A 72,089-nucleotide genomic window follows, 5' to 3' on the forward strand; every position below is an offset into this window, starting at 1 on the left:
CTGTTACCAGGGATATCGTAGTTCCAATCGGTTCTATCAGGAATAGTGGTACAGTAAATTTTATTAAAAAGCGTTTCAGGCGTGTAATCCACACTGCACGGAACATCTGATATTGTATCAAGGATAACACAGTATTCGTAGCCGCCACATGACGGCCCTTAAAGTACCCTTAACCTCACGGTAGTGGTCGCAGTAATTTGTCTAGCCACAATGTCCAGAGGCATAAGATGCAGCATTAAATTCAGTGCATCAGATTGTGTCGTTCTCAGTGCGGCTGTGATGCACAAACAAGCCATCTTTTGCATCCGGTTAAGTATTGAGCAGTAGGTGGATTTTTGAAGCACCGTCCACCAGACCACAACACCATATAGTAATAATAGGTCTGATAACTGCAGTATATACCTAATGCATGACACGCAGTCTAAATCCCCAACTTTTGCGAATGGCTCGCTTGCAGGTGTATAGGGCAAGAGTGACCTTTCTTGCCCTTTCCAAAATGTTGGATTTGAAGTTCAATTGGCTGTCCAGTAAGACACCCAGGTATTTGGCGCTTTCTGTAAATGGGACATTCTCTCCTGCTGAAAAGAACTACTTCTGTCTTCCACGGATTTATATCCAGACCACTTTCGGTAGCCCACATTGCTTTGGCACGTAGAGTTCCCTGAAGTATATCTCTTGGAGTGCTGGGAAACTTCCCCTAACCGTAATTCCCACGTCATCAGCATACGCCACCACTTTTACACCTCTTTCTTCCAGAGACCATAATATGTTGTTAATGGCTATATTTCAAAGTGAGGAGTTCTTCTGCTGACCCATCTTTTTAGATCCATAGATCCCAAGCCTGCCGCAATGCATCTTTTAGTAATAAGTTATTAATAAACTTTCTTACAGTAGAGTTGATGCCTAGAAACTCCAACTCCAATGTCAAGAAATGCTACCATTGTATATTCCTTGACAGCGAGAGAACCCTCTATGTAGCCGACTAGGTCGCGAAGGGCTGTTTTGTGGATTTGCCTTTGCTATATGCATGCTGCTTCTGCGACAGGCGATCTCCAGCGATCTTTGCCCTAAGATATGTTTCTATCAACCTCTCAAGAGTCTTCAGAATAAAGGATGACAGACTAATAGGACGAAAATCTTTTGCCTTTGTGTGGTAGGGTTTTCCTGCTTTCGGAATGAAAGTGACCACAGGTATATATGCAAGCCGAGTATATCTCCCTAGGCCAGGGAACCAGTCTATCAGACACAGCTTGTAATTCAACCGATAATACATCATCCGGGCCTGGCGACTTCAAGGAGTCCACTTAAAGGAGGCACTTTGCACTGAAAATAGATATCAAATTCGTTCTTTATTCCCAACGGAAATGAAGTTTAGTTTAAGGGGTGCTTTAGGGGGTACCCCAAAATACTTGGCTCCAAAATTGGATATCACATTCGTTTTCTACTCTCAAATAACTTTCATTTGAGTCCCATATTATCATAATGGATCAAATAACTCATTTGACGTATCTTTAAGAGGAAAAGCACCACCTAGACTTGAAAGCAAATTTTAATGTCATATTCGTAATCTACTCCCGAATACCTTTTATTTGTCCCGATCGGTCAACTCTAAGCTGTTCATATAGCTTGTCATCGTATTTAAAATATCTGCTGTCCTTAATGCAGAATGTTAGTAATTCTTTGAAAATTTCCCGCGGTATATTGGTATTGGAGGCCACCTTAGCGCAGAGGTTAGCATGTCCGCCTATGACTCTGAACGCCTTGGTTCGAATCCTGGAGAGACTATCAGAAAAAATTTTCAACGGAGGTTTTCTCCTCCTAATGCTGACAAAATTGTTTGGTACTATGCCATGTAAAACTTCTCTCCAAAGAGGTGTCGCTCTGCGGCACGCCGTTCGAACACGGCTATAAAAAGGAGGCTCCTTATCATTGAGCTTGAAACTTGAATCGGACTGCACTCATTGATATGTGAGAAGTTTGCCCCTGTTCTTTAGTGGAATGTTCATGGGCAAAATTTGCAATATTGGTATATTTCTCAATCTCTTCCTCATTTATTCTCAATTGTCCGAAGTGCCAAATTGATTGGAATACTTGGGAATCGTGCCTGTAAAATTTTTCCAAATCAGGTATTTTTCAAATAGCTGCAAAAAAAATTGAGTGATCTTAATGGGCATTTTTGGTCGAAAAACTGGTTTAAATATCTGAATTTGTCTTGAAAATGCGAAAAATTTGAAAAGTTTTAAACATGATCCCTTAATTCCTATTTTATTTTGAAAACTCAAAGATCATAAAGGATTGATCTTTGTGTTGTCGCCTTTGGCTTGGAGTGTAACTAAAAATCCCAAATGGTTTAATAATCGTCCTTATAAAGCAGTCAAATCTTTGTTACTTGAAACATACTATACACATATACATATATTAATACATATATTTTGTATAAGGGATTAAGTGTCATATAGTTAATTAGTTTAGTTATAATTTTATTTAACTAAGTCAATATTGTTTATAAGCAAGAGAAAAAAATATATATATATACAAATATAAATAAAGTCTTGCATTAAAAAAAAGTAAATAAATGAAAATCAGCAACAACAACAACCAGAAAAAAGAGACAAGAATGTTGAACGTAATTAAAACAACACGCTCTAGTTTTTAAAGCACGTACTTATAATAATCCATATAGACGATATACATGCATACCTATATATACATATATATATTTGCAAATAAATGAACACACAAGAAATTCAACAACAATTGAGGAAAAAGTCTTGCGAAAAAGGCAGGCACTTCAAGAGACAACCGAAAAGTATGAAATTTTTAAAAAGGAATTTATATATTGATAAAACAAAAACAGCAGCAGCAGCAATACACTGATAAACGATCGATCGAAATTTCATTATTTAACAAACCAATATACCTACACTTTACATGAAATCCCGAAAATCGAAAAAAGATACAACCTTTTTTCCAATCAAATTAGTGCTATAAGATGAAAAAATAAAAAAAAAATTAAAAAAAATTTTATGAATTACTGAAAGTACATCGTAAGAATTGCAAAATAAGAACGAACCACTTACAAAACAAAAAAAAACATTCAAGTTTCTTTACCGGAAAATGCTTTAAATCAAATTTTTTTCGAATGAGAGTGAAGAGGAGTTATAGGAAAATAATAAATACATTAAAAAAAAATCCACTTATAATTATTATAAATGTTTCAATAAAAACAAAATCGAACGCAAAACAAAGTCCGAAAGAAAACAAAAACTAAATGAAATGATAATAATAATAAAACAGATCCAAATTTTCTTTTACTAAATGAGCATGAGCATTAACCCAAGTATGGTGAATAGCGAATATTAAAACAAGTAAAAATTCGTTAAGTTCGGCCGGGCCGAAATTTGGATGCCCCCCAGCTTGGGTATATTTGAAAACCCCCTTTCGGCACAATCCGCTGAAAATTGGATAACTTATGCACCCAAATTCGACACGGATATTAAGTGGTCTAATAAATATAGGTTAGGTTAGGTAAGAGTGGCAGTCTTTTACAGACTCACTTAGACAATTTTAAATCCAGACCAAGGCTTCTGGCGGGAATCGAAACCACGACCCTTGCACTGGTAGTCCGAGCTCGCTACCAACTCGGCTACCGAAGCGGGTAATAAATAAAGCTTTTATGAGCTTCAGAATCTTAATCGGCACATCGGTCCATATGGCAGCTATATCTAAATATAGTCCGATCTGAACCACATTTGGGTCCTATGTTAGGAGGCGTAAAACTACTCAATGTTTCAAAAAATCAGCGAAATCGTTTAAAAAATAAAGCTTTTATGGGCTTTAGACCCTTTATCGAGAGATCGGTCTATGTGGCAGCTATATCTAAATATAGTCCGATCTAAACCACATTTGAGTCCTATGTTAGGGGGCGTAAAACTACTCAATGTTTCAAATTTCAGCGAAATCGGGTAATAAATAAAGCTTTTATGGCCTTCAGACCCTTAATCGGGAGATCGGTCTATATGGCAGCTATATCTAAATATAGATCAATTTGATCCATATTTAGGTCAGATATCTTAAGATAACCCTCTGTTTCAAATTTCAGCGAAATCGGTTAAAAAATTAAGCTTTTATGGGCTACAGACTCTTAATCGAAAGATCGATCTATACGGCAGCTATATATAAATATAGTCCGATATGGACCATATTTGGATCAGATATCGGGAGGCCTAAAACTGCTCAATGTTTCAAACTTCAGCGTAATCAGTTAAAAAATAAAGCTCTTCTGGGCTTTAGACCTTTTATCTAGAGATCGGTCTATATGGTAGCTATATCTAAATATAGTCCAATTTGATCCAGTTTTAGGTCAGAAATCAGGAGGCTTAAGATAACCCTCTGTTTCAAATTTTAGCGAAATCTGTTAAAAAATAAAGCTTTTATGGGCTTTAGACCCTTAATCGGGAGTTCAGACTATACGGCAGCTATATATTTTTATATAGTACGATCTGAACCATATTTAGGTCCTATGTTAGGGGGCGTAAAACTACTCAATGTTTCAAATTTCAGCGAAATCGGGTAATAAATAAAGCTTTTATGGCCTTCAGACCCTTAATCGGGAGATCGATCTGTATGGCAGCTATATATAAATATAGTTCGATTTGATCCATATTTAGGTCAGATATCAGGAGGCTTAAGATAGCCCTCTGTTTCAAATTTCAGCGAAATCGGTTAATAAAAAAAGCTTTTATGGGTTTCAGACCCTTAATCGGGAGATCGGTCTATATGGCAGCTATATTTAAATATCGTCCCATTTGATCCATATTTAGGTCAGATATCAGGAGTCTTAAGATAATTCTCTGTTTCTTATTTCGGCGAAATCGGTTAAAAATAAAGCTCTTATGGGCTTTAGACCCTTTATCTAGAGATAGTTCTATATGGCAGCTGTATCTAAATATAGTCCCATTTGATCCAGTTTTAGGTCAGAAATCAGGAGGCTTAAGATAACCCTCTGTTTCAAATTTTAGCGAAATCTGTTAAAAAATAAAACTTTTACGGGCTTCAGACCCTTAATCGGGAGATCGGACTATACGGCAGCTATATATAAATATAGTCCGATATGGACCATATTAGGATCAGATGTCGGGAGGCCTAAAACTACTCAATGTTTGAAATTTCAGCGAAATCGATTAAGCTGGTCATTTCGCATGGATTCTTGAGGCGGTACACCTACTTAGCTTGTGTTTATTCCTATTTCCAGCAGACCATCAAGACGGATTTCACATTTCGAAGAGGTACTGTCACTTGCCGAAAGCAATGGCCATCATCCGCTTTATCACTGCAAATAGTTATTAGATATGTTGGACTCTCATAGGCTAAATTGGACGAAACAATATAAACTAAACGCCAAGTGTTTCAAGGTTGAGCATTTAGCAAGGACATGTTCAGCGAGCAGTTGCACAAAATGCAGTAATATACACAATACTTTGCTGCATCTGCAAACAAGGAACCAGAATTCACCTTAAAATCTCTAAACTCAACATTCAAACGCACAAAACAGCGCAGCCCCAACCAACGGCAAAGTATAGCATTTCTACTGTTTTATGTTAGATTGAAAAAAGGGTGCAGATAGTAATCCGCCCCATGCCACTATGGACATACATCTAAGCCAGTAATCGGCTTGTTGTGCACTCTAGAAACTATAAAGTAACCTCTAAAAAGAAAACTTAAAGTTGAGAATTCCATGCTACTTACAAAATACTTAATTGTTTTCAATACCACTCCCCTAAGTTGGTTCATGTCTGATATTGTGTCTCCACCTAAGTACCGGTATCTGTTGGACGCGAAAACCAGGCAATGAGAAAGGATATGCTCCAACGTCATATCATCTGCCCCGCATGTCCTACACACGCTGCTATCACTTGCCGCACCGATTTTACATAAGTGAGCTCGTAGTCCTATGTGTCCAGTTATGATGCCAATAGCTATACTGACCTCCTTTTTGCTTCCTTTCAGTTAATAGCCTCGTCTTCTTACGATCTGGATCCCCCCACAGGATTTTCGCCGTCCCACCGATCGTTTCGCTGTTCCACAATGTTGCATGCGTATTCGTCGCCCACTCCCTTAACTCGGACTGCGTTGACCCGAAAGGCTTCGGGTTAACCAAGTTTATTGACGGCAATCCTCTGGCCTTCACTGCCAAATCGTCTGCCCTTTCATTTCCCCTTACTCCGTTATGGCCCGGCACCCAAACGATGCGGATTTTGCCATCCTCAGAGAAGGCGTTAATCTCCTTCTTACACTGCAAGACTGTTCGTGACCTTACCGTCCTGGTAAGGTCACGATTGCCTTATGGCAATTTTAGTATCGGTAAAGATGTTCACACTCGACGTCCTCGCGTTAGCACCACACCACTTCACGCATTCCGTGATAGCCCGGATCTCCGCCTGCAGGACCGTATTATGGTCAGGCATTCTAAAACAGATCTCAGTCGCTGAGTTCTCAATGTAAACCCCCAGGCCCACTTTGTCCTCTAGCTTTGATCCATCCGTGTAACATGATCTTCCAGATGGCAATACAAGGGTTCCTTCAATCCAAGACTGTGCCGATGGCAGCAGTGCCACGCACTCGAATTCAAGGTTCATCTCAGGTATCCGATCGGAAGCTTCTTCCCTTCCTTCCAGGTTTATCGTCGCATCGATTATACCGCGATGGTATGAGCTGCTCCCATCCTCAATCTATTCTCCCATCGCCTTAAGACTCATTGCCGCAGTGGCTGCCTCACACTTTATCTATATGTCAATGGGTCGGATATCTAGAACAGTCTCCAGTGCCCTAGTGGGCGTGGTCCTCATCGCTCATGCCAAGACAACCTCTGAACCTGTTGTATGGTCCTTATGTTGCATTTTTTCTCAATAGCAGTCCACCAAACTACTGAGACGTAAGTATGAATTGATCTAGTCACGCTCCTGTAGAGCCAGTGGACTATCCTCGGATTCAGGCTCCATTTCAAGCCCACGGTCCGTCTAAATAGTGGCCAACATCTGTGAGCCTTCTCAGTACGCTCCTGAATGTGACACTTCCAATTCAATTTCCTGTCCAAGATCACATCTAAGTATTTGACCTTGTCAGATATCGAAATAGTCTTATTGAGGAAACGTGGTGCGTTTAATTGGCCCACCTTCGTCTTCCTCGTGAACAGGCATATTTCAGTCTTCTCTGGGTTAACATTGAGACCTCTGGGTCTAGCCCAGTCATATGCCATATGCAAGATCCTTTCGGTCCTTCTGCATAGCTCGTTCGGAAGTATTATAACATCGTCTGCGTAGCAGGCGGGTTCAAATCCATCCTCAATCAGCATCCGTTGTAGGTCATTTATGGCAGTCACCCATAGAAGTGGCGATAAAAATGCCCGCCAGTGGCGTGCCCTGTTCCTTCAATCAGGCGCCAATAACATTTGGTGACCACCTTCAAGAATCAGGCACCAATTACATTTGGCTTCATTTGGTACAATTTCAATTTTTATCAGGCATATGGTGATCATCTCAGTAGAATAGTTGTTTAGCAACAGATCGATGTGGGTGCATCGATTGGGAACTTCAAAAGAGAATTAGATGACAAGAAAGGGCTGTCCGCATACTATAATGCAAGGTATCGGGGACTGTTAGCAGATTGGCTTCAGTTTGAACAAAACGATATCAGGATTCGGACTCTTGTTGCAGTCCACTATAATGTAGATAACTTCAAATCGGAATACTATGAAAAGTGCGATCGCTGGCGCATGAATATTTAGCAGTTTTCGAAGCGGAGGGTAGTCGATTGAAGCATCAGGAGCACGCTATTCAAAAGATGTAGGATGTAACAATGGGAGTTGAGCAGTAGCATGGAGACCAAAACGTAGAAACGAGCAGGGTGTTTACAGGTCCTGTAGGGTGTTGAAGACCTGCATGAACTCCTTCCGTGCATATGTTTAAAACACTTCGGCTACAGTAGCCAGCGCTTATCCGAAGCTATATAAGGTTCACCAATACCGATCGGCGTAACCACTAAGAAACGTTATATGAGCGCACTGAAAAAGTAGTACCAATTATCACAACTGCGATATACCAGCAGTATGAGGAGCTAGAAGGCGTGATTTTGCAAAGACTCATATATCTGCAAGTCTTCGTCAACATTACATACAACCGAGATACCATACTTTTCAATTAATTACCTCTTCCAAAGGTTACCATCCCACAATTCAAAGAAACTACCTGAGGTGTAGCGAGTTTTATGGGGCATTTTCGAAGATGATTGATAAACAATTGAATCCTTAATGTACAAAAAATGTGGTATCTGAAGGCGAATGTTTCTAGCGAAGCAAGCAACCCCATAACTCATCTGACGTTGACGGAAGAAAACTAAAACACATCCTGGTTACTTCAAAAAGAGTGCTGCAACAATAAAATAGTGCTAGTGGCCACATTAGTGGAGAAGATCCTGAATCAACCAACAGGAACATTGATTCCTAATGTACAAAAAAATGTGGTACCTGAAGGCGAATGTTTCTGGCGAAGCAAGCAACCTCATAAGTCATCTGACGTTGACGGAAGAAATGCCAAATACTGTCAAAAAATGGTAAGTGGTCTCATCGCTTCTCCCAACCTTCTATCCGTGAATCCTGAACAAATTTCGTTAAACGTACAGCATAACAATTTTTATCGCCATTATTAAGATACTGGAGACGTTGGCGGAGTGGCTGCCCAATCGGATTGTAGGAGTGGAACAAGTCGTCTCGAGACAGTTTCCCCCAGCAATGGGGTCTATGCACCGGAACGACCTTGCTCACCCCCACATGAAAGCAAATAACTATTGGGTTGCCCAAGAAGTAATTGCGGATTTTTTCAAAGAAAGTAAATGCATTTTTTATAAAACTTAGAATGAACTTTAATCAAATATCCTTTTTTTACATTTTTTTTCTAAAGCAAGCTAAAAGTAACAGCTGATAACTGACAGAAGAAAGAATGCAATTACAGAGTCACAAGCTGTGAAAAAATTTGTCAACGCCGACTATATGAAAAATCCGCAATTACTTTTTGGGCAACCTAATACAACTAGGAGATGCACAAAGTTTTTTCGACCTATGGGGAAGTCAATCGGGCTCTGCTTGGTCGCGGGCCATAAAAAGGTGCTGCAGACGGGGCGGCCGATGTGCTTGCCAGGAATAGAAAGCTGATGAGGGCCTATCGTGCTACTGAATCAGTAAATACTTACTTGTGCAAATATTTGCTAAGATGGACAAGGCCTTGCAACCGAGTGTTTTGGGGAACAGTATTCACTTTTTCTGTTGCTCTCACTGACTGGTTAATGCAACCGCAGTTCTATGATGTTGCCCTTGAAAGACAGGGAGGAGGGAGAACTTCTGCAGGGTCTGTGATGACGAGGAGGACACTTTTTGCGTCACTGCCCCGCAATTGCGATGTGACGAAAATTGCGGGTTAAACACCTCGCTATGTGCCTGAAATCCCTTTTGTCAATTTACCCTCATCATTGTGTACTACCCACATTTGAGAGCTCCTCATTTGGCCGACTAAGAGCTCCGGTAGCTGAGTTGGTATCGTGCTTAGATTGTCAGTGGGTTCGATTACCGCCAGAGGCCTTGGTCAGTCGATGCTGTGGTACCACAATGGAATAAAAATCGTCTGAGTTTATAAAGGATTGCCACTCTTACCTAACCTAACCTCTTGTCAGCCTAATTCCCTTCGTGGGTTCTGGTGGTTCTTGATGATTTCACTGTTCTTCTCTTTTGTAAGACAAACTCAAAGAACTTAAGGTCTCCGAATCGGTTAGCAGGCGAGTTTGCTAGTAACGCACTATTTGAGTAGCTTTGGACCTATCGAAAGCTTTCGAAACGTCCAATAACCTTTATTTAATGACGTCATCTATATGAAGTCCCAAAGAGGTAAACAATTAGTTTCCTAGGGCACAGTCCTTCCTTCGATTCTGCTTAACTGAGACTCTCCACTTGATATTGGTGATTGTCTGCGATAACGATTTGCAGACTTGTTGTAAACAAAATTGTTTCAGCTTGTTCGACATCTATTTATATAAACGTATCCAATTGGATGGGGGCACAAAGCAGGGGTGTTTGTTGAGTTCCTAGCAGTAAGGGGGTCACATAGACTTCTGGACGAGTGCGGTGTTTTTCAGGATCCATTACTTCAAGCTGCGATCCTGGGTCAAAAGGGAGCTACTGTTAGATTGTACGGTGTTTTGAACCACCAAGTTGCGGCGGCTGACGAACTGGCCAAGTTTAGATCGCGGATGGATTCCACCATGTCCGTCCGTCTGTCTGTTGAAATCACGCTACAGTCTTTAAAAATAGAGATATTGAGCTGAAACTTTGCTTAGATTCTTTTTTTTTTTGTCCATCAGCAGGTTTAATTCGAAAATGGGCTATATTGGACTATATCTTGATATAGCCCCGATTAGACTGATCCGCCGATTTAGGATCTTAGGCCCATAAAAGCTACATTTATTATACGTTTTTGCTGAAATTTCGATCAGTGAGTTGTGTTAGGCCAGTCGACATCCTTCTTTAATTTGGCCCAGATAAGTCCAGATTTGAAAATAGCTGTCATGTAGACCGATCCGCCGATTTAGGTTCTTAGGTCCATAAAAGCCACATTTATTATCCGTTTTTGCTGAAATTTCGGTCAGTGAGTTGCGTTAGGCCCCTCGACATTTGTCTACAATATGGTACAGATCGGTTCATATTTGGATATAGCTTTCATATAGACCGATCTCTCGATTTAAGGTTTTGGGTCCATAAAAGGCACATTTATTATCCGATTTCCCCGAAATTTGGGACGATGAGTTGCGTTAGGTTCTTCGACAACTTTCTGCAATTTGGCCCAGATCGGTCCAGATTTGGATTTAGCTGCCATGCAGACTGATCTCTCGATTTAAGGTTTTAGGCCCATAAAAGGCACATTTATTGTCCGATTTCAATTTGGTCCAGATCGGTTCAAATTTGTCATATAAACCGATCTCTCGATTTAAAGTCTTGGTCTCATAAAAGGCACATTTATAATACGATTTCGCTGAAATTTGACACCGTGGCTTTTTGAAATCCGTGTCGTTTATGGTTCAGATAGGTCTATATTTGGATATGGCTAGACCAATATTTTGTTCTACAATATTGAACAATGACTTGTACTTAATAGACCACTCAATATCCGTGTTGAATTTGGTCCAAATGGGACCATATTTAAATAAAGCTTCTATGGGGGCATAAATTATGCATTTTTCATCAGATTATGAAGGATGGTGGTTTACATATATAACCGAGGTGGTGGGTATCCAAAGTTCGGCCCAGTCGAACTTAACGCCTTTTTACTTGTTTTTAATTGAATCAAAAAATGTTTGCATCACAAATTGATGTTAGACTCTATACCCCTTCTTCTGCAATGTAACCTTCAATTGATTTTACTTAAGCACCATATTACATATCGATACTATATAACTGGAAGGAGATTTCAGAGGTCCATGCGTCCCACATTTCGCCGATTCTACGAACCGAATTTCAAAAATAAGTTTAAAAAAATGTCAATCATGTTTTAATTGGATCGATTAAAAAATGAATTGAAAATTTCAAAGAATTTCGATCATTTTTTATTAAATCAATTAAAAAATTAATTGCAAATTTCAAAATCTTCAATCATTTTTTTAATTGAAAAATTTTTTCAATTATTTCTTCAAAAACGGTATCAATCATTTTCGTGATTAAAGCAGTTTCAATTAAAAAATTAATTGGATCAATTAATTTCGTGATTGAAACCGTTTTTATTTGTTTTATGTGTGTAAAGGCCTGAAGTGGTTGACAGGAGGAAACTCTTACAGACAAGAAAAAATTTCCGCCAAGGTTCTTTCAGTTCATCGTGTACGTTGGGTTCTCATCCCCTTCTCTTTTCGTTCAACTGTCATGCAATATACTATAATGGGTCTCTATCTGAATTCTTCTTCTCTTCCACGGCTAACAAATCATAAACCACATATTCGCTTGCTTGCAATCTTGTTCTTCTATATTGCTTAAAACTTTATCAAGCAGGCAACATCAGCAACAAATTTGACGTTGCAGGATTACAAATATCGGCGGTAGGCGGCAGCCTTCTTATTTATAAGAGAATTAGGATCGTAAGCATATGAGCGAGGCGATTGCTAGTATTTTTACACCCTCCACCATAGGATGGGGGTATAATAATTTCGTCATTCTGTTTGTAACACCTCGAAATATGCGTCTGAAACCATAAAGTATATATATTCTTGATCGTCATGTCATTTTAAGTCGAGCCATGTCCGTCCGTCTGTCTGTCGAAAACACGCTAACTTTCGAAGGAGTAAAGCTAGCTGCTTGAAATTTTGCACAAATGCTTTTTACTAGTGTAGGTCGGTTAGGATTGTAAATGGGCCAAGTCGGTCCATGTTTTGATATAGCTGCCATATAAACCGATCTTGGGCTTTGACTTCTTGAGCCTGTATAGGGCGCAATTCTCGTCGGATTTGACTGAAATTTTAAACGTGGTATTTTGGTATCACTTCCAAAAACTGTGCTAAGTTTAGTTCAAATCGGTCCATGTTTTGATATAGCTGCCATTTAATCCGATCTTGGGTCTTGACTTCTTGAGCCTCTAGAGGGCACCATTCTCATCCGATTTGACTGAAATGTTGCCCGTAGTGTTTTGTTATGACTTCCAAAAACTGTGTTAAGTATGATTCAAATCGGTTCATAATCTGGCAGAGCTCTCATGTCAACGGATCTAGTATCTTGACTTCTTGAGCCAATAGAGCGTGCAATTCTTATCCGATCAGGCTGAAATTTTTCATGAGATATTTTGTTATGACTTCCAATAACTGTGCTAAGTGTGTCGCAAATCGGTACACAACCTGATATAGCTGCCATATAAACCGATCTGGGATCTTGACTTCTTGAGCCTCTAGAGGACGCAATTCTCATCCGATTTGGCATAAATTTTGTACAACGGTTTCTCTCATGACCTTCAACATACGTTTCTAATATGGTCTGAATTGATCAATAGCTTGATGCAGCTGCCATATAAACCTATCTCCCGATTTTGCTTCTTGAGCCCCTACAAGGCGCAATTCTTTTCCGAATGAACTGGAATATTACACAATGACTTCTATAATGTTCAGCATTCATTTATGGACCGAATGGGACTATAACTTGATATAGCTCCAATAGCATAACAGTTCTTTTTCAATATTTTTTGTTTGCCTAAAAAGAGATACCGCCCATAGGACTAGACAAATGCGTTTAATGGTGGAGGGTATATAAGATTCGGCCCGGCCGAACTAAGCACGCTCTTGCTTGTTTCTCTTGTAAGGGCCAGCGTTTTTGGCAAAAGCTGTCTCATGACTGAAAAATCGAACGCGTGGTGTGGGTGCAGTCTTATTGTCATCTTACACTGGTGTACTTGTCTTTCCGAAAGCATTTGTGAATCAGTTGTGCCATGCAACCATTCCATTACTTTCTCACGTTACGTTCTCACTCAGAGACAATATGCTATTTATAAATCACTTAAGCTTACTTCCAGGTAAAGTCACTTACTTAAGGTAAAGCCATAAGAACAGCTGAGTAAATTTTTAATTTTGTTTTGATTTTGCAGTAAATTTAAATGTCAAAGGCTTGATATCACAGCTGTGATATTTTTCTAAAATCTTAAAAAGATGTTCTATTTGATCCGATATTCTACACATAAGCAACAAAACAGTGTTATTGTGATGAAAACACATTTTAGAAGATAAGTTGTAAAACAAAGTTTATTTCTAAAACCACTTTGACATTTAAATTTACCGCATTTGCCACTCAAGTTAGTTTCGTTCGGGGTAGATTTTTGTTGTTGTGCCAATGACCCTACCTCTTAATTATACCATGGTTCACTATTACACAGACACAAACCACGTAGTATCCACATGCTACCTAGATATATTATTTATAGGTTGTGGCAGTTGCCCAACAACAAAATATTGAGTGCACTATCTGTCAAAATCAGTGATTAGTTCGCGCCTTTTCTCATTGTTTGTATGTGTTATAGTTCTTTATTATAATACACACACACAACGAAAACTCTTTGACAGATAGTGCAGTTTGCGAGAAAAATTTGTACTCAGATGTTTACGGTATACTACCTGGTAATCATGTCATGCATGCTAGTAATTCTAAGAGAATCGCATTTCTAAATGGAAATCATTACAACTTTGGAATATTTTAAGCTGTCCCATAGGACTAGCTTCAAAATCGTTTTCAAATATTGATCATTTCGGAAGAACGGACTGTATTGACATATATTTTTTCTTTTCGCTATTCGTACAAAACCTCTCAGAATAGTTGAAGGAAGGAGAAAATATGACAGGAATGTAATGATTTCCATTTCTAAATGGAAATCATTACAACTTTGGAATATTTTAAGCTGTCCCATAGGACTAGCTTCAAAATCGTTTTCAAATATTGATCATTTCGGAAGAACGGACTGTATTGACATATATTTTTTCTTTTCGCTATTCGTACAAAACCTCTCAGAATAGTTGAAGGAAGGAGAAAATATGACAGGAATGTAATGAAAAAAATAATAAACTAAAGAGAATACTCTTATATGTAATAAAAAAAAACTAATAAGAATATGACAAAGGGTTCCAATGAATAGCTAAACGTTTGCAATACATCTACATGACTCGGAATATGTCTTGCAAATAATTGAAAACATTAAGGAAATGAATTCAAAAATTAAATAAATACTAAAACCAAATGAACCTAACTAAGCTACATTTCTACTTAAAAGAAATCAAGAGGAAATATTTAAAAAAATCTATACTTAAATAAAAAAAATCTAAAAATTGCTATTGTGGAACACATTTTTTTACTTATACATTTATATTTTTTAAAACAAAACTTAATATTATTCAATTTTATGAATTTAATTATACATACATATTTAACAAAAACAAACTTATATTGAATAAATGAGAGAAAACAACAACAGCAAATCCAACTTATTAATGAATAATAAATAAACTCTAAGATAAAATGAAATAAATGTATGGAGAATCTATTGCAAAAAAACAAAGCAACAAAGAAAAGAATAACAAATGCAAAAAGCCAAGTGAATAAGAAAAATAATACAAAACGAAAAATCTAAAATTAAAAATTCAATAAAAATTTTAAAATACAAAACACCAAATATAGCGTTTCTTGGAGGGACAGAGATTTGGGAATTTGCAGAATCATTCTTTTGCGAAAATTCCAAATGTCGGCTATTAGATGAAGTGTTTCCTGGCAATGCCAACTAAACAGCCATTACTACCTATCATGATATCATTACCAGATAGTGTACCGTAAACAGCTGAGTACAATTTTTTCTCGCTATCTGTCAACGAGTTTTGGTTGTGCGTGTGTATTATAGTTAAGAACGATAAAACACACAAACAGCGAAAAATGGCGCTAACTAGTAGCATACACAAAATCAGAGTTGCACTAATCACTGATTTTGACAGATAGTGCACTCAATATTTTGTTGTTGAGCAACTGCCACTACCTGTTAATGAATATATCTTGCTACCTACCCAGAAATGTGTGTAAGAGTGTTGTACTGCCAGCGGAGAAGACGGAGAAAACAGTGAGCCAACCCAACAACCACAGATTACTGCTCCGTCGCCGGAGATCTTAGCACAATTTCGAAATCTGACACCCACGTCACTCACAGAGGGTTGATGAGTATCGCTACCTCCACATAAAAATGTAGTTACACAGAAAAAAAGAATTGACAATTTTCCAATTAAAAATTTTATTCGAAAATAAAATAGGTTTCAATTAAAAAAACTATTGATTCAATAACTTTTTTTTGCAATTTAAGTCGTGATTGGAATTTTTTTAATTTTCCATTAAAAAATTAATTGCATCAATAATTTTTTTAATTGAAATCGAAAAATGTTTAAATTACAAATTGGTGTTAGACCCTATACCTCTTCCTCTAAAATACACAGAAAAAAATAAAATTCGGTTTCAACCACTAAATTGATTAATTTTTTTTAATTAATTTTTTTATTGAAACTGCTTCAATCGAACGACCCACAACTGTTCGGTGCCGAAAATGTTACTGAGTTCATAAGGAGAGTCAAACCATCAAAGGCCTAAAGGACCTCAATTTGCCCGTTTCTACCCTATGGTGATATGGAAAATTGATTATGTGGTTCCTTTTCTCAAGTCAGGTAAATCCACGGACTAGGGGGAATTGTATAGGCCCATCTGTTTCCTATCCACGAACGAACCACTATTGTAACAAGGCAAAAAACGAGATTCACAAATCTTGAGCCCATTTAAAACTTCCAACTCACCTAGCTTGAACCCACTTCCAGGGGTAAGAAAAATACAAAATTTTGTTTAAAGCCTAGTACTGACTTCATTCACAGCGAAAATGCAAGTCTGCTTCAGTATTCGGTCCAGTTCGTAAGCATTTAATAATATTTTGTTGCGTGGAGTTTCAGTTTTATTTGATGGATGATTATTTGATTTTATGGTAATGGTCGGCGATGACCCTCCGCGTACGATGTACGCTGTAGCCGGTAGAGGGAAAATGTGGTGGAAACGCTACATGGTGCCAAGGCGATTAGCGAAAGTGCTGCCACTGTGAAATTTCTATAGAGTGCGATTAGTGGGGTGGTAACGTAGCCAGGGGTACAACTCTGTGCTGGTTTCTGGGGTCAACTGAGAAGGCAAAAGGAAACTTAATAAATGCAGGGAAATAGAGGAAAATTTGTAAGGCGGGAAAAGTCTGCGATTTTCCACGGCTTATAAAAGGGGCTGAACGCCGCGACGCTTTCAGATTCCAAAGTGTAGTTGGCGGAGTTTTGCTTTTCAAGTGCAAACGGAAAAAAAAATTGTGATATCCGAAATAAAAAGGCCTGATAGTATCAAGAAGTTCGAAACGTGTTATTTATTTATTTATTTGTAAAGACTTCAGAGTCTGGTTTGTGGTGACAATTTTTTTTATGTGTGGGCGGTTGCCAAATACGTGAGTAATGGAATTTCAGTGATGTGGCTTTGTGGATTGTAACCGTTGTGTGGGTTCCTTTTTTGTTTTTTTTTTATCCTCTTAAAGGAAATCCCCCGTCAAGAACACTACAACCATCCAGGCCTCCTCAGCATTACTGACGAGAGAGGCCAATCCAACTCAGGAGGAATCCTGGCATATTTTCGTGGTGGAGTCAACTTTCACTAGGGCTTTGGAGAAAAGGCCCTGAAGGCATCCTACAAATAAGGAAAGAGATAAAGTTTATTGGACACTGTGAATTGGCCAGGTAATCCCTTATATTGGGAATTCCAGAATTTATTTTGAAGAGATGATTTGACGCTCAGACGTCCATATCAATGTGCCAACAGCCCGGCTGCCAATCTGAAAAGAAAAGAATAAAAGAAAGTTTAATGAGAAAATGTTAAACAGAAAGTAAATTATAGAAAAGCCAAAAAAGTAGTCTAATTTAAAAAAAAGGAAAAGGAAAGAAAATTACAAAAAAAGTATAAAATTATTAAGAAATTCATAAAAAAGAAAAAAAGATAAAAAAAATTCTAAAAAATCGCCAAAAAAATAAATTAGGTTAAGTTGTGTTGTTGTAGTCGTTTATTATGTGTGTTTAAGTGTCTTTTTTTATTATATGTAGTTATGTTACCTTTTATTCATTGATTATTTATTTTTTTTTTGTTCATTTTTTTTTTGGGTTTTTTTTATATAATATGTTCATGTGAGGGACATTAACTCCAGTTAGGAAATTTAAAAGTTTGAGTGTAGGGTTACCCGAAATTACGCATGGGATAAAGTGTGATTTCCCATTTTTTGTGTTGTGGACGCATTAGAATGTCCAAAAGAGACCCCCTAACAGAGCTCTATTAGGCAAGTAGTGATAGTGTTTTAACGTATTGGCCAGAATTTGGCATTATTGTTTTGTATTTCCGTTCGTGATTGAGGGTGATCTGAGTAATTGACTCAAGAAAAATACAAGTCTGGGTTAGTGTTTCAATTTCCGTTTTGTTATGTTTCCATGTTAGGATTAAGATTCGAATTATGATTGTGTCAATAAATGTTACTTTTAATGTTTGATTATTATAACGTAATCATGATGTTTTAATTTGTTTTGAGAGAGGGAAGTAGGTGCAAATAGTCATGAGGTGAGTGTTTATGGAATTTGGGGCCCTTATAACGTTTTCATTTATGCTTAGGATCTAAGGGTCAAGGTTGGGTGGGCAAGTGTGGGAGTAACTCCACCAAACTCCCTTGTTTAAGGTGTACCCCGTGTTTGTTATCGTTTTATTTTGTATTAAGTCCTTCATTTGTTTATTGTTCGTCCCCTAGGGCTACTGGTGGATGGGTTGGGACCGCCCAGAGCATGGCCCCGACTGAGCTAGTTGGAACCCCACCGTAGCGCCACAGTAGGCGGCTCGTAACAATATGGCGCCCAAACGAAATGAAATTCAATATTCTAAAACTGTGCAATACCATCTAGGCACAAGGCAATAGACCATAGGGTTACCATAGAAGAACAACGGCAATCGCATGTTCTAGCAAAGCTATCTAAGGTTGCAGACACAGCTTTATTTATAAAACCTGTGATAAACGTGCAATATTTAGAGTAGATTTTAGAAAATTAGGATTACCGTTCCATATACATATTAGGGTCAGCTGCAATAATCTTGTTCGTTTAATGTAACAATGAATGTATTGTGTTTATGACCTGTCCTTTTTTTGTTTTTTTTTTATGTATTTATTTTCAAATAGTTACAATAGCAATAGGGTTAGCATAAGGGGAAAAGTGCAATGGCTATTGTGATGAGTTCATCGCAATATTGCATTGCGACAAACTACTCTAACATGAGATCTTTTTTTTCGTTAACGTTTATCTAGTGAGAACTGTCATGGTGCTACCCGCATGTATATGATTAAGACAGAGCCAATTGATAGAATTAGCATAGGGGGAAGGTGCAATTGCTACTGTGATGCTAGTCACAGGTGTGCATTGTCATGTAGTACTCTTTCACGAGATCTTTTTTCTTGGCAATTGCTGGAAAAATGCCGTGGGGCCAGATCTTGATATTGAACTTTGTTGTTGTTCAAGTAAATGTTTAGTCCAGTCAACAGGTACACCTAGACAACCTAATTTAGGACACTTTATTTTTTTTATAGAATATGTTTTTATTGAAATTTAGTAAAAACTATTCCACGCACTTCACCTCATAGGCCATTGAAAACACACCGAACTACCTCTCATACGTGTTATTAATAAAAAAAAAAAAAAAAAAAAAACTAACTAAACTAAAATTTTTTTTGTACTTTTATGTTTCTAGATTGAATGTTATATGTTATGTTTTCTTTTAAACGAATTTTGACAAATAATATCGTGTACTAATATCCTAATTTATGTCGTAGTTTGTATTACTAGTCTTAGTGGTTTATTTTTGCGTTTGTGTTTTTTTTATTTTTATTAGCTTTGCAATTATTATTATTTATTTATTTTTTTTGATTCATTTATTTTTTTTTTTTTGATTTATTTATGTTTTTTTTTTCCTATATTTTTTTAATTTTGTGCTTGATTTATTTATTTTGATTTACCTTTATTTGTGCTTCACCTACTAATTTGAGTGGTTCGACAACAATTTTTTTCTGTCATTTACCTAAGGCATCGATTGAGACATAGATCTAAATTGAACGTTACTTACTTAGAGACTAATGAGTGATTACGCCGCAGGGAAGAGGCGAAGTAAGCGTAATAGAACTCTAGCTTTTGACACTAGCCGAACATCTGTTCACACACCAAATCCTAACCGAAAGAAGAAGAAGGGACTGAACAACACAATGGAGCAATCCAATGTGAATAAAGATGTTACGTTCAGGGACTTATCGGGAACTATTAACAATCCACAGTCAGGCACTAGTGCTGCCGCCAGGACGCAATCTAATTTCCCTCAGGCACCTGACTCGGAGATTCCGCGGGACGAAATTAACCATCTCGTTAGGGACATAGTTCGGGAAAGTGTGAATGACGCACGTGCTCATTTAAGGTCGTTTGTCGAAGAAAGTGTTCGCAGGGAAATGCAGAGGGTACACTCTGTGATAGATAGGTTGAATGAGAGTGTGGCGAGATTGGCTATTAGCGGACAGAATAATCCGCAATCTCAGTCTGCACAGACGGACCCAACGGCGAACCCTTCATTTGAGGCCCCGCAATCTAGAGGTAGTTTTAATATGCATCGCCGGAACACGGTGACCCCTTCAATATTCAGTGCAGGTACCCCTGGCGTAAGAGTGGAGCGGTTCGGAATAAATTTTTCGGGAAAGCCCAATAGCTTACCGGTGGAGGATTTTATCTACCGTCTGGAACACTTTCAGAAGCATTATAAGTTATCATGGGACGACATACTCAGTGAGTTTCACATACTAGTGTCTGGACCAGCCCAAGAATGGTTTTGGCTCCAACAAAGATCGGAGAGTATAAATGACTGGGAATCGTTGAAACATGGCTTGACCGAAAGGTTTAAGACGAGGCGAACGTGTTTTGAAGCAATGCGGGATTTACTTGAACGGAAACAGGGGCCAAGTGAGTCTATTGATGCCTTTTTCCACGACATCAACCTTATGAGATCTAAACTTGAAAAGCCAGTTTCGGAATTTGAAATGATATCCCTCGTGAAGAAGAATCTTAGAAAGAACTTGTCTAGTATTGTCTATTCTATGCCCATCTCATCTCTCGAGCAACTACGAGTGGAATGTTTGGAAGTCGAACGAACCTTTTTCCGAAAGGATCAAGTCCCACCAGCACCCCCACTTACTATGAATAGACCAATCCGTGTTCATGCCCTCCAGGAAGAGGAGAATGAACCCTTTAATAACTTTGAGGAGCCCGAAGAGATACTAGAAGTATCGGCTATTAATCAGCAAATTGTCTGTTGGAACTGCCAGCATACTGGACACGGTTTCAGAGATTGCCCTTCATCCCAGAGAAACTACTTCTGTTTCAAATGTGGTAGACAGAACACGACGGCTCCAAAATGTCAAAGCTGTAAGACGGGAAACGGGAGGAAGAACGTGGTTTCAGCGGGGAATCATCGTTCCTCCGAACCACCCGCAGCACCGAACAACCCATTAGCATAGAAAGCCATAACCCGAATACAAGCTATCCACAAATGCGTCACTATCTCCCAGTGGATGTCAGACAACAAAACTACGACCGAAAGAGGTCTGAAATTTTCGGAGAAGAACCTATTAGTGTCCATAAGCCCGTAGAACAAAATGGGGCACCGAAAACGAATATGAATAAACAGGAAAAGAATCGAAAACGTCTATTAGAACTAAGGCGAAGGCAAAAGGAAAATAAAAAGATTAAAAAGTCTATTTCAGAAGCCATCATACGGTGCAGAGCTGAAACAGACCCGAGACCTTACGCCGTCATTAAAGTTCAAGGCAAAGAATTAAGAGGCCTCCTGGATTCAGGCGCTACCGTAAGCGTACTAGGAAAACATTGTAGAGAAATAATTGAAGAACTAGGATTGGAAATATATCCTCACCAAACTACTGTCAGTACAGCATCAGGCAAATCTTATCGAATATTGGGAAAAATAAAAGTTGAGATGGAGTATAGGCAAAAGTGTGCTAAAATTACCCTCTTTTTATGCCCTGACCTAGAACAGGATCTGTATTTAGGAGCTGACTTCTGGAAGGTTTTTGAAATAGCTCCCGAAATATTTCCTGTAGAGGAAATAAGTTTGGATCTTCAAAAGAAAGTCCATGGAAATTCTTCTAACGAAAATCCAAAAATGCACAACCTCACAGAAGATCAACAAAAGAGACTTGATGAAGTAGTAAAGAGATTCCCTACTATCGAAGACAAAGGCTTGGGCTGTACAAGTTTTGAAAAACATGCCATTAAACTTGTAGAAGGTGCTAATCCTGTCAAGGATAAACATTATCCCTTATCGCCAGCCGTACAAGAGATAGTATATAAAGAAATAGACAATATGCTTGCATTAAAAGTTATTGAAGAGAGTGATTCACCGTGGAGCAACAGGACTACAGTGGTGCGAAAACCAAATAAAAATCGATTTTGTCTCGATGCAAGGAAGTTGAACGCCTTAACCGTAAAAGACGCATATCCCTTGCAAAATATCGATGGAATCTTGAGCCGCATAGACCAGACCCATTATATCAGTAGCGTCGACCTGAAGTATGCCTTCTGGCAAATTGAGCTAGAAGAGGAAGCGAGGCTCTATACCGCATTTACAGTGCCAGGTCGACCTCTGTATCAGTTCAGAGTCATGCCGTTTGGTCTATGCAATGCGGCTCAAAGACTCTGTCGATTAATGGACAAGGTGATACCAGGACGTCTTAAGTCGAACGTCTTCATTTATCTGGATGACCTCCTTATCATAGCAGATGATTTCGAAAATCATCTAAAACTGCTAGGAGAAGTAGCTGAATGCCTGCAAAGAGCAAATCTAACCATCGGTTTAAAGAAATCTTTATTCTGTTTTCGCGAGCTGAAGTACCTTGGCTTTATAATTGGGAGCGGTAGTTTGAAAACTGACCCCGAAAAAGTAAGCGCAATACAGAGGATACCACTGCCAAAATCTCCAAGGGAAGTGAGGAGTTTTCTCGGTACTGCAGGTTGGTACCGGAGATTTATAAAAGATTTTGCCTCCATCTCCGCATCCCTAACCGATACTCTAAAGAAAGGGTTGAAATTTACCATAACCCAAGAAGCCATCGAATCTTTTCATTCTCTAAAACATGCCCTTACTTCAGCACCTGTTTTGAAACATCCTGATTTTAGAAAAGAATTCTTTATTCAGTGCGACGCCTCCGATTATGGAATCGGTGCCGTACTATTCCAGAAGAATGACGATGGAGAGGAAAACCCCATCGCATTTTATTCTCAAAAATTGAACTCGTGCCAGAGAAACTATTCAGTCACCGAAAAGGAGTGTCTAGCCGCAGTTGTAGCCGTGAAAAGGTTCAGACCATACGTCGAGCTAATGAAGTTCACGATCATCACTGATCATGCCAGCCTCAAATGGCTGATGTCATTAAAATATTTAAGTGGCAGACTCGCACGATGGTCACTGCAGCTACAGGCTTACGACTTTTCGATAGAACATCGGAAAGGCTCCGAAAACGTTGTAGCCGATACCTTATCTAGAATGCCTGTCGAGTCAGATGTAGTTGTAGAGGAGATCAACGACGAGGACCTTTTAGATTTTGAAACCACTGCCTTTGAAGGCGAAGAATATGTGGATCTGCGTGACTCCATCCTACAAAGCAAAGATCAACTGCCAGACTTAAAGGTCGAAGATGGCAAGATCTATATACGGACTAAAAACTTTGAGCAAGAAATTATGGAGTTCGAATGGAAATTATGGATACCTCAAGACATCACATTTGTTTTAATAGAAAAGGCACACAACTATGCAAACGCAGTACATGACGGGGTAACAAAAACCTTAAATCGACTAAGAACTTTTTATTATTGGCCCAAAATGGCCTCGCAGGTTAGACAATATATCAAAAACTGTCAAACTTGTAAAGAGACAAAGCCGGTAAATCAACGCATGAATCCTACGATCGGTGATGAAGTAATAACTCAAAGGCCTTTCCAGAAATTGTACATTGATTTCCTTGGAAAGTACCCTAGGTCTAAAAAAGGCAATGCTTATATATTCATAGTAGTCGACCACTTTACAAAGTTCACATTTTTGCATGCCATGAAGGAAGCCACTGCACAAAACGTTGTAAAATTTCTGGAAAATCAAGTGTTCCATACGTTCGGCGTTCCAGAAATCATACACAGCGACAATGGGAAACAATTTGTTTCAAAAATGTTTGAAGAAATGATTAAAAACTACAAGATTAAACATATTACCACTGCGTACTACGCTCCGCAATCAAACGCGTCAGAGCGAGTAAACCAATCGGTAATAGCAGCCATAAGAACATATGCTGAACACGATCATCGCGACTGGGACCTATACTTGGCAGAAATTGAACAAGCCCTAAGAACTTCTGTCCACTCAGCCACAGGCATTAACCCCTTCTTCGCGTTATTTGGCTATAACATGTTTACCAGCGGCAACGATTATAAACTGGCAAAGAAACTCCAATCCCTTACCGATCACCAAATTGAACAATTATGTAGATCGGATAAATTGGAAGTGATGAGAGAACGGATGAAAGAAAATATGCATCAAGCATACCAATCTAGTGCCGTAAGATATAACCAACGAGCCCGAGTTGTCAAATTTCTACCAGGACAAGAGGTGTATAGGAGAAACCACACTCTGTCTGACTTCAAAAACAACATAAACGCTAAGTTCTGCAAAAAGTTCCTGAAATGCAGAGTCGTTAAGCCAATAGGTAACAACATGTATGAGCTGGAGACGCTTCAGGGAAAACCACTTGGAAATTTTCACGCCAAAGATCTTAGAATATAAACAAAAGTGCAATAAGCCTGTGATAAAATGATTAAAGTGCAATATTAGATTAAGTAAACTAAGTCGTGATTGTCCAGTTTATTTAATCTATGTTGCATTGAAATATTTTTTTTGCAAAGCTTATTGTGATGTTTTTTTTTAAGACTTATTTATTTTATATACCACCAGTGCAATATTTCCTAAGGCCCGGCTTATGAGACTACTAACAGGGCGTGGGAGTTCCCCACGTTGGAACAGAATGAATGTGTTGAATGTTACTGACCCCAACAGCATAACAGGCAATAGCATTTCCTGAATGCCCGGCTTATGAGATTATCAGGGTGTGGGAGTTCCCCACGTTGAAATGAAATCAACATTGCGTAGTGTGATTGCCTTAAGAACAAAATAAAACGATCTATCATATTGCCGCCTACACCAACGAGAATAAATCGGAAAATGCAAGTTACACTTTAGTGCACACAAAAAAAAACCCGCTAAGCTATTATAACCAAGGCTCTAAACATAACCACCATTTACTCGCATAGAAAATAAAACGAAAACGACACTCAGATTTTTCTTTTTTAGCCCCAAGAAGGATGTTCCTAGCATACATATTTATTTTAACAATCTTTCTTTTGCCGTGCTATTTATACATGCTCTTCTGAAAGCGTTCAGGGAAACAAACAAGCTAAATGTCACTCACGCAAGAATTTTGCTGGAAAGTGATAAGCCCAGGGTTATAAAACTCATGTCCGCAGACTAGCAAACCAATGTTCAACATTTTTTTTTTATATCATAACCAATGAAATGTCCGAAGGGACACACACAGTTTCTATCAAACTACCGGTCAAAGATATTAGGCCAGAAATTGCACACGAAATTCCCTAGGCCACAAAAAGGAGAAACACAGGCGCAGACAACACAGTTGTAAACACACATGCCATCGTGGCAGCATATTCATCTCCCCTAAAAACACACAAGCTAATTATCAGGCACTCGGAATTTGTATAAAAAAAAAAAAAAAATCGTACACCCCAGGTCATAAAACACAGGTACTGAGCATAAAACACTAATTTCCTACACTTCGACTCCTTATCATATTCTATGAAATCGTCCAAAAGGGCACACAAGCTTCTATAGAATTACCGGTCAAAGCTATGGGGGCAGAAAAGAGAGACACATGCATACCTGCAGGCACGCCGCTGCTCAGGCCAATTGAAAAAAAAAACAGTCTTGCTATACACAGGCAACCACATTAAACTCAGTTGTAAAAAGAAAACACAGCCCAGGTGGCATCATATTCAACTTCTATTAACCACACACACTCTTTCACCGTGTACACCCAAAGCCCTCGATCGAATGTCCGCAGAGCAAATTCCAAATTTTGACATAACATTTACTCCAAATCATAATCAACTTCAATGTCTACAAGGGTACATAAAGCGTTAGGGCGCAATAGCTCACAGGAATAGTCTAACGCCATAAAGTGGAAACACTGGCATACCTGTAAGCTGGCAAACGTCCGAGCCAATAATGAACTAATTTTTTTTAAGGTCAAGCCCACACAAACCCTTATGTTATCATAACCATCTTACATAGACCCAAATATCACTTCCACTAGGAAACACTTTCAGACAAATAAGATTCTTTTTATGTCCGAATGATACAAAGAAGAGAACAGCAATTATAATTATCCAGGCACATCACGAAATGGATCGGGATGAATCGACGTTGAGATGTTATATGTTGGTAATTTTTAAATAATAAGGGAAAAGAATATAGTTTTTTTTTAAGCACAATTGTTTTGTATGTATGTAAGTATTTTATTGATTACTCAGGGGCATTGTTCCGCGGATAATAGTTTAATGGAAACTAGTTTTGACGGCCAGAATATTAGCACGGGGATCTCACTGGCACCTCACGACATCTAATATTTGTGTTTTGTATTTCGCCATTGTCCAATTGCATTCAATAGTCCGTATAATTTTTTTTTTTACTGACATGACTGTGTTATATTTTGTTTGTAAAGGGATTGAAATACGTTCATCATCTTTGATATAAACTTTTGTTCACAGTTTTATCTTTGTTTATAATTTATTGCGACACATTTTTTTGTTCATAACTACGAATGGCAATGCGCCTTTATAACGTTTGTACAAACACACACACTTTGGTGTCAATGCCCAAATTCACTTGCGGATTTTTGATAGAAAACAAAAACGATACTTACCACAATCAAAATGTTTCCAACCTCCTTTTTTTGTGCTATTGGCCAAGGCATTGACGGCAAATGAATGTGGTGTTGATACACGGCAGGCTGATAGGATAGAAGCGGGCACACAGCCATATATGTATAGATGATACTGCAATGCGATTTCACCCTCGGTCACGAGATGGGGAAAGAGAATTGTACCTGGAAGGGAAAATGGAAGACGACAATTAGTAACCAGCATATATTTTTAGTTGGTATCCCAATAAGGCTTGTGCTACGAGACGATGCTATTACATACTTATGAGCTGGAGCAATTTGGTTCAGTAATTTTATTTTTGGCAATTAGTATCGTTACACTAGCCACAGCACAAACTCCGTGCAGTGGACAAGTGACCCGAAATCATCTTACCTTTTGCCAGACAGCGCAACATATTCGGCACCAAAATTTTAGAGGTTTCACTCCAAGATGTAACGCATGTGTCCACGACAGCCGGTTGGCAGACGGGTTTTTGTCCAGGCATACCAATCCACGGTTGGGTTCCGAGGGGAAAAGATTTTGTGTGTATCGTCCCGAATACCTGAGGGCGGAAAAGGAAAATATTAGAATATTGTCAGGGACGGGATTTACTGATATATTTATTACCTCTTTAATTTGTTTTAGAGCTGACTGTGTTGTTTTTGTTTCAACAATCATGTAGTGCAAAGTGTTATCTCGCCAGTGTGAATGGCGGCGTCGAGAGTTTTCACACACACACACGCACGATTAGAGACATCGTCATTTATTAGAATGTAAGTTTTTTTTTATGGTTTACCCAAATGAATGAAACAGGAAAATACAGCTATGCATGTACACGTATGAAAAGCACGCTGGTGGTGATTGCATGTGTGTGTGGAGTTTATGTGAATGAAGCAGCAACCCTCTTACTACAAGCGGCTAGTAGGGACGCCAAAGCCAGAAATTTTTGGCAATGTTTCCTGGGAGTAAGATGAACGGCCAGATTATTGGAATGTTTTGGGAGTAATTAATTAGATGCTTACTTTTTCGTCTTTTTGTCGCTTTAGGGCTCATTGGCTAGACTCACGGGTGATCACAGCCGCATGTTTCCCGGACCATGTACCGTTTTCCATTCTCTTTCATATTTTTTATATATGCCGCCCGCGGGTTGCCTTTCCAAACACGCACATCACCATCCCCGCCGTATTCCTTGGGAATGGTGAAGTTTTGTTGCGTGGAGTTTCAGTTTTATTTGATGGATGATTATTTGATTTTATGGTAATGGTCGGCGATGACCCTCCGCGTACGATGTACGCTGTAGCCGGTAGAGGGAAAATGTGGTGGAAACGCTACATGGTGCCAAGGCGATTAGCGAAAGTGCTGCCACTGTGAAATTTCTATAGAGTGCGATTAGTGGGGTGGTAACGTAGCCAGGGGTACAACTCTGTGCTGGTTTCTGGGGTCAACTGAGAAGGCAAAAGGAAACTTAATAAATGCAGGGAAATAGAGGAAAATTTGTAAGGCGGGAAAAGTCTGCGATTTTCCACGGCTTATAAAAGGGGCTGAACGCCGCGACGCTTTCAGATTCCAAAGTGTAGTTGGCGGAGTTTTGCTTTTCAAGTGCAAACGGAAAAAAAAATTGTGATATCCGAAATAAAAAGGCCTGATAGTATCAAGAAGTTCGAAACGTGTTATTTATTTATTTATTTGTAAAGACTTCAGAGTCTGGTTTGTGGTGACAATTTTTTTTATGTGTGGGCGGTTGCCAAATACGTGAGTAATGGAATTTCAGTGATGTGGCTTTGTGGATTGTAACCGTTGTGTGGGTTCCTTTTTTGTTTTTTTTTTATCCTCTTAAAGGAAATCCCCCGTCAAGAACACTACAACCATCCAGGCCTCCTCAGCATTACTGACGAGAGAGGCCAATCCAACTCAGGAGGAATCCTGGCATATTTTCGTGGTGGAGTCAACTTTCACTAGGGCTTTGGAGAAAAGGCCCTGAAGGCATCCTACAAATAAGGAAAGAGATAAAGTTTATTGGACACTGTGAATTGGCCAGGTAATCCCTTATATTGGGAATTCCAGAATTTATTTTGAAGAGATGATTTGACGCTCAGACGTCCATATCAATGTGCCAACAGCCCGGCTGCCAATCTGAAAAGAAAAGAATAAAAGAAAGTTTAATGAGAAAATGTTAAACAGAAAGTAAATTATAGAAAAGCCAAAAAAGTAGTCTAATTTAAAAAAAAGGAAAAGGAAAGAAAATTACAAAAAAAGTATAAAATTATTAAGAAATTCATAAAAAAGAAAAAAAGATAAAAAAAATTCTAAAAAATCGCCAAAAAAATAAATTAGGTTAAGTTGTGTTGTTGTAGTCGTTTATTATGTGTGTTTAAGTGTCTTTTTTTATTATATGTAGTTATGTTACCTTTTATTCATTGATTATTTATTTTTTTTTTGTTCATTTTTTTTTTGGGTTTTTTTTATATAATATGTTCATGTGAGGGACATTAACTCCAGTTAGGAAATTTAAAAGTTTGAGTGTAGGGTTACCCGAAATTACGCATGGGATAAAGTGTGATTTCCCATTTTTTGTGTTGTGGACGCATTAGAATGTCCAAAAGAGACCCCCTAACAGAGCTCTATTAGGCAAGTAGTGATAGTGTTTTAACGTATTGGCCAGAATTTGGCATTATTGTTTTGTATTTCCGTTCGTGATTGAGGGTGATCTGAGTAATTGACTCAAGAAAAATACAAGTCTGGGTTAGTGTTTCAATTTCCGTTTTGTTATGTTTCCATGTTAGGATTAAGATTCGAATTATGATTGTGTCAATAAATGTTACTTTTAATGTTTGATTATTATAACGTAATCATGATGTTTTAATTTGTTTTGAGAGAGGGAAGTAGGTGCAAATAGTCATGAGGTGAGTGTTTATGGAATTTGGGGCCCTTATAACGTTTTCATTTATGCTTAGGATCTAAGGGTCAAGGTTGGGTGGGCAAGTGTGGGAGTAACTCCACCAAACTCCCTTGTTTAAGGTGTACCCCGTGTTTGTTATCGTTTTATTTTGTATTAAGTCCTTCATTTGTTTATTGTTCGTCCCCTAGGGCTACTGGTGGATGGGTTGGGACCGCCCAGAGCATGGCCCCGACTGAGCTAGTTGGAACCCCACCGTAGCGCCACAGTAGGCGGCTCGTAACAATTTGCAATTAAAATTGTGCGAAATTTAACCTGATGCAACGACATGTTGCCACTATTTTGCTCACAGAACTCAGTACCACTGTACGGAATGTGTTCGCATTATCTTCGTCACCATTTTTTTCATAGTGCGTTTTGGACAGTTGTTGCGTTTTGACAGTTGTTCGTGTGAAAAGTTGATGTCAGTACTTAAGGACGTTAACACCTCGCCAACCCACTCACAACCGCCTCATATAAAGGGGGTTTGCACGATATCCACCAGGATTCTGTAATAAATGCGACCTCATCATAACCGACCGAATATTGTTCTTGGCGTTTCCCTTGCAAATGACGAGAAAGACCTGCCTAGAAGACCCAAACCCAAGGCGGATTTAAAAAGGTGGTCTCACGCGAACAGCCGTTAACAGATGACCAGGTTTGACGGTTTTAAGATGACAGATTTTTGTTTGCATTCTCTTTTTTTGTTATCTTCTTTCTCGCATATTCTCTGCTAATGTACGCACATGCATTCACACACGCACACACAATCCCATGGCAGCCGGTTGTACGCACCGGATTGACCCGATGGAATCCTCATCGGCAAGGGCTACCGCCTCAGTATACGTGTTCGTCTTTTTTCGTCATGGGAGAGGCACATCCCGGAGTGCCTTCTCCGTACGCTTCTGGTCCGTGCCGGGATTGAAAAGAACCCCGGACCCTGGTTCTGTTCGGTTTGCCAGAATCTTTGGCCTTTCTTTGTTGGCAAAACGTCGATCAGCTTGATGACAAGATGGCTGATTGAACCATATAATTTGTAGTTAGTTGCTGTACAAATGAGACCACCATTAATTGTTTTGCCATGGCATCTCCCTTACAGATGACGAGAAAGACCTGCCTAGAAGACCCAAAACCAAAATAGAGTAAACTTCAAGGAAAACGACAAATTTATCTTTATATGTGAAGCGCCCATTGCCCAGATAAGCACAGCAGTATTATGTTATCAGTCACTATTGAATGCTTAGTATAGAAGAAGAACTTTATTTTTAAGCCAGCCGAATGTAAACAATCGCACGTGTTGAATCAAAAAAAAAGTGTAGGCTCCTACAAATTACTGTGTATTTAGCCAAAAGGAAAAAAACAAAACATGGAAATTATTGTTGGCACGTATGAAAATTTTCTGCTAGGCTATAAAGTCGATATAAAGGTATTCATTCGCGCTTTGGTTATCCTGCAGTAAGATAGTATTTTTTCTTTATATAATTTAGGTTGACAAGCCATCAATAGTACAGTCCTTTGCGGACAGATCACATTCTGGGTCAATACGATGTGTTGCTGTCAAGGATCAATGGATAGCTACGGGAGCAACAGACGATCGCATTTTTATATACGATATGAGCACACGAAAACAAGCACAGGTAAATCATATGGAAGGATGAGATTTCGGTAAAGGTATTGAACTTCTATCTATCTATGAGTGTCGTCCGATTAAAGTTCTAAGCTTAATGATACGGGCCTCCTTTTTATAGCTGAGTCTGAAAACCGTGCCGCATTGCGACACCTCTTCAGTAAGAAGTTTTTACATGGTAAAGTACATCGCAAATGACGCCAGGAGAAGATAAACACCACGGAAAATGTTTCTAAGTGTCTTGCCAGGTTTTCAGCGATCTCAGCTGAGTCTGAAAACCGTGTCGCATTGCGACACCTCTTCAGTAATAAGTTTTTACATGGCAAAGTAAATCGCAAATGTCGCCAGGAGAAGATAAACACCACTGAAAAATGTTTTCTAAGTGTCTTGCCAGGTTTCGAGCCCAGGTTTTCAGCGACCTCAGCTGAGTCTGAAAATCGTGTCGCATTGCGGCACCTCTTCAGTAAGAAGTTTTTACATGGCAAAGTACCAAATGTCGCCGGAAGATAATCACAGCTGAAAAATGTTTTCTAAGTATCTTGCCAGGTTTCGAGCCCAGGTTTTCAGCGACCCCAGTATGTAACATTACAAAAAGTTAAGCAAATAGTAAGACTATAGAAGAACAATCCCATGGCAGCCGGTTGTATGTACCGGATTGACCCGATGAGTTCCTTCATCGGCAAGGGCTGCCGCCTCAGTGTACCACACACTGCTACTACAACAACAACAACTATAGAAGAAGTTTATGTAGTTTAGACCTTCCATATATTCTGCCCATTTCCTATTGCCTATACACGAATAATTGTTTATAATAAATTTTTTTAGATTATACTCTCCCATGATGGCACTATAAACTCATTGGCTTTCACCCCAGATGGCACTCATTTATTGTCTGCAGGCGACGATGGCCGCATGATAGCTACACGCCTTAAAACCTGGTTTACTGATGCCACATGGAAAAAGGCTCACAGTGGTTCAGCTGTTACGCATGTAAGTTGCCATCCGAGCGGAAAGCTTGCTCTCTCCTTGGGGTCCGATCTGGTTTTAAGAACATGGAACTTAGTTAAGGGGCGTGTGGCATACAAAACCAATCTAAAAAGTCGCAACACATTAGGCCGTCAACCGGATTGTCTCACATGGTCGCCCAACGGTGATTATTTCACTTTGAGTGGTCAACGTGTTGTTGAATTTTGGTCCATAAAAACTGCGGATGTAGCGCGTTCACAGAAGACAAAATCAAAACCAACTTGTTTGTCTTGGATATCAGATGAAGAGTGCCTAGTGGGATTAGAAGATGGAAAGATTTTGTGGCTTAATGTGAACAAAGAAGAAGATAATGTAAGGATAACTTTGCCTTTTGAATTTAAAATGTTAATAGTTGTATTTTTCTTGCAGGATATCGAAATTCCTGCTTACATGTATGTACGAGTAAAGGTGATGCAAAGCTTTAAGAACAATTTAATAACAGCATCCAGGTAATTTATGTTCTAAACAGATGTGGTGGATTTTTCTATCTTTGTAAGTTGGCATTTAAAAATAGCAAGTAATCATTATATCATTACAGTTTTGGTGAAATAAAAGTCTGGCAAATAGTTGCAAATAAGCGTAAACTAAAGGAAGTTGCTAAGGCCAACATAGGATGCCGTCCTACATGTTTAAGTGTATTGGATTTAGAACAATTTGGAGCTAACTATGTAATAAGCAGCACAATTGAGGAGGTAAAGGATATAAAACCGACAGGATCCAAGGCAAAAGCACCTCCTCGAGGTGTGGTCACAATTGAATACGACGATGATGATAATGAAGACAGTGATAGCAATTCAAAATCAGACCATGAAGAAGAAAGTGATGAGGAGGAAGTGACTGAAGGCGAAGAAGAAGAAAACGACAATGATAGTGCTGCAGAGGTAAGTGATGATGACGAAAATGAGGACGACGTTGAAGAACCTTCAAGTGAACCTGCAAGTACCAATAGCGAAGAAGACGAACAAAATGCAGAACCTGTAATGCGTTTACCTAAATCACGCAAGCATAAACTACAATTGATGAAAATGAAGTCAAACACAAATAAAAAACAAAAGATGGACAACTATGTTAAACCACAGCAAACTATTAACAAAGCAAAAAATAAACAAAAAAATAAAAAGTAGGAAAAAATAGTTTTAACTTTTTCATTAAACAGTGGATAACATGATAAAGAGTAGCACATTCAGTGAATTGCTGAGATAAATGAAGCAGCGACCGCCCTGCACGAGGATGTGCAAAAATTAGAAGAATCATTCGATGCCAAGATGTATAATTTGAAGGTATGCATTGTCATTGAAGGGGCATTTAACAATGTGATGAATGATATATTGATCTAATCCTTAGACCGGTACCTGGTGGGCCGGGTCCTTAAAGACTGGAACAGGTGAATTAATTTTGCGTTTCCTGATATAAAGATGAAAAAAGTGGCAAAGGGCAGGCCACAGGGGGCATACTATCGCTACTCCCACAAAAAATTACAGAATATGGATCCCCACTAGATAGCCGACCCATAGACATACAGGGAGCATATTATCGCTACTCCCAAAAAAAAATAGGGAATAAGGTTCCCCACTAAGGATAGTATAGAAAGGGCGATGAGGAACTCGCCTACCAGGGCAATCGAGACTATTCAAGATGGCCGACCCATAGATATACAGATTAAGTATGAGGCGGCTTTGAGACATAAGGCGGGGGAGAATGGATAGCAAATGGGAGCAGGTCATACCATGAATGGAGTGGAAGAGGTTAAGACCCAGATACCTGAGACGTCTTTTGAGGTCGAGTGCGAGGCACTGCTGGCAGCAGAACGGTCTTGGACTGACGAAACTATTGTAATGCCATCTGGAAGTTCATGCTGGAAGGATCGTTCGAAGCTACAGTATAGAGTGGGCCTGAGGTCAACATTGAGGACCCAGGAACTGAGATCTGTTTTCCTGCCTGAACATAATACTATCTTACAGGGGAAGATTTACGCGATCACTGAATGCGTGAGTTGGGATGAATGTCGAGTGTGTATATCTTTACGGACAGTAAGGTGGCCATCAGGGCTATAAGAACTAGGACACTAACGGCACTTCTAGAAATGTAAAGATGGGGTTAATGCCTTCTCGAGGAGGGCGATCCTTAATGCTTGAGTGTTGGGCCACAGTGGAGCAAGTTGGAGAAAGGAGACACGAAATAACCGTCGGGGCCAGAGGATTGCCATCAGTAAACTTGGTAAATGCGCAACCTTTGGACGTAGTCCGAGTAGCCAACAAAAGCGCATGTAGCACTGTAAAACATTGACACGGTCGGTAAGACGATGAAACCCCTATGATGGGATCCGGATAGGGGAAAGACGAGACGATTACTGAGAGGAAGCAGCAAGGCGGTTGTTGTTATTGTTGTTGTTGTTGTTGTAGCAGTTTATTGTGTACTATCTTTCGTCTGCTTGATTCTGTTGAGTGTCCAGACCCAGGAACTCCGCGACTAAGATGGGGTGCGTCCACAGGGATCTGGGTCTGAGTCGAGTGGGTCTGGCCGGGCAGTTAAACAGGTGACGTGTATCGTGCGGTCCCTGGTTACAGTCGGGACATACATCTTGCACGTCGGCATCAATCCTAGCTCTGTGGGAATTGAGGCGGCTGCATCTGCCGGAACGTAATTGAGCCAGAATCACTCTGGTTTGCCGGGGGAGGTCGATTCTTCGGGTGCAATGGGTGGCGGTCGTTCTCCAAGGACTACATTCACTCGGTAGCCAGTTAACGCGTCTGCATGAATGTTGTTCAGACCGCTTGATATGCCGCTTGATCTAGAGGTTCTCTCTTGTAGCGCTGGACCTCACGCTCTAGATCATGTACATAGATCTACCTTAAGGCTTCTGGGCGGTGGGTATCTATCCACAAGATGATGATTTGGATGATTTCTGCGATAACAGCCCAAAAGGTATTGCTTAGACAGCATGTAGTTATGTCTTCGCACTGGTAGGATCTTTGTCTCCTGGTGGAGGTGGTCCACATGAGAACTAAGGAGGCAGCCCGTCGCAGTTCGGAGGGCGGCATTCTGACAGATCTGAATATTATTCCACTGCGTGTCACAAAGCTGACGTGACCACACTGGCGCTGCATAACTTACCACAGACCGGCCAATTGCTTTGTACGTGGTCAACAAGGTTTCTTTGTCTGCACCCCAAGTGCTGCCAGCGAGTGACTTGAGGACCTTGTTTCTACTTTTGACTTTATTGCAGATTGCTGTGGCATGTGGGGAGAAAGTGTAGGAGCTGTCAAATGTGACGCCAAGTATTTTGGGACACTTGATGGTCGGAATCAATTCTCCAACGGCCATCACAGTCAGCTCAGAATTCACCTCACGCGTATTTGTAGTGAACAGTGTGGCTGAAGATTTGGTGGCGGATATCTTCAGATTTCTTGCAGCGAAATATGAGGCAAGCTCGTTGAGGTAGACGTTCAACCTATCGCAGATGTCATCAATGGGTGGGGGGCCTGATGCCAAGATCGTACAGTCGTCCGCATATGATACGATCTCTATGCCGTCTGGAGGAGGTGGGATGGAGGATAGGTAGAGGTTAAACAGAGCCGGAGATATCACCCCGCCTTGGGGAACTCCCTGTTTCACTCTACGGTGTTTTGACTTCTTATCCCTAAATTCCACAAATGACTGGCGGCCACACAGATAATTCGCGACCCAACGTTTAAGGCCTGGAGGGACGTGTTGGCGATGTCCTCAAATAATTTGGCATGGCTGACCGTGTCGAATGCCTTCGATAGGTCCAATGCCACGAGGACCGTCCTATCACATGGCCTGGGTTGATTGAAGCCACGGCAAATGTGTGTGGTGATGGCATGCAAAGCTGTTGTTGTGCTGTGCAGTCTCCGAAATCCGTGTTGATGCTCGGCGAATGGAAATTCTCCTACGAGGCTCGGGAGGAGTAATGCCTCAAGCGTCTTAGCCACTGGTGAGAGAAGGGAGATCGGTCTGTACGACTCCCCCAAACTCGGGTCCTTACCAGGCTTCAGTAGCGGGATCACTCTGCCCATTTTCCAGACATCGGGAACTATAAGTGTGTTCAATGACAGGTTAAGGACTGTGGTAAGGTACTCAACTCCAGGTAAATCCAGATTCTTCAGCATCAATGTAGAGATTCCGTCGGGGCCCAACGCCTTGGAAGGTTTGTCGCCACGGATGACATTCGTAACTTCGCCCACGGTAAATTGTGATGGCTGTTCATCGGCTCGGAGACCACGAATACGGCGAATGGCTCTCCTCCTTGCCCTGTCTCTCTCGGGATGCACAATAAATTGACGGTTGAGCAACCTGGCGCATCTCTTCGGATCAGTCACGGTTAACTCGCCAAAAGTGACTGAGGTCCTGTCGTCCCGTCTACCGGGGTTCGAGAGAGACTTAACAGTGGCCCACAATTTGCCTGCACCGGTGCCTAAGTTACATTGCTCCAAGTGTTCCAGCCACAAATTCCGCTTATGTTCGTTGACTACCCTGTTTATTTCCAGATTCAGCTCGCTGATTCTGGGGTTAGCGGGGTCCATAGCACGAATCCCATCACGCTCGTCTGCGAGTACCACTGCTTGCGCCGGGAAATTGGGTCGCACTTGCGGTATTCGACCGGCTGGTATAAAGCGAGCGGCTGCTGCGTTGATGATGTCTCGGAATTTCCTCTCGGCCACAAGCACATCAGAGGGGGGTGGCAGTTCATTGAAGCGGCGATTGGAATACTCTCTGAAGCCAGTCCAATTGGCCTTCTTGTAGTTGATGAACGTTCGGCGCTCAGAGGTTATGAAGTCGGGTGGTCGGTCGATGGTGAGGATTATGGGGAGGTGGTCTGACCCCAAAGAGATGACGGCTTGCCAGGATACGTCACTCAGGAGATCAGGGGATGCGATTGAGATGTCTGGCGAGCTGCTGCACCTCCTCGTAATCCTAGTGGGGGCATCCTCATTCACCGTGCAAAACGTGGAGCTATCTATCTGCTCTGCCAAAGCTATGCCACGCTGGTCGTTGCCTAGGGGAGAATGCCATGACGAGTGATGTGCATTGAAATCCCCCAGAACCAGACGACCATGGCCAGATAGCAACCCACTTATGTCGGGGCTGTAGGCCTGGCCATTAATCGGGGCACAGCTGCCAACCGGCGGTATATACACGTTGTATATCTCTATCTCGGCAGTACCAGACCTGACTGCTACCCCCATACATTCCATGTATGGGTCACTAGCGTCAAGCGCAGGCGAGATAGGTCTATACTGCACGGAATGGTGTATAACGAAGGCCAATCCCCCACCTCCATTCCTTGAGCGATCCTTACGTAGCACATTGTAGCCGTGGCAGGTGTTTGTCAGCTTTGTCTCCTGGATCGCTGCGACCGATATGCTCTTCCGACTCATAAAATCTACAATCTCATCAATCTTGCCTCGCAGTCCATTGCAGTTTAACTGCAGGAACGATACATTTCCCGACACTGGCCTGGCAATAGTAGGGCTAGGGTGCTGTCTTTGCATAAATTGCCGTACGGGAGAGGTCGGGGGGGGGGGGGGGGGGGTCACATAGTCCGACGACGAGGACGCCGAAGGCGACGACGGCGACGCTTGTGACCCACTGCTGGCTATGTTCGCACAGCACCTAGCGACATAGCCAGTATGACTATACTCCCGTAGCGAAGTTAGGCCAGAGCAAGAACGGAAATGTACCCACTCCAAGCACCTGTTACACCTCACCGACACTGACCGATGATGAAGGCGGTTCTGGCAAACGGAACAGAACCAGGGTCCGGGGTTCTTTTCAATCCCGGCACGGACCAAAAGCATACGGAGAAGGCACTCCGGGATGTGCCTCTCCCATGACGAAAAAAGACGAACACGTATACTGAGGCGGCAGCCCTTGCCGATGAAGATTCCATCGGGTCAATCCGGTACGTACAACCGGCTGCCATGGGATTGTTGTTATTGTTGTAACAGTGTGTTGTACACTGAGGCGGCAGGCTTTGCCGATGAAGGACTTCATCGGGTCAATCTGGTACGTACAACCGGCTGCAATGGGATTGAGCAAGGAGGTAATTATGGCTTTCGGTATCATTATGGGACTACAGACGCATTTATGCAGAACAGGTGCGGCATGTGAAAGCGAGAGTAGGGCAGGTAGGAAAATGACAAGGTGTTGGAAAATTTCCTACGTCAATGGCCGATTTATGCAGCCAATAAACTCCGTCATTTGGGTGCGTATACGATACCAGACTTGAACTAACTTAGGGACATAGTATGGAAACGATTAAGGATTTTGTCAGCAGCAAGGAATTCCTCACATAGATCTTTTCGGGGAAATACTTCATATTTAGAGCGCACAACAAGCCGAATACTGGCTTAGGGGATCCACAGGGATCTGGGTCGAGTTGGTCTGGCTGGGCAGTTAAACAGGTGACGTGTATCGTACGGTCCCTGGTTACAATCGGGACGAGCACTCGACTCAGACCCAGATCCCTGTGGACCCACCCCATCTTAGTCACAGAGTTCCTGGGTCTTGACACTCAACAGAATCAAACAGACGAAAGATAGAAAACAACAAACTGCTACAACAACAACAACTTCTGGCTAGGTGTATGTCTATATTGGCATGGGCTGATTAGAATTCGTACCCTATTTTCAACCTTATCAAACAATCACAACATAGACTGTCTTCTTAAATAAAACCTCGTTTTGGTACCTTGTGGCTGGAAGAAATGCTCTCCCATTTTAACTGATGTTACAGTCACTGTTCTAGAAACTAATCAGACAATTCGAAATCAGACATCGTAAGGGACTTTATAGACGACCATGGCTTAATTATTTCCGCCAAGGTAGTTGCCAAATAGATGGACGGCGGCGAAATATTATTCTTGAGTTCTTATCCAAGGTGCACTTACCTGGTTGTGTTGTTGTTGCTGTTGTTGTAGCCACATTTTCACGAGGAGGTGGCGATTCTCGTTGTTGTTGTTGTTGCTGTAGCCACATTTCTATATGTGTAGCACCTATAGGTGAGCAAACTCGTTCTGGTCCAAAAGACCGATCGTCGCGGGAACATGGTGTCCATTGATTATTGAAAGGCGCCAATAACTCGCCTTGTCATATCGAGCATCATAGGCACTCAGTATTTATGCAAAAGCCGGTGCCGGCCGGCCTCTCACTGAAACTCTCCACACGATACCGCTGATTGTCCACGACTGCAATTGCAGCTACTCCGTATACAGCATTCCTCTATCCGCAAACTGTGAACGCGCCCGGTAGCTCGCAGCTAAGCTTCGCATGATAACAATGAACACCACACAGATCGAACGTCAAAGTTCCAGCCTGTGTGGCGCTCATAGTTATCCCGTGCCAGGATCCTTGTCAAGCTCCTGTGTGAGCATGATCTCGTTCCGGTCCAAAGGACCGATCGCCGCGGGAACAAGGCACTTACCTGGTCAAAAGTCATAGTCCATGCGAAAGAGACTTTTCTGTAGTTGTTTGATATTGGTTTGTTTACCTTTTTGTGAACTGATCAAAGTATGTTGATGTTCAATTAACAGGAAATCCATGGAAATTATTGCAAACGCCTTATGGGTGAATCGTGAACATTTCATTTGATACCCATACCACAAAAATTGACGCAGTTGTTCACCCGGGTTATTTTACTTCCTATAATGTTGTATTCATTCTTCAAATTTTATCTTTGGAAGCATACATATGTCATTTAAGTCTGACATATAATTTTGAAATTTTGCTTAGTGTATTGATATCGATAACGAAAACCATTATCGTTATCGACAATCGTTTATTGGAAGTTTACAGTTATTTTGAAAAAACATTTGACAATTCCTCAATTCCTCCTTCTATATTCTGTGGCATAATTGAAAAATAATAAAATAATTAAAAAAACGGAAATAAAGTATTAGCATTTCTAAATGTTCTCTAACTTTTGTTTGTGGATTCTATTGATATTTTCATCACTGGGTGCAACTGTAGAACAAAATGCACCAAAAGCTCCAGATAAATTCAAAGGTATTTAGATACTGCATGTTAACTTCTAATGTCAGGACTGGCCATACAAAAATATTTGCTTATTTCGTTTTAGTACATTTTATGGAAGCCAATTCAATTTACAACTTTAAACCCTTTAAAAGCGGATTTTTTGAAAAACATCTCAACACCTATTGCTATAGTGGCGAGCCTAAATCCCTAGGACGACTTCTGGAATCTGTGGAGCTTGTCTTGGAAATCGAAGATGACGATTATACACAATATGATGGCACCACACCTTACGAAGTTGAGGAACATTACCAAGAGCATAGGTCGCTTTTCAGTTTTAATCTATTTACACAGAAGCGTTCGCGTCTTTCGCTCTCACCTTTTGGCCAGCAATGCATAGGCATAGAGACTGCTGTGCAAACCTACAAGGTCCGCCTGCTTAGGCAGAATGTCGATTATATTCGTGCCATAATGCTCTTCAGTGGAATAACAGTATTTCTCTTTGCTGGAATCTTGAGTAGAAATTCCTTATTCTTCTATGTAACCGGAATAGTATTTGGAATTTGTTCATCATTTCTGCTGCTCATATGGTTGTCGGGAAAACTCATGCCAAGGTTTGTTTAGATTCTCAAAGTGTTATGCATGGGTGTTTTTTTTATGCATTCCTTGTTTCAGACGTGCCATGATGTATGGTGTGTTAATTGGTGGCTGGACTGTTGGCTTTTATGTCTTACGAATGTTGTGGGACAACTTGCAAATGATCATGATGACCTATCGTAGTTATGTATGCTGGTACATTGTAATTACAGGCCTTATATCATTTTTCCTATGCTATCACTGGGGCCCTCCCAAGAACAAAAGATCGAAAAACATTATCAAATGGTTATTGCAGTTGATGTCATCGACTATAATTTATTTCTCCAGCAACTTCAAAGAGGCCATTATTGCAGTCATTTTAATGACATTTATTTTGTATTACTTCCCGCGAGTTTTGCGCGACATAATGAGTTTTCGTGGTGAGAAAAGTACACAAGTAAACTCAGAAGCTAAGCGCCAGTGCAGCAGCCCATTGAAAAAGAATCTAAGGGATGAGTGCAATGAGTGGCGCTTGAATAGTTCGCAGAACAAAGAGTGGAAGGTTAGTAAAATTGCACACTTTAACCCATTTAGCTTTCATTAAACTGTTATTTTTTCTTCCCGTGCCTCAAGATCAAGTTAAAATCTGGTACTCGTTCCATTAACAACTCTCGTCGTTCGCTATTGGGCTCACGCAGCAACTTGCCCAGCGAAGAAGCCAAACAATTGGGTGATTCCAGCTCTGATGTGGAAGAAAATCACTCGGAATCCGATATTAGTTTCAATGAAGACAATGTGACCAAACAAAAACTGTACCCTTTGCCAGATGGTTCATTTTTATTAAGCGAAACACGTCCTATTATAATAACTCCTCGCCACGGCACGCCTATTTATCATCGTTCATCTCCTCTGGTGAATGGCGAAGTTGCCACTGGGGCCGATGAAGACGATCATACACATCATATGCCGCTGCCGGCTCATACTAGACGCCTTACCGCTGCCTCATCGACATCGGAATTGTTTGTTAAAAGTCGTCTCAATACACCTTCACCACATCAGGTACAGCGTTCAAGCAGCGCACAGCGAAGTGTACCATCAAGATCTATGAAAATGCTCTCTTCGGCCAAGAAAACCCATTCAAGTAATCCGAAAATTAAAATTGTCAAAGCCGATAGTGATGAGGGTGAAGGGTAATAGAAATTTTTGATTCCATGACCGATTTTATCATAAAGATCTTATTTTTATTATAAGTTGCTGAGCAACAAATATCTCGCAATTGTTTAAAATTTCTATAGATTTTTTTTTAGTTTATTCTAAAAAAACACATTTAATGAAGAGCACTTTCAATACAAAAAAAAAACATTTCTTTTAAAAATTGATTTATACATTGATTATTAAGTTTTATGGTATTGTTTAATATTTACGTTACACCTTATATTCCCTTTACCCAATTAAACAAAATTTTGCATTTCTATAATGCAAATTTTGCCCATAAACATTCCACTAAGGAACAGGGGCAAACTTCTCACATATTAATGAGTGCAGTCCTATTCAAGTTTAGCTCAATGATAAGGGGCCTCCTTTTTATAGACGAGTCCGAACGGCGTGCCGCAGTGCCACACCTCTTTGGAGAGAAATTTTACATGGCATAGTACTTCACAAATGTTCTACAAAGGCTGGAACTAACTTGGCCCTGCACGGAATAGCTAGGAGCACCACACAGGCTGGAACATTGAGGTCTAATCTGTGTAGTTTTCATTGCTCTCACGAGAAGCTTAGCTGCGAGCTACCGGGCGGGTTCACAGGTTGTGGATAGTGGATGCTCCATAAGAAATAACTGCAACGGGAGTCGCGAACAATCAGCGGAATCGAGCGGATAGTCTCATTGAGAGGCCGGGCGGCACCGGCTTTAGTTATTGGCGCCTTTAAATAACCAATGGCCCCCTTGTTCCGGCGGCGACCCACCTAAAGGAACTTAACGATGATTGACACCTCCACATGAAAATGTGGCTACAGCAACAGCACCTACCTATCATGGCGTCTAGAAGGGTTGGGACTAACTTGGCTATACGGCTCTCTGAAACGAGGACTTCGATTGTCCTTGAGTTGCGGTAGCGCGACCTCGGATTGCTGGTGGGCATCCTGACCGATCACTGCGATGTCAGATTGCAGACATCGCGATGGGCTCGGGATGATAAGCATTTGTTTCAAATTTCATCAAAATCGGATGAAAAATGATCCTTTAATGAGCTCAATACACCATATAGGGAGATCGGTTTATAAGGCACCTATATCCAAATATGGTCCGATCTGGACGATATTCAAGAAAAAGTTTAAGAGGGCTAGCAATAATCGCTGTGCCAAATTTCATTGAAATCAGATGAAAAATGCTCTTTTTTATAGGCTAATTGCACTATAACGGGAGATCGGTCTATGTGGCAGCTATATCCAAATATATTCCGATCTGGAGTACATTTGAGAGGAATGGGTAGGGGTTTACCAGAATAAACTACGCCAAATTTCATCGAATTCGGGTAATAAATGTATCTTTTATGGCCTCAATACCATATATCGGGAGATCGGGCGGTCGTTCTAAGGGCAGCTATATCCAAATATTATCCGATCAGAACCACACTTCACAGAAATGGGTAGGGGTTTACCAGAACACACTACGCCATCGTCGAATTCGGGTAATAAATGGATCTTTTATGGCCTCAATACCATGTATCGGGCGGGAGATCGGGCAGTCGGTCTAAGGGCAGCTATATCCAAATATTATCCGATCAGAACCACACTTTACAGAAATTCCCTCAAGACTATAAGTCTGGAGATCGGTCTATATAGAGGCTATATATAACTAAAATCCGATTTAATGAGATCAGATGATCAGGTTTATATACAAAGAATACGAAATCATCAAAAATTTTTGGAAAATATTTGTATGTCCAAGATGTCGCAAAATTATAAATAACCATTTATTGGGTTATTTATAATTTTGCCGATATCTTGGACATACAAATATTTTCCAAACAATTTTTGATGATTTCGTATTCTTTGTATATAAACCTGATCTTCTGATCTCAGGTATTTATTGGGTATTTACCCAATAAATACCCAAGCATTTGGTATTTGCCCGGTAGAAACCCATCTCTAGAAAAGTACCCACTCCATGCACCGGTTACACCTCACCGACACCGACCGATGATGGCGGCGGTTCTGGCCAACCGAACAGAACCAGGGTCCGGGATTATTTTCAATCCTGGCACGGACCACAAGCTTGCGGAGAAGGCACTCCGGGATGTGCCTCTCCCATGACGAAAAAAAGACGTACACCTACACTGAGGCGGCAGGCCTTGCCGATGATGGAGTCTATCGGGTCAATCCGGTACGTACCACCGGCTGCCATGGGATTGAGCCTTCTCGGTACGTTCCTGAATGCGACACATCCAATTCACATTCCTTTCCCAACATCACTCCTAAATATTTGACCTTTTCAGATATCGAAATCGTTTTATTGAGTAAACGTGGTTTGTCATATTAGTCCACCTTGGTCTTCCTCGTGAACAGGCAGATTTCAATCTTCTCTAGGTTAACGTTGAGACGCCTTAGTCTAGCCCAGCCGTATGCATAGCTGACATGGATCTCTACTCCTCAGAAGTATTATTACATCGTCGGACGGATAAAAAAACCCTCCTCAGTCAGGATCCGTGATGGGTTAATTATGGTGGGAGTGCTGATAAATTTCCCCCGTGGCGCGTGGCAGACCCACTATTTACCCACCTGTTGTGGCCACATTTTCATGTGAAGTTGACAATCCTCGTCAAGTTCTTATACGACCGACCGCCGCGGGAACATGATTGGCTTTTTTAAGGCGCCAATAACTCGCCTTGTCATATCGCCGGCCTCTCACCGAGACTCTCCACTTGATACCGCTGATTGCTCGCGACTACAGTCACAGCTACCCTGTATGGAGCGTTTTACTATCCGCAGCCTATGGATGCGCCCGGTAGCTCTCAGCTAAGCTTCTCGTGATATCGACGTACACCACACAGATTGTAGGTCATAGTTCCAAACTGTGTGGTGCTCATAGTTATCCCGCGCAAGGTAGCATATAGTTTTTCCAGTTCCTAAGTACCCGGTACTAGTCCTCACATTGTTAAAAACCGCCTTAATGCAAATGGCCATGACGTCTGGGCATTGAAGCATTTTTCTATTTGATGAATAACCTCGTGCAGAGCGTTCTTTCTCTATGTCCATCGCTACGTCAATATTTGCACCATAAATTTTATGCATTTTTTTTTGACTATCCTATTGTTTACCAGATTCAGTTACTAAATTTAAAATTGTCAGTATTGGTTCGAGTATAATGTTTCACTCTGAAAGAGAAGTTTTCACCTTCGCTACCCGTCCAGCTGGTACATATTGGGTTGCCCAAAAAGTAATTGCGGATTTTTTAAAAGAAAGTAACTGCATTTTTAATAAAACTTATAATGAACTTTAATCAAATATACAATTGCCATTTTGTTCGATAACCTTTTGCCATCTTCCTGGCAAATTTAGTATTCCATTCTCGTAGAACTTCTGGCCTTTATCTGCAAAAAACTGAACCAAGTGCGATTTTATAGCCTCATCTTTGCCAAAAGTTTTGCCATTTAAGGAGTTCTACAAAGATCGAAATAAATGGTGGTCTGATGGTGCAAGGTCAGGGCTATATGGTGGATGCATCAAAAGTTCCCAGTCAAGCTCACTCAGTTTTTGGCGAGTGACCAAAGATGTGTGCGGTCTAGCGTTGTCCTGGCGGAATATGACACCTTTACGATTGACCAATTCTGGTCGCTTCTCCTTGATGGCTGTATTCAATTTGTCCAATTGTTGACAGTAAACATCCGAATTAATCGTTTGGTTCCTTGGAAGCAGCTCAAAATATACCACACCCTTCCAATCCCACCAAACAGACAGCATAACCTTCTTTTGGTGGATATCAGCCTTTGAAGTGGTTTCAGCTGGTTCACCATGCTTGGACCATGATCGTTTTCGACTAACGTTGTTGTAAACAATCCATTTTTCATCTCCAGTTATGATTCGTTTTAAAAACCGGATCGAATTCATTGCGTTTAAGGTGCATATCACAAGCGTTGATTCGGTTTGTTAAATGAATTTCTTTCAATACATGTGCTACCCAAATAGCAAGCTTTTTCACCAATCCAAGACTTTTTATGTGATAATGAACAGTTGATTTTGGTATATTTAACTTCTCTCCTATCTCACGCTTTGCTTTGATTTGGTCATCATCAACTTCATTTGGCTGACCTGAACGTGGCTCATCTTTAAGTGAAAAATCTCCAGAACGGAATTTGCGAAACCAATTTTGACACTGTCTTCCTTTTAAGGCTTTATCACCATACACATCTCGTAACTTTTTAGCAACCTGCTCCGCGTTTTTTCCTTTACGGAAATAATAAAGTAAAATATGACGAAAATGCTCCTTTGTGGGCTCCATATTAAAATTGACGCCAAACAAACAAATGTAAACAAAATTTCGCGCACTTTTTTTCTAAAGCAAGCTAAAAGTAACAGCTGATAACTGACAGAAGAAAGAATGCAATTACAGAGTCACAAGCCGTTGAAAAAATTTGTCAACGCCGACGCCGACTATTGGGTGGCCCAAAAAGTAATTGCGGATTTTTCATATAGTCGGCGTTGACAAATGCTTGTGACTCTGTAATTGCATTCTTTCTTCTGTCAGTTATCAGCTGTTAATTTTAGATTGCTTTAGAAAAAAAGTGTAAAAAAGTATATTTGATTAAAGTTCATTCTAAGTTTTATTAAAAATGCATTTACTTTCTTTTAAAAAATCCGCAATTACTTTTTGGGCAACCAAAAAAAAAATCCGCAATTACTTTTTCCAATCCCTAAGTACCCGGTACTAATCCTTACATTGTTAAAAGCCGCCTCAATGCAAATGGCCATGACGTTTCGGCATCGAAGGATTTTTCTATTTGATGAATAACCTCGTGCAGAGTGTTCTTTCTCTGTGTCCATCGCTATGTCAATATTTCCACCATAAATTCTACGCATTTTTGTTGACTATCCTATTGTTTACCAGATTCAGTTCGTAAATTTAAAGTTGCCAGGATTGGTTCGAGTTCACTCTGAAAGAGAAGTTTTCACCTTCGCTACCCGTCCAGCTGGTACATATATTTCTTCTTGGAATTTCCTCTCAGAATATAGCTGAGGGCTTGGCAAATCACTGTTGCTCTGTATGCACCATTGTTGAGATACTGCAGTTGTCGGACCTATGTTATATCTTTATAGTGTTGTGGTCTGGGATTCTTGTCTTAATTCAACTTACCGCGACCATTTCTCCATTGATGCTCCGCAACGAGCATACGATTTTCTCCCTTAGTAACTTCCTGTATACCTTTGTACTTAAAAATAATATAACTTTATTTAAATATATATCATTTTGACTCTTAACAAAAATGAAAATTAACATGATTGATAACTAAATATGCATGTACCTATCGTTGCTCCTACTGATATCTTAAATATACATGTTTGTGTATATATATAAAACAATATATTAATAACATCATTAATAACAAAGGATATATAATGAAGGCCTTGAGTTTGTACGTGTATATCATTGCAAACCCTATGTCGGTGCTTTATGTACTACTAACGATGGTCATAAATAAATAGCTTCTATGACCATGATTTACACAATTGTATGTACAGGGTTGTGGCTGCCGCACACAGTCTTGCCATAAAATCATATAGAATATACATACAACAAATCCAAAAAAAAAAATATATGAATAACAATGGTCAACTTTATGTTTCTAAGATTTCTATTTTTTTTGGGCAGCTTTAGGTAAAAACAAAAAAAAAATATCTGTGTGTCGTCCCTCTTAAGAGCAAATACTTAAGGAAACTTCCAAAGAAACCCGTTTCGAATCGAATTCAATTGACATGCTTAACTAATATTGACTTTAAACTATAGTTTATTATATGGAAACCACCCACGCAATGATTTCACAGCCTTTCTCTTCTCAAGAACATATAGTTCTTGTTCAAAAATTTTTATACAAAATAAATGTTGCGCATAACTCTGGTTTGGATATTCCTTTTTTCACTTCTTTTTGCTTTCCGCATATTAAAGTATTGCACAGGTATGTATATCACAAACGTGCAAGGATTCATTTTTTTTTCAATATGATATAAAAATATATGTGTCATCTATCTATCACTTCAAGGAGGATCAATTGATCGCCAGATCCCTAAGAGCACATGAGTATATACTAATGGGTTGCCCAAAAAGTAATTGTCGGCGTTGACAAATTTTTTCAACGGCTTGTGACTCTGTAATTGCATTCTTTCTTCTGCCAGTTATCAGCTGTTACTTTTAGCTTGCTTTCGAAAAAAAGTATATTTGATTAAAGTTCATTGTAAGCTTTATTAAAAATGCATTTACTTTCTTTTAAAAAATCCGCAATTACTTTTTGGGCAACCCTATATATACTCATAAGGTTCCCATAAGGTTTAATATCATTAAACACTTGCTGGTGTCGCCACTTGGATTTGTATGCTACTTGTGGGGGAGAAAAGTTAAATGAAATTCTAATTTTAATCATCTCATATGGTTCGGTAAGTAATTTGGTACCAACTAATAGTTGATGTTTAATGGAAGGCAAATACTAGAGATAAGGGAAATGGATAAAAGGGGGAGACTAATATTTAGATTTCTAAAAACATACCTATAGACTTAAACTATCATTTCATTTTGTTGTTATATGTAAGAACTAATTACTTATTTCAGTGCGATTGGCAGCGACTTCGGCCAGTATGAGTAAATCTGAGGTAGACGATATAATATTGTCATTTAAGTTGTGATTGTTTTCCAACTCTGCCGAGGCTGTGGGCCGTAGCGGTGGTGATGATGGAGGTGATGTGTGATTTTGTGGAAATGATGAAGTCATTAAAGGAATGATTGGTGATGTCGGTTTGAAGTAATCCGTTGGACTCTGCTGCTGCTGAGGATCTTTATCAAAACTTTTCATAGTTTTGTAAGAGTTTATTGCCGGAGCCTCTTGAAAATAGCAGCAGCCATTTATGGTAAGAGGCAATAATGAGGTCACCTCCTGCTCAATGGCGGAAACATCACGTCGTGTTATGCTCTCTTTGCGTGCTTTACGTTTTTGGCTTCCCACAGCAGCTTGCTGTTGCTGTCTTCTTTGTTGTTGCATTAATATGCTGCTGGCCTCTGAATTTGGGGATATTGGCTGTGGCAAGTCAAAAGAGACATTGGCGTTTTTATTGCCATTGCCATTGCCATTGTTGTTGCCTCGATTGCCCCTTTTTTTACCATTCATGGGAAATTTCTTTTTCTTCTTGGTAATGCGCTTACGCTGCAAATATTCATCTAAACTTAAGGCTGGAAGTTCTTTTATCTTTTCTTCCAAATCAAAATGGGCCAAATCCATTGATTCAGCAGCAGTTTCAGGGTTTATAGCAGGTTTTTGTTCCACCACAGCCACTGAACTAATGTCATATTTCACCACTTGTTGTTCCTCCAGAGGCTGTTTCGTTTCTCTAGCATCTAAACGAGCACAGCTGCCATTGGTTTCGCTGGCCATTACACGTGGATTTGATTTTGTTCTCTTAATGGCAGGTGCTGTAATCTGGCCTGAATTAATCAATTCTTGATATATTTTGCCCTTACAAGTTCGGGCGCTTTTCTTCTTTGGTAACAGAGCATCCTCTTCGCTGCTATTGCTGGAGAAGCTATTCTCATTGTGATAGCGGCGGCGTTTCAAAAGTTTATCTTTGTCTTCCATGGCTGGGGCCTCCTCTTCCATGCCCCTGCCAGTAATGTGTGACCTCATGAACTGTGAGGTTTCTCCCAAGACTTCTTGCAAAGCAAATTGTTTTGTTTTTGTTTTGTCCTCCTCCATCAATTGACTTAAATCACCCATTTGTGCCTCGTCTGCTAATTTAAAGTAGTTATTATTGCTGCGTGTATTATTGCAGATGGGCTCAGAAGCCTCAGGTTTAATATCAAAACCGCTTGCCTCGTAATCATATACACCGCCCATGCCTAGGTTAGTGGGGCGTGTACTCAATGTTCTTAGTGGAGGTGCCGGTAGTTTATACCATTTGAAGTTTGGATTGGCCGAGAAGAAGGCATCCTTATTCTGAAAGTTAATAAATCAAAATGGTGAGTTGAGAACTTTTTTTTGGAGAAGAGCTTCTCTTTGTACCTGTTGAGCCAAATTCGTAAAGCACATTTTATCACTGGCCTCCAAAGATGCCCACCAATCACCCAAAATTTTTGTAATGGCCCTGTAAAAGCAAAGAGTTCACATTAGTTCACATTTACATTATACCACAGTTACTTGTACCTATTCTCCAGAGTTTTATAACGTTCTTTGACAATGGCACGATGACGCTTGCAGAATATAAGAAAGGCATTCATGGGACGGCGTGCATGATGATCTGGTTTTGCCAGAGTTGAATCATTGGCACTGGTATTTATAACCAGCGGCTGATGCATGACTTGATTCTCGATCGTTTCCACATCAACCTGCAACTCACTATCCTCATCGCCAGTATTGCGCAAGGAGTGTATCTTTTGTGATGTCATCAAATAGTTGGGCTTCGATAGCTTTGGGGCAACAATAACTGAGCCATGTGTGGAGGGCTGTGATAGCTTGGCAAATAATTTTCTGCGGTTAAAAATATCTTCATAGTCGCCATCTAGATCGATCATTTCATCTTCTTCGACATCATAATCGGCATCGTTATTATCATCTTCTGCTTCGTCGTCATCGTCTTCGTCGTCCTCCTCCTCCTCCTCGTATTCTTCGTCAAAGCTATGACGGCGACTACCGTTTGGCGATTGATTATCGGACTTTAGTTTGGCATAATTGTGGACACTTTCAATGCGTCTGTAGGCGTGCTCTTGATCTTCGGTGCGTCTTGGCAGAATAACCATCATTGCTTTCGGTTGTGGTTGTTTATTTATAAAACCGTTCTGCTCTTGTTGTTTGGAGTACAAATGATTTTTGTTTGTTTCTACTGCTCGCGGTGATGATGATGATGATGATTTACCATAGTCATGGCTATATTTATTGCTGCTATTGGTGCTACTATAAATACGCTGATTAAATTCTAAATTAAAGGCACTTTTGTCTTGTATATCGATTGTATGTTTCACATCATTAACTTCCAAATCTTGGTCACTCTGCATTTGTTTGACCAGCCCACTGAGAACACTGCCATCGCCGCTAATGCCTATAGTGCTGCAGGACGAGGGGCCTTTGAACATGGTACGAAAATTGTTCCAGCAATTGTTATTTTGTAGTTTTCTATGATTCTCCAAGTGTTGCACTTTAACACGTTCCTGTCGCAGAGGCTGTTGCGTCATAAGTGGGATTAGGGGATCACTAATCATGGCTAGAGTTGTTTTCATTGTCTCGCCCGCACTGGTGACAAATGTACAGTAAGTACTGTGCGTTGGCTGATGGTGTATCCTTGTGGCTGAGGTGGTATTGAACTTATCCATGCTTGATAACTTCGGTTTGAGAAACTCCAACGTATTTACACTGTTTAGCATTGTAATTTGTTGTTGCTGTTGTTGTTGTTATTATCCACCACGGTTTCGTTTTGGGTTGATGTTTTCTTTAGAAAGTCTTCATTAAAAATAGAAAAGAAATCTGCAATGAAAATAACAAAAAAAAAACGTGTCATTTAATGCAAACCAAAACTATATTCCGATAAGATACTAGTCTTTCCAAACATTTTGGAAAAAGAACGTTTGTAAAGGTTGAAAAGGTCCAAAGGATCCAAAATATTAAATCGAGAGATCGGTCTATATGGCAGCTATATCCAAATCTGGACCGATCTGGGCCAAATTGAAGAAATATATCGAGTGGCCTAACACAACTCAGTGTCCCAAATTTCAGCAAAATCGGATAATAAATGTGGCTTTTATAGGCCTAAGACCTTAAATCGGCGGATCGGTCTATATGACAGCTATATTCAAATCTGGACCGATTTGCGCAATATTGCAGAAGTATGTCGAGGGACTTAACTTAACTCACTGTCCCAAATTTCGGCGACATCGGACAATAAATACGCCTTTTATGGGCCCAAAACCTTAAATCGAGGGATCGGTCTCTAAGACAGCTATATTCAAATCTGGACCGATCTAGGCCAAATTGAAGAAGGATGTCGAAGGGCCTACCACAACTCACTGTCCCAAATTTCAGCAAAATCGGATAATAAAGTTGGCTCTTATGGGCCTATGACCATAAATCGGCGGACCGGTCTATATGGTGGCTATATCAAGATATAGTCCGATATAGCCCATCTTCGAACATAACCTGCTTATGGACAAAAAAAGAATCTGTGTAAAGTTTCAGCTTAATATCTCTATTTTTAAAGACTGTAGCGTGATTTCAACAGACGGAGGGACAGACGGACGGGCATGGCTAGATCATCTTAGATTTTTTCGCTGATCAAGAATATATAAACTTTATAGGGTCGGAGATGGATATTTCGATCTGTTGCAAACGGAATGACAAAATGAATATACTCCCATCCTTCGGTGGTGAGTATAAAAAGAAACTACTCAGAGTTTTTATATAAATCTATAGTTTCCAAATGGGAATGGGGGGATGTAGTTGTTGTTTTAGTATCCACAGATTTGCGTACGGGAAGGAGTCGTTGGGCAGGAGTGATCTTGGATCAAGCCCAGAACTCGTCTGCAGTGGTGAACCGGGGATGAGCCATACAAATATTCAAGCGACTTTTTAAACAAGTAGGAGCTGGCTAAGTTCGGCCGGGCCGAATCTTATATACCCTCAACCATGGATCGCATATGTCGAGTTCTATGCGCAGTATCTCTTTTTAGGCAAACAAAGAATATTGAATAAGAATATGCTATTGGGTAATATTTCAGTTCATGAGAGAAGCCGTTGTACAAAATTTCTTCCAAATCGGATGAGAATTGCGCCCTCTAGAGGCTCAAGAAGTCAATATCCCATAGCGGTTTATACGGCAGCTATATCTGGTTATGTAACAATTTGCGCCATACTTAGCACAGTTATTGGAGGTCATAACAAAACATCTCATGCAAAATTACAGGCAAATCGGATGAAAATTGTGCGCTCTTTTGGTTCAAGAATTCAAGATTCAAGATCGGTTTATATGACAGCTATGCCAGATTATGGATCGATTTGAATCATACTCAACACAGTTATTGAAAGTGATACCAAAACACTACGTGCAAAATTTCAGCCAAATCGGACGAGAATTGCGCCCTCTAGAGGCTCAAGAAGTCAAGACCTAAGAGAGGTTTATATGGCAGCTATACCAAAACATGGACCGATTTGGCCCATTTACAATCCCAACCGATCTACACTAATAAAAAGTATTTGTGCAAAATTTCAAACGGCTACTTTAACTCCTTCGAAAGTTAGTGTGCTTTCGACAGACAGATGGATGGGCAGACGAACGGACATGGCTAGATGGACTTAAAATGACATGACGATCAAGAATATATATACTTTCTGGGATCTTGGACGAATATTTCGAAATTAGTATACCCCCACCATCTTATGGTGGTATGATTAAGAATCATAAGTTATGACAATTGAAACTTTTCATTCCCTGTAAGATATGTCCTGTGCCAGGTAACTAATTCTCCAGTTTAGGACCGGTATATTTGGGGAAATTTTCTACGTTCCTAGGGGAACGACAGCCACCCATTACACCTGAGGAAATTGACCTGCCCGTTACGACAGATGCAGTGCCTCAACTTCTACAGAGCTGAGATTGTATAGTTGTAGCCTGGGAGCACACGACACCCGCCACCTGTTTAACTGCCCAGCCAACCCTACTCGACTTAGGACCAGATCCATCTGCACGCATCGCAACTTAGTCGCAGTTTCCAGATCTGGATGCCAAACCCAGCAGGCGAAAAGATGAAACACCACACACTGCTATAACAACAACACTTACCATCTGAGTAATTATGAAAGCTTGTTTTAGCCATTAAGCTGGCAAGTAAAAAGGACAAATTATAAAAAAGTGTTAACTGATCGCTTCCTCTATAAATGTCTGCTGGGTACATACACAAGAGAAAAAAAATGTTCCCCTTTTTATTGAACAAAATTTAAGCACACAGTCTAAATTTTAAAAAAAGTTGTTATATTTTTTTGCCAACCAACATTTTTTTTAACATTTATTTATAACCACTTTCTTTGGACAGGTTTCTGAAACAACAGGCCGAAAAAGATCCATTCTTACTTTAAAACACTCCTAACCAATAAATACCTATATCTATATGACACTTCAAATCCATACAGAAATGCATTGAGGAAAACAAATTCATCAGCTGATCACTTGACACTAACCAGCGATGTATATTCAGTATGATTGTTTACAAAACAAAATTTTCTACTTCCATTTTAACAACAATTCTCGAAGAAAATCTCTCACATACACCAGCAGCTCAGCCATATTTTTGCAAAAACAGAAACAAAAAAGAGAAAATCAATTTAATTTGCAGGTGAAGTGGAAACAAAAGAAAATGATTGAAATACAGCAATGCAATTTAACGAAAACAATCAAAATGGATCACACTCTCTCTTTCATAAAAGGAATTCACTGAATACAGTTTTATTAAATAAAAAAAAATGTATCTTAAATAATCTTTGTACAAATCGTTAATTCATGTTTGACTTCATGACGATCTTGAAAATTCACACAGCCACAAATAAGTTCACTCCGTAGAAAAAGAGATTATAAATAAACACCATAAAGTAAGGCCACAACACTCACTTTCATTTCAAAAAAATTAATTGAAATATATTTAAGTACCTTGGATGTTCATGAAATTATTTTTTAAATTGTTAATTCACGAATTACGATTGCACTCGGTTCCTCTTGTCTGGTCTTTTAGATATTGTTGCTGTTTAATGAATGCGCTACGTGTCGTGTACCCCAATACGAAACTCAATTACCCAAAGTCAGTGTACTTCGTTTTGTTGGGGAGAGCTTGAACAGCCACAACTACATGCAAAAGAGCCCCACATCAACAAACATCGGAGAGAGCAGTCAATTTGGAGTACGCTCTCAAATGTTTGTTGATATTGCCTGAGTTAGTTGTTGTGTTGTTGTTGTTCGCCTCTCGTTCACTTGAACTTGATCGTTTTGCTGCTTCCATCAAAGGCATACGAAACACACATATATTCTACATAAAAATTGTCACATCCATACATACCCACTATAAACACACAATCTTATGTTCTTATATATGAAAAATATAAACAAAGAATGATTTAAACCATAATTCAATTAAAACACTTTATGAAATGTAATTAAATTTTTTTTAATACTAGCTAATAAATGTTATTTAAATATTATATGTTGTTTATTAAATAATTCAATTTTCACTTTTCCTTATTTCGTCAAATACGCTCAAACACACACACACACACGCTCGAACAAATGTATGTGGCATATATGTATGAACACTTGTATGTGTATCTATCTGTAAGCAAGCGTTCTCTTCTCTGCCTTTAAATTGTTGCTTTTGTTTTCGAATTTGCAATCAGCTGATGACGTTTATTTTCAAAACAAATTCTTCGTATAGTTTTGTTTGTAAATAACTTTGCGTTGCTATTATGTTTTGTATAAAGACTCTTTCATATCTTTGCACATACAGAGATACCTACTATGTACGTATACATTGGTTCATCACATCTTTTTAGGTTATGTTTAATATTTGTTCGTATTTTTTAATACAAAAAAAAATAAAAATTCACTTACAGGTTTACCGAGATACGAGCGAGATATGTATGTTGATGATGTCAAATTTAATTCAGCTCTAAAATGAAACGAATGAAATTGCAAGCATTTCATTTCAAAAATACACGAAACACTCAATAGCTTTCGCACTCTCTTACTTACAATAACTTATATGTGTGTTGCTAACAGAGTTGCCAAAACAATGTAAAACAAAGATTGCATTTATTACAGAATGTATGGAAGAAGAAATGCATAATTTAGTTACTATGTTGCTAGGGAGAAATATTTGTCATGGCAGATATACGAGTTGCATTTCACGAGTATTGATTATTATTATTATATTATACAAATTTTTAATAAAGTTTTTAAGCGTTTTTATACCCACCACCCAAGGGTATATTAATTTTGTAATTCCATTTGCAACACATCGAAATATCCATATCATTTTTAAATTCTAAGAGGATCTAACCATGTCTGTTGTAATCATGCTACAATCTTTAAAAACAGAAAAATTGAGATGAAACTTACACAGATTTTTTGTCCATAGTTCGAAGATGAACTATATCTTGATATAGCCACCTTACAGACCGATAGCAAGATAAATGGTCTTAGCTCATAAAGCCACAGTTATTGTGCGATTTGGTTGAAACTTAACACAGTGAGTTGCCTTAGGTCCCTTGATATCTATGCCAAATATCGATCAAATCGGTATATATTTGGATATAGCGATTTAAGTTATTTTGTCACCTACCTTAGCGCTTAGGTTAGCATGTTCGCCTATGCCTTGGTTCGAATCCAGGCGAGGAAATCAGAAAAAAATGTTACCAGTGGTTTTCCCTTTTAATGCTGGAAACATTGGTGAGCGACTATGCCAATATAAAAACCATGCAAAAATTTCGTGTCGTACTGCGGCACGCCGTTCGGGCGCGGCTATAAAAACGAGGTCCCTTATCATTGGGCTTCCAATTTGAATCGGACAGCACTCATTGAAATGTGAGAAGTTTGCCTCTGTTTCTTTATGGAATGTTCGTGGAAAATTTGCAAGTTATTGAGCCCATAAAGGGCGAATTATTTACTCGATTTCGCTAAAATTTGGCAAAGACAGTTATGTTAAGTCGTGTCGAATATGGGAACATGGTTAAGATCGGTATATTTGAATATAGTTGTCATGTATGTATGCCTATCTCCCAACTCAATTTTTTGGGTCCCGTTCTAAGCATTTCAGCATCCGTGATGAGTATGGCTCCGATCTTGGGTCCTGTTCTAAGCATTTCAACATTCGTGCTGAGTATGGCTCCGATCGGACCATATATGGATATAGCGTCCATATAGACCGATCTCCCTATTGAATGTTATGTCCATAAATGATCAATTAGCTTCCTGATTTTGTTGTGATTTTGTATAATAAGTCCCCTAGACATCCTTCCAGAATATGGTGCAGATCGGACAATATAACTGCCATATATAGACCCATCACCCGATATACGGCCTTGAATCTAAATACTCCATAGAAAATCTCCCGTGAACATTGCATTAAGGAACAACTCAAAAAATGTTGAACCTCAACACTAGTTAAAATGAACTAACTTTGAGAAATATTGAACTTCCTATGGGGCTAAAGACTTGTGTGCTCGCTATTAATAATTTCACTCGCTCGTTCAATAATTTCATAACAGTTACGAACTACTACCGAGCATTGAAACTGAAAATCGCAATTTGTGAACTCTTCGATGCATTTAATTGGAGATTGGTGGACACATCTCAATTTCATAACCCAGTTCCGCTTGTCTCCCACCCCTACGCTTTCAATAGCTCAGGTGATTTGAAGAAGACAAATTTCATGTAAAACATTGCAATTATAAGTTAAATAAAACTTTATTGTTTTGTCGCAGCCAAGTGTTGAACCAAGAACCTTTCGTTTACAAAGCAGACGCTCTACGCATTCATCCACATCACTATTATTTGAATCTTTTACTATTTTCCAAATTTCTTTGAGTAGTTCATTCAGTAATAAGTTTCATAAGAGGTATCGTCGACGACCATATGCTTTTACCCATGTTTGGTAGGAGATCGGCGTCGTCGGCAGACATGCGAGTTACGACACCCACCTTATTGTCTCCACCAAAACCAGTTACGACACCCACCTTATTGTCTCCACCAAAACCAGTTACGACACCCACCTTATTATCTCCACCAAAACCACCGAGAACGTTAACCTATTGATTTAGGTCATAATTAACGCTGAATAACCAATAAATATATTTGTCTCATATAACCAATATCATTGTTAACACCAACTAATTAATAAGAAATTGTTTTGTAACTTTTATTGTATAATTCCAAGAAATCTAGCTTTTACTTTAATCATCATTTATTATATTGTAACTTAGTTTTCTTTAAGATTTAAAATGAAAATAAAAATTATTCTTTGTTCAGACTTCAAATTGCAAAGAGTTATTTTTTTTTAACCACGGAGGTTCCACCATCCTTATCTGGCGCAGTCGGCAGTTCAGTGGACAATCTCGTTGTCCCTTGGAGGAAACACGAAAACACACATCAAGCCAACAACGAGATAGTGGGTATCAACCCTTTATCCACTGGAACCTAGGAGGACACAACAAATCACAACATGACGAAATCAACAAGGAGAACGAGCATCACTAACTTCCTGATCGGGCTTATGTAAGTGTTTGTGTGTGTGTGGAAAAGAAAATAATAAAAAAAAAAAAAAAAAAAAAAAAAAAAAAAAAAAAATGGAACTAAGATTATTTTAAGTAAATTAAGAAAAATATAATATCAAAAAAAAAAAAAAAAAAAAAAAAAAATCGGAATAGTTGTGAAAAACTCTAAAGAAACATCTTTACCTTTTAAACGCAATTTGAAGGTTAATTTTTTTTTTCTGTACCAACCTTTAGAACAGTGTCGAAGGTATATCGACAAAACAAAAAAAAAAAAAAAGAAAAAGAAGAATTTGTGTGGTCAGACCGAGAAGTGAAAGTCGATCCTTGTCATAGACCTTGAATGATCATCATTGGCTTATTCGACAGGAGTACAGAAGGAATATCTGTATAGTGGCACCCACTACTCAATAGTCCACAAATTTCTTCTATTAGATAGAAGAAGAGATAGACAAAATATAAGTTTTTTTTCCCCTCTCTCTCGAATATATATAAGCGAACAAACTGTGAAATCAAGAAATATCGGTACTTATGCCCGACAAAAAGAATCAGAAACAGAAACTTCGATTTATCCCTTATAAATTGAGAAAATTTACTAGCCTAACCTCCATCGCCGGAAGAGACAGTGAATCCCTCGCAGAGAATCCGGACGAAGGTATTGACAAAAGTAACCAGACCCTCACAAATTCTAACAGTACTATTGACGGAGGTGATTTGACCACTTTTGAAGGTAGCTCGTGTTCCATTTTAGATCAAATGAATCAATCGACGCAACCAACTCAAGGCCCGGCAACCAATCAGGTCGAGATTTTCAACTCACTGAGAATCCCCGACGCGATTAAGGATTTGCCTAAATTCGACGGAAACCAAAAACTCCTGTACGAATTCCTCAATAATGTTGAGGAGATCCTATTATATATACGTGGCACGGACAACACTCCGTATGGCCAGATTTTACTAAGGGCCATACGAAACAAAATTGAGGGACAGGCCAATGAGGTCCTCAATATGTACGGAACTCCACTCATTTGGGATGACATAAAGAATAACCTCATACTTCACTACTCAGACAAACGGACTGAGACATCCCTAATAAGAGACTTACACAATGTCAGGCAGTATAATAAGGCTATCGAGCCATTCTACGGAGAGATTATAGAAATTCAATCTTCTCTTTGTAATAACATACTTATTCATGAAAAAGACCCTGGAGTAATAAACGCAAAGAAATCCCTCTATTCCGAGATGTGTTTAAACTCTTTCCTTAGTGGCCTAAATGAACCACTTGGATCTAGGGTAAGAGCGATGCAACCGCGTTCACTGGCTGAGGCATTATCTTGTTGTGTCAAGGAGCAGAATATATCATACCAGAGGGCACCACAGACAAATAGGGTCGGATACCATACACAGTACAGACCGTATGAGAACCGTTTTCAACAGAACACGAGGAAATACTGTCTGAAACATTGATAACGTACAATAACGCTATTCATTCCACGACCAAACACACACCCTACGAGTTATTTTTTGGACGACCATACAAATTCATGAAGACATTAAATTTTTCAAACGAACATGACTATTTAACGAAACTAAATACTTTCCTTGACGAACTATACCCCGAAATTCAAAAACATGTCCGAGACACAACAAAGACAAGAATCGAAAACCTGAATGATTCTAGAGAGGATCCTGAAGACGTCACTGATGGCCAAATCGTTTTCAGGAAAGAATCAAGAAGAAACAAATTGACGCCTAGATATTCAAAGCAAACAGTTGAAAAAGATGGCAAATTTACCATTCTTACTAAAGGGCAAAAGAAATTACATAAATGTAGACTAAGGAAACAACATAAAAAATAAAAAAAAAAAAAAAAAAAAAAAAAAAAATAAATAAATAAATAAATAAGTAAAAACTAAAATTTTAACTGTATCAAGAATTATTATAGCCTTTGCAAAAAGAAAAAGAAATGTCCTATACTATTACTACATGTTTAGTACATAAATAAACAAATAAACAATAATTCAGTAAATTAATATGAATATATACTAGGGATAGAACATTGACCAGAACTACCCTCACGCTCTCCTCACACAAACTAACACTAATCTTTCACTTTTAGAATTCCTTCAATTCAGGCACAAATAATCGAGGTACACAACTTGCCAACACACCAAAGCATTTTACCACTGCGTTTAGGCCCCGCAAGATTCGTCACAAATCTCAACAGCTTTATTCACATCATTAATCTTGAAAACTACAAAACAAACATTGACGTTATAGAATACAATCTTGACCTTTTCGAGAAACATATATTTGAACCTAACATCGTAAGAATAACTAAGCTAAAACTTGCAGAATTAAAGACCAAGTTTTTAGCATTATACCCAATTAAAAGACAGAGAAGAGGGCTAATAAATGGACTAGGTTCCGTGATTAAATTCATAACGGGTAACATGGATGACCAAGACGCTAGAACAATAAATCAACAGATAGAAAACATTTACTCAAACCTAAACAACGTTACATATACACTTTCACACGAACATTCAATCAACTTTAAAATGATTGAAAGATTCAATAACATAACATCCCACATAAATAACGAACAGCACACAATAGAAAGATACATGTTGAGCACAACTAATAAAATAAAACAGGAAGAGGACATACTATTACAAACACAATACCTCAACCAGATAAACTACAACATCGACCTTCTAACACACCACTTAACAAACATAGCTGAGGCAGTAGTTCTGTCAAAACTAAATATAATTTCAAGATTCCTCCTCAGCCCGGAAGAACTCGAAAACATAGAAGTCAAATTAAAACAAAAAAAAATATTGAAGTCAGATCTATCGAAAATATTTATGAAATGCTAGGCATGCAAGCCTACTACAATGAAACAAATATCATTTTTAATATTCTTGTACCGAATGTCTCTGAAGAAGACTATTTTCTATACCACATAATTCCTTTACCAATAAACATAACTAAGTTAATAATAACAGAACCATATATATTGTTTAATGAAAATTCCACACACCATCACAAAACACTTTGCCCATCGATCGAAGGAACATATTATTGCGGTATACCGATCCGACAGGAAGAAACCAAATACTCGTTATGTATTGGAAACTTAATAAACAATAAAGAAGCAAATTGCCCAATTAGTGACGTTGGAAAAAGGGAATCGATCACACAAGTGGAACAAAACCTAATACTTTTTATACACTCACCAGAGACACTAATAAATTCTACTTGCAGTATCAAAACTCTCACAGTAAAAGACACAGCCCTTGTGCGTTTCCAGAACTGTGACGTCTCAATAAATGGTATAACATACCACGATGATACCGATGCATATTGGGATCAACTCCACATACCCCCGTTACCAAACAGCAACATTTCCGTAAACTCCACAATCGAAATACTTAGTCTTCAAAAACTCGAGGATTTCAACTTTCTAACCAACAACAGAATTAGCAACCTGGAAATAACCACTACAACAGTTCACTCAGTCACAACAACAACAACATTAGTATGCACAATAGTAGTCATTACCATACTCATCATTGTCATTAAACGAAAAAATACGTACAAACACCACTTTCCACCTCCACAGCCTATCACTCCGACCACAACATCTTCATTGTGGCCGTCGCTCTATCTTAAGGGGGGAGGAGTTACGACACCCACCTTATTGTCTCCACCAAAACCAGTTACGACACCCACCTTATTGTCTCCACCAAAACCAGTTACGACACCCACCTTATTATCTCCACCAAAACCACCGAGAACGTTAACCTATTGATTTAGGTCATAATTAACGCTGAATAACCAATAAATATATTTGTCTCATATAACCAATATCATTGTTAACACCAACTAATTAATAAGAAATTGTTTTGTAACTTTTATTGTATAATTCCAAGAAATCTAGCTTTTACTTTAATCATCATTTATTATATTGTAACTTAGTTTTCTTTAAGATTTAAAATGAAAATAAAAATTATTCTTTGTTCAGACTTCAAATTGCAAAGAGTTATTTTTTTTTAACCACGGAGGTTCCACCATCCTTATCTTGCGCCCCTGGCTGGAAAGCCTCCCTTGAATTCATATAAGGCCCATTTATTACCCGATTTGCTGAAATTTGGAACAGTGGGTATTCTAGATTCTTCGATTTCCGTGTCGAGTTTGGTTCAGATCGGTTCGTATTTCGATATAGCTGTCATGGTTTCGTAAATGGTACATTTTACTTCGGATTTTGACGAAATGTGGATATATAAATCCGAAGTGGTGGATATCCAAATTTCGTTCTGACCAAGCTTAATGTTTGTTTATAAATACATGTTTGTTTTTAAATCGGAATGTGGGAAAATAATGTACGGTAAAGATAATATTAAAATTAATATTACTAGTCTAGATGATTCACAATTTGATTTATATATTGATATAAAGCTGAACGGACTAACAGCCAACTATCTTCATTGGCCCAGTTGCGTTTATACATATGTCGAATACCAGGTTTTTTTTAGGTATTTTCACTGGCACGTCTACAAAGGCCGAAACAGAACGGACGCGCTGTATTTTTTTTTTCTGAGTTGTTTCTCAACGCTTGTCAGTTTTTGGTAACCCATATAGAACGCGTGGCATGCTCACGTATGTTCATTCGGACTCTAGTAATAATATATATTACGCACATTGCATTTGTGATTCTTATTAAAATTGTAAATTTTGCTAAAACAAATAGACAAAATCACAAAAACATTATAGTTTCAAACAAATGCAACTCTGAATTTTACCTAAGCAAACAAAAGTCAAATGAGCGATGCGGCAAAGTTAAACATTTTTTTTGTGATTTTGAAGCCTGTTGCCATATACGAAATAGTGTATTTTAAACTTTTCGGCGTCAACGCAACGCACGAAATAAGGTATAACGCCTTATTTCTGTTTCGGCCCTAAAGCTATCCGACTGTACTTTATTACAACAAATCTCTATCGTTGTTGTATTACATTTTAAATGGCAACTCTAAAAAAATCTCACCATTTTTTGAGAGTATACGAACAATAATAATTGAGTGCAAAATCAGCTAAGTATACGCTAATTTAATATTTTATCATATTTTTGCTTTGAGCAGTTCTCTTTGCCATCAATTGTTGTATTAATTTTGCATGTTTTTGTTTTTTACTTGCACTTTGTGCATTCTATTCTGTTGTTGTTGCATACTCGCACACAAACAGATGGGGGCGAAAAAGGTACAAAGGAGACCCAAGTTATATGATGTATGGGGTAGTAGGAATCTATGAATGTAGGTTCTTCGCCTATCGACAACAGTGAAGTGCATCTTATGGTATTTCCCTATGCCCACAACGACCCTACTAGTACTTGAACTACAAACAATTTGCAGACAGATGTGCACAGTTGTACGTACCCTCTCACAGCTACAAACATAAGAATAGATGTATGTATGTACCTGTGGAGGAACATCGTTGTTTGTTTTAACTGTGTGCTGCACACGAAAAAACATTTTTCAAGGTCACAAGGCACGTCAAGAACAAATACGACTAATACACAGACAGCTGACAATAAGAAATGAAAATGAAAACAAAAAGTCCATTCATAGATACAAGCTTATAAACACACATACACATAGGGTTTATAGCACAGTAACTAACTGTTCTTCTTTTAGGCAAAACGGACTTGGATGCCGAGGTTTAATGGCTTGTGTCTGGCCCCCATTTTTGTGTTTCCTTTGTGCAAATATTTTAGTGTGTAGGTATAGTCGCCTGAACTATAATGAAATTGGGCGTCCGTTGGGTTTAGGCGAGTTTGAATGTAAGGATTTTAAATTGTTCATTCATAAGTCAATGTTCATCTTGAAGTAATGAAGTTTGTGCTATATGTAATTGTTTTGAATTTATCTCTGCATTTTCCGAATGGAACGTGTAGTAGAAAAAGCATTATTAAGTACACCATTTCAAGACAAAAAAAAAAATTACATAAATTTACAGGGCTGTGGATGTATTTTAAAAATTTCATTGGTCAACAGGACTTTTGTACCCTTCGTTTTTTAAGTGTTTCTATCCTACACTCAATCAAATTTGTTATTCAAAATAGCAAACATGTTTGCTAAAACAGCAGTTTTTGTCTGCTGAAAATGGGAAAGCAAACATAGGGCTGCTGTATTAGCAAACATTGCTTACGGCTATTTTAACTAACAAAATATGCTGTTTTGAGTACATATGTCTGCCGCAACAAAATGTTAACTACTTTTTATGGTTTCTTCTTACTTTTTTTTTTATTACATTAGGCATTTTTTAGAAATTTTGTTGGAAGAGTTGGTTTTGATTTGTGGAATATTACTGTAAAGAAGCTTCCTGATCCATCCATTGATATACATTTCAAAATGTGGCTGAGCTAACTCGCATTTTTTGTTATTGCTCTACTAATGTGCCAGTCATCTGCACATTAGTAGAGCAATAACAAAAAAAGCTTGGCCTTTGGTATCTTAATTTAAAGAAAAAAGATTATGGAAAGTATGTCAGTGGTGATTATAAACATCCACTGAGACACACATTTACATAGTGTTCTATTTTTTCTTCGAACATCCCCTTCATAATTAAGCAGCAGTCATATGCAGCAAACAACAGACTTTGTCTGCTGCTCTGAAATTGAAATTGCTGTAATAGCAGAACTATTGCTACAATAACAGCAAAATTAACTACTAATATTCAAAAGACAGCGTTTGCTATTTTCAGCAAACTTTTTTTCGGCCGGGCCGAATTTTGGATACCTACCAACTCGGGTATATATATATTAACCACCTTTCGTCATAATACGGTAAAAAATGCATCATTTAGAACCCATAGCAGCTACATCTAAATATAGTCCGATCCACACAATATTCAGGAAGGCTAGTAAGGGGCCATTGTACCAATTCATCAGTTAAAAATTTCACCTTTTATGTGCCTATGAACTTCAATCGGGAGATCGGTATATGAATTTAAATAAATAGCGATGTGAATTATATAGGGCACGGATGTCGAAAAGCTTAAATTGGACAATAATTGCACATTTTATATGTCCAAGACATTAAATCGGGAAATAGGTCTATATGCCAGCTATATCTAAATATAGACCGATCTAGGCCATATTGAACACAAATGTTGAATTTATGGTTACAAGAACTTAAATAGAGAGATCGGTCATATGGCAGTTATATCGAAATGTAGACCGATCTTAAACATACTCGGTACGAATGTCGAAGAGCCGCATAGAACTGAGTGTGCAAAATTTCAGGGAAATCGGACATTAAATGCGCCTTTTATGGGTCCAAGACCTAAAACCGAGAGATCAGTGTATATGGCAGTTAACACAACTCGCTATACGAAATTTCTGCGAAATCGGACAGTAAATGAGCCTTTTATGGATCAAAGACCTTAAATCGAGAGATCGGTTTTTATGGCAGCTATATCCAAATCTGACACGAACTGGGCCGTACAAGTGTGAACAAGCATGTCGAGAGGCCTAAAAGAACTCGCTTTCAGCGAAATCAGACAATTAATGCGCCTATAATAGGCCCAAGACTTTAAATCGTGAGATCGGTCAACATGGTATCCATATCTAAATCTGGACCTATCTGGACCAAATTAAACATGTATGTTGAGGGCCTAACATAACTGAGTGTCTCATGTTTCAACCAAATCGGACAGTAAATGAGCCTTTTATGGACCCTATACCCCTATCCTTCGGTGGCGGGTATAAAAACTGTTGCCGGACTAGGGAATAATACGTCAATTTGTTATAGAAACAGTAATATAAACTGAGAGGAAACAGCAAACTCTTTCCATTAAGTTGACCGGCGTTAAATTCTCCAGTACTATAGTTAAAGTGGTAAACTTTGGCACTCAATATCACTCACCTTATGATAATGGCAGGGCCCGACATAACTTAATAAATCTTAAAACTGTTGCTTAAAAATTTGGTCTTATTTTATTCAACTGTCGAAGAGCTTAAATTGGACATTTATTCAACTGTGTACTAAATTTTGCAGAAGAAAGGTCTAAATCGGTTCCAAGAAAGGTCTAAATCTAACTTGATATAGCTCCCATATTAAGCGATGTTCCGATTAAACTTCTTGGGCCTCTAGAGGGCGTAATTCTTATCCGATTTAGCTGAAATTTTGCACAGTGACTTCTTCTATGTCCAAATATGGTCTGAATCGATACATAACCTGATACAGCTCCGATGCAAACTATATTTGGTACGTTTGTTAGAGGTCATAGATAAAGTGAGTGAGCCAAATTTAAGATAAGAATTATGGTCACTAGAGGCTAGAGAAGTAAAATCGGGAGATCAGTTTATATGGGAGCTATATCAGGTTTAAGACCTATTCGACACATACTTGGTACACCCATTATATGCCATAAAAGATGTCATAGCATAAAATTTCTGCCAAATCCGAGAAGAATTGCGCCCTCTAGAGGCTCAAGAAGTCAAATCGGGAGGCCGGTTTATATGGGAGCTATATCAGGTTTTGGGCCGATTTGAATCGTACTTGGCACATAAGTTGGAAATCATTGGAGCAGTCATTGTGCAAATTTCAGCAAAATCGGTTTAAGACCGATTCTAACCATTCATGGTGAACCCATTAAATACCATAGAACACGTCTCATTACAAAAATGCAGCCAAATCCTATAGGAATTACGCCCTCCAGAGGCTTTAAAAGACAAATCATTGGAGAAGGCATTGTGCAAAATTTCAGCAAAATCGGATAAGAACTGCGCCCTCTAGATATGGTTCATTTACAATCCCAACTGTCCTATACTAAAAGGTAGTATTTTTGTGATATTTCAAGCGCCTGGCTTTACTCCTTTGATAGTTAGCGTGCTTTTCACAGACAGACTGACGGACGGACGGACATGGCTAGATCGACTTAAAATGTCAAGATGATTAAGAATATATGGGGTCTTAGACGAATATTTAGAGGTGTTACATACGGAATAGCGAGGTTAGTATACCCCTATCCTATGGGGGAGGAACCAAAGATAAAATTTCAAAAAATTCATTTACATGTTATAGCTCTTTTTAAGTTTTGGTTTGGCCAACAACGTAGAAAAATATGTTCGCCCATCCTAGGGTTAAATAGCAGCATTCAGAGGTGTAGGGTATTCGACTGTCCTTCCCACCTATAGAAAGAAAGACTAAATATCTACTTGTTTTCTGTAGCTTAGGCTTAGCATGTATCTTTATATTGGCAACACAAAGTTAGCGGTGTGACGGCTACAAAGATCTCTCACATACATCGTTTGATGTGTAAAAAAAGGGGAAATAAACTTGCGGTCAAAGACACTAAGCAATATAATTAAATAAAATGAGACATGCATTCTCACTTTATAAATCATGTAAATTTCTCACACGTTTATACATTCAAGTCTTTAAATCGATTTTTCTTTTCAAATTTCAGATGAAAGGTGCAATCATAATTTCTGCATACACGCAAACACACCCATTTTAATGCTTTAAGAACTTTCAAACACTATTTTTTATTTTGTGACAATCTAATGTATTGATTAGAGTACAATAACCTTTGCATACATATGTATGTATGTTTGTATGTATATAGGCTAGCGAAAAAAAAACATATCTAGACATGTGTGTGACTACATGTGTATATGTGTTGATGCAAGAAACAATTTAAACACAACATTTAACTTATGAAACAACACAGACCTTAAGATACACTACTTTGATAGTTTACTCGATAGTTCTGTGAAGTGTTTTTGATTTTTTAGAGAAATTAAGCGATGATAAGGCAAAAAAAAACATCCATACAAGATATCAGTTGAAAATCAATACAAATTCAAATTTGGGTCCCAACTTTAACTTGGACATACTACAAACACTTTAAAGCACGTTTACACCTGTTTCAATGTATCAATCATATGTTTCCCTTTTTTGAAATCAGCTGACGTTGAGCCATAAATCCGGATTTAGTGAGCAGTGCAAATGGGATTTTAGCGTCACACTTTTCGATTACAAAATTTCAAAAATCATTACTGGGAAAACCATGTCATCATCATATTGCAAAAATAAATTATTTTTAGTTTCCATGTCAATATACAAAAATTTAATTTTAAATTTCTTAGATAGATACTTATCAACGACATTAACCACTGGCAGTAAATTTTCCACACAAGCAACCTGCATCAGCTAATAATAATGCCAACCACAAATGGATTGTAAAATGTAGGGTACTAAAATAAATAAATATTTCATAACAAACTCAATGTGGAAAAGTGGCTAAGGCAGATAAAATGGCGCATTTGATAAAGGCTATTTTTGTTTTGTATATTTCTATAACAACAAAACTAGTAAGTACAGTGGGCCTCTGTGATAATGATGATGTGAATATTGAAAGTTTGCGTTGTGCTATAGGGGATTGGCCTAGGAAAGAAGAAGTTTAAAATAAAGCTTTTTGATCCCGATTCTGTAATCCTAAGGTACATTAATCTAAATATGATAGGATTACGCTGGTCAACACGGCTTTTATTTGCTCTGATTTCTTTTTGCCTTTTTGTCTCAAATTGGTTCGTTTTCTCCAAAACTGACAAAAGTTTTTCTTTAAATAATAGTTTTTGCTTTATATGTAGTGCAAACATATTTAAAAAATATAAAAAAACTTATTTTGGACCAATGCCAATATATGCAGAACTTTAAACGTCATCAGGATACTTTATTTGAAAAAGACTTATTATAAAGTTCATGATTAGTCGAAAATCTTAGACGCCAACCAATTTAAATAAATTATTTTTTTTAATTTATTGGGCATGGGTGTGTATGATAACTTTTTTAAAATTATGCCCAGATATGCCATGCGACATACGCCACCTTGGTCACTCATTTTTATACACTCCACCATAGGATGGGGGTATACTAATTTCGTCATTCCGTTTGTAATACCTCGAAATATTCGTCTAAGACCCCATAATGTATATGTATTCTTCATCGCCATGACATTTAAATTCGATCTAGCCACGTCCGTCCGTCCATCTGTCTTTTAAATGCACGCTAACTTTCGAAGGAGCAAAGCTAGGAGATTGGGTTGGGATTGTAAATGGGCCAAATCGGTTCATTTTTTTGATATATCCGCTATATAAACCGATCTTAGATTGTATAAATTGTATAGGCCTGCTTACTGAATGCTCTATCTCTGCAAAAAGGTTCTACTGTTAATACGAGTAAATATTGTGTGTGTAAACAACAACACAAACATCCAAGCACAGGTGCAGTTTTCAAAATTTGATTTTACTTAAAAAAAACCAGTTATATAGCTGTGCTTAGTGTGTTGGTATTCATTCTTGATGTGCAATTTTTTTTGTTGTTGTTGTAATTAAACACAACTTAAGAAATGCCATGAACCACATAAAATTTAAACATTATCGTTTAACCACAGTATGAGCGGCGAAGATATGAGATATTTTTGGTATCACTCACAAAATACAACAAAAAAGTTTCACAGATAACAACCACACGTTTACGTATGAGTGCGTGTGGTGCATTTTAATCTACGCCTCATTTTAGGTAATTGTTTCGTTGTTTTTATTCTACATAAAACCAGCCCTTTTTTAAGCAAGGCCTTTTATCCATTGAGCAGTTTAAAACAGTTTTAGTTCCTTTGTCATTATGGTTCAGTGTTGCCAACGTATTAAGAAAATATTAAAAAAAAAATATATTTTTGTACTGGAAACCTTAAGATATTCGAACACTGTAGAAAAAATTCAATATCTAGAAAATTATTATTATTATAAAAAATATTTTCTTTGAACACAAAATTTCAATGAAATATATTTGTAGAAAATATTTTATAAAATATTCTCTTAAAGCTAAATTTTTATTAAATTTTCTCTAAAAGCAAAATATTTATAAAATTTTTTTTAAGACAAAATGTTAATGAAATTTTCTCTTAAGAAAAAATGTAAATGAAATTTTCCCTAGAGCCAAAATTTCGAAAAAGACAACATTTCAATAAAATTTTTGTTGAAGGGAAAATTTTAATGACATTTTCTGTTAAGACAATTGTTATTGTTTGGAAAGTCAATAAACAGAGGTAAAATATTAATGAAATTTTCTGCAGACAATTTTTTTATTGAAAAGACAATGAACGAAAACGCATATTTTTATACCCACCACCGTATACCAATTTAGTCATTCCGGGTACACCAATCTAGTCATTCCGTTTGTAACTCCTAGAAATATTCGTCTAATACCCCATAAAGTATATATATCGTTGATCGTCTCGACGTTCTGAATCAATCTAGCCATGGCCATCCGTCAGTCTGTCGAAATCACGATGTAGATCGTAGAGGATTGCAAATGGGTCATATCAGTTTAGATTTAGATATAGCTCCCCATTTAACTTCTTGAGCCCCTGGAAGCTGCAATTTTTATCCGATTTGACTGAAAATTTTGCATATAGTTTTCTATTAAGGCTTCCAATATCTGCCTCAAGTACTATTCGAATCGGTCTATAACCTGATATAGCTGCCATATAAACCGATCTTCCGATTTGACTTCTTGAGCCCTTACTAGCCGCAATTTTTGTCCGATTTGGCTGAAATTGACCATGTAGTGTTTTGTTATGACTTTAAACAACTGTGTTAAGTACGATCCAAATCGACCGATTGCTTCATATAACTCCCACACAAACTGATCTCCCGATTCGACATCTTGAATCCTTACAAGCCGCAATTTTTGTCCGATGTGGCTAAAATTTTGCATGTAGTGTTTTGTTATATCCGAATCGGTCTTTAACCTGATATAGCTTCCATATAAACCGATCTCCCGATTTGACTTCTTGAGCCCTGGAAGCCTAAGATTTCATCTGATTTGGCTGAAATTTTGCACATAGTGTTCCGTTGTGATTTCCAACAACTGTGCCAAGTACCGTTCAAATCGGTCTATAACCTGATATAGCTGCCATATAAACCGATTTCCCGTTTTGACTTCTTGAGCTCCTGGGAATTTGGAATTTTGCACAAAGTGTTCTGTTATGACTTCCAACAACTGTGCTACCGTTCAAATTGATCAAGAACCTGATATAGCTCCCATTTTTTTTAGTAGAATCCATGGTGGTGGGTTCCCAAGATTCGGCCCGGCCGAACTTAGCACGCTCTTACTTGTTTTTCATATCTCTTAATCTCCTTGTCTCCGGGCAGATCTTTCTTTTTAAACCCTCCACCATTATATTGGGGTATATTACTTTCGCCATTCAGTTTGCAACACATCGAAATATTGATCTGAGACTCAACATGCATCGTCTTGACGTTCTAAATCGATTTAGCTATTTCCATCCGTCTATCCGTCCGTCCGTCTGTCGAAAGCACGCTAACTTTCGAAGGAGTAATGCTAGGTGCTTGAAATTTTGCAAAAATACTTTTTATTGGTGCCGGTCGGTAAGGATTGTAAATGAGCCTAATCGGTCCATGTTTTGGTATAGCTACCATATAAAACGATCTCGGATCTTGACTTCTTGAGCCTCTACAGGGCGCAATTCTTATCCGATTCGGCTGAAACTTTGCACAATGACTTCTTTTACCTCCAACATAAGTGCCAAGTATGGCCTAAATCGATCTTATGCCTGACACAGCTCCCATATAAACCGATTACCTGAATGCACTTGTTGAGCCCCTAGATGGCGCAGTCTTA

At 38.8% G+C, this 72,089-nt stretch overlaps 5 protein-coding genes across 6 annotated transcripts in view; 3 read left to right on the forward strand and 2 right to left on the reverse strand.

Annotated features, from left to right (window-relative positions):
• Positions 1–16,959: 16,959 nt before the first annotated feature.
• On the reverse strand, positions 16,960–28,042 carry LOC131996774 (uncharacterized). The gene is made up of 5 exons (XM_059366683.1): positions 27,747–28,042; positions 27,352–27,683; positions 27,118–27,286; positions 26,727–26,909; positions 16,960–17,441 (listed from the first exon to the last, which is right to left on the reverse strand). Exons 2-5 carry the CDS (start codon positions 27,400–27,402, stop codon positions 17,401–17,403), a joined length of 444 nt encoding a protein of 147 aa, XP_059222666.1. The 5' UTR covers positions 27,403–27,683; positions 27,747–28,042; the 3' UTR covers positions 16,960–17,400.
• Positions 28,043–30,916: 2,874 nt separating this feature from the next.
• On the forward strand, positions 30,917–33,445 carry LOC106094129 (p21-activated protein kinase-interacting protein 1-like). The gene is made up of 5 exons (XM_013261316.2): positions 30,917–31,085; positions 31,147–31,296; positions 32,112–32,624; positions 32,682–32,761; positions 32,851–33,445. The coding sequence occupies exons 1-5, from the start codon at positions 31,026–31,028 to the stop codon at positions 33,434–33,436; spliced, it is 1,389 nt and encodes a 462-aa protein (XP_013116770.2). The 5' UTR covers positions 30,917–31,025; the 3' UTR covers positions 33,437–33,445.
• Positions 33,446–40,180: 6,735 nt separating this feature from the next.
• LOC106094135 (nuclear envelope integral membrane protein) lies at positions 40,181–42,204 on the forward strand. The gene is made up of 4 exons (XM_013261325.2): positions 40,181–40,336; positions 40,410–40,917; positions 40,979–41,441; positions 41,513–42,204. Exons 1-4 carry the CDS (start codon positions 40,240–40,242, stop codon positions 42,071–42,073), a joined length of 1,629 nt encoding a protein of 542 aa, XP_013116779.2. The 5' UTR covers positions 40,181–40,239; the 3' UTR covers positions 42,074–42,204.
• A 5,104-nt stretch (positions 42,205–47,308) lies between these two features.
• LOC106094133 (uncharacterized) overlaps positions 47,309–72,089 on the reverse strand; it is a 27,310-nt gene continuing 2,529 nt past the window's right edge. Inside the window, exons 2-4 of the mRNA XM_013261322.2 lie at positions 50,281–51,594; positions 50,140–50,221; positions 47,309–50,073 (exon numbers count right to left, since the gene is read on the reverse strand). Coding sequence (XP_013116776.2) covers positions 48,682–50,073; positions 50,140–50,221; positions 50,281–51,494 — 2,688 coding nt within the window. The 5' untranslated portion in view covers positions 51,495–51,594 and the 3' untranslated portion in view covers positions 47,309–48,681. The remainder of the gene's footprint in view (positions 50,074–50,139; positions 50,222–50,280; positions 51,595–72,089) is intronic.
• LOC131996688 (G8 domain-containing protein DDB_G0286311-like) lies at positions 60,293–62,419 on the forward strand. 2 transcript variants are annotated; one of them, XM_059366380.1, is made up of 2 exons: positions 60,293–61,918; positions 62,003–62,419. In XM_059366380.1, the coding sequence occupies exons 1-2, from the start codon at positions 61,250–61,252 to the stop codon at positions 62,189–62,191; spliced, it is 858 nt and encodes a 285-aa protein (XP_059222363.1). In that variant the 5' UTR covers positions 60,293–61,249; the 3' UTR covers positions 62,192–62,419. The 2 variants fall into 2 exon arrangements, with proteins under 2 accessions (XP_059222363.1, XP_059222362.1); XM_059366379.1 differs by having other exon boundaries at positions 60,295–62,076; positions 62,113–62,419.

The sequence above is a fragment of the Stomoxys calcitrans genome, chromosome 4, assembly GCF_963082655.1.
Source record: "Stomoxys calcitrans chromosome 4, idStoCalc2.1, whole genome shotgun sequence".
NCBI classification, from domain to species: domain Eukaryota; kingdom Metazoa; phylum Arthropoda; class Insecta; order Diptera; family Muscidae; genus Stomoxys; species Stomoxys calcitrans.

Coding starts and splice junctions, on each gene's coding strand:
- LOC131996774 (XM_059366683.1), bottom strand. CDS start 27,402: ATGATTGTTGAAACAAAAACAACACAGTCAGCTCTAAAACAAATTAAA. Junction 26,910..27,117: donor GTTGCGCTGTCTGGCAAAAG/GTAAGATGATTT, acceptor TTTCCCTTCCAG/GTACAATTCTCTTTCCCCAT. Junction 17,442..26,726: donor TTGGAAACATTTTGATTGTG/GTAAGTATCGTT, acceptor TTTTCTTTTCAG/ATTGGCAGCCGGGCTGTTGG.
- LOC106094129 (XM_013261316.2), top strand. CDS start 31,026: ATGGAAATTATTGTTGGCACGTATGAAAATTTTCTGCTAGGCTATAAA. Junction 32,625..32,681: donor TGAACAAAGAAGAAGATAAT/GTAAGGATAACT, acceptor TTTTTCTTGCAG/GATATCGAAATTCCTGCTTA. Junction 32,762..32,850: donor AATTTAATAACAGCATCCAG/GTAATTTATGTT, acceptor ATATCATTACAG/TTTTGGTGAAATAAAAGTCT.
- LOC106094135 (XM_013261325.2), top strand. CDS start 40,240: ATGTTCTCTAACTTTTGTTTGTGGATTCTATTGATATTTTCATCACTG. Junction 40,337..40,409: donor AGCTCCAGATAAATTCAAAG/GTATTTAGATAC, acceptor ATTTCGTTTTAG/TACATTTTATGGAAGCCAAT. Junction 40,918..40,978: donor TCGGGAAAACTCATGCCAAG/GTTTGTTTAGAT, acceptor TCCTTGTTTCAG/ACGTGCCATGATGTATGGTG.
- LOC131996688 (XM_059366379.1), top strand. CDS start 61,250: ATGCTAGGCATGCAAGCCTACTACAATGAAACAAATATCATTTTTAAT. Junction 62,077..62,112: donor GGAGGAGTTACGACACCCAC/CTTATTGTCTCC, acceptor TACGACACCCAC/CTTATTGTCTCCACCAAAAC.